Genomic DNA, 70154 nt, shown 5'->3' on the forward strand with positions numbered 1-70154 from the left:
AATAACTACACAACCATTTGGGATGCGCAATCTAAAATTAATTTATTATATTTTAGATTGTGTAATCTAAAATACGTTTCTGGATTCAAAATTGTATCATAAATGGTGTAATATAAAAGTAAAAAAAAAGTGTATTTTATATTGCATAATTCATATTATATTATTTTGAATTGTAAAATTTAAAATATATTTTATTTTATAAAAATATACTATAAATTACACAGTTAATAACATACCTCCAAATTAAAAACATATCTTGTTGGAGGATCATAATGAAATCCTAGATGATTTAATCTAGAAATGTTTTCAGCCATGAAACTAAGAGGAATAAATTGACCTTAACAAAAACAAAAACTTATCTTTTAATACAAACCCAAAAAAGAAAACCATGGAAATGCAGAAAATAATTGCCCACCACCTAATTCACTCTATTGAACACCACAATGTATGTTACACAATATTTAGGTTGCAAACATTATACTCGTACGTTCTAACGTTTTTTTTTATATAATACACATCAAATTATTCATAAATAGATATAATTTTGCAGCATTTGATCAAGGAATATAAGTTATTCTTATTTGTATATTGATTCTTAATTTTTAATACTTTTATTTAATTTCATAATACATTAATGAATTAAGAAAAGAAACCATATAATCAGTAAGGACGTGTTTGATTACATTTTTGTTTTATTTTCTAAACTTTTATTAAAAGTTAACAACTAATTTGTAGAGAATAAGAGCCTGATAAGAAGATATACACGTCAAGAAAAAACCCGTTTAATAAAACCCGAGTCCAAAAACAGTGTAATGATGTTATCATTTTTATTTTTAAAACTATATATAAATAAATAGTTTTTTTTAATTAATTTCCAAATACTAATTTTATCAAACAAGTTTTTTTTTTTTGAAATAGAAAATACCCTTCAAAAATAGAAAACAAATAAGGGCAATATATGTTTGGTGTGAAAAAAAAATCAAGGTGTGATGTAGATTTTATAAACTTAATTTTAGTTAACTTTAAAATTTGACTTTGTTGAGATGTGAGATTATAATTTAAACTTTTATCTAAAAAAAACTTTCAGTAGCAGTAATATTCCTTGGTATGTTACAAAATTTTCTTAAATATATAATCATCTTGTATGAAAATATAATTATTATCAACCCACGTTTATTTTTTCAATTTTTGTTGCAGAATAATCAATTTTGTTTCTGACGTTAGCACTAAGTATAAATTCTATATACCAGCCACAACCTTTCTCGATATTATTTTCATTTAATATAATCACAGTAACATTAATAAACTATGTATAAATAGCAAAGTTAATAACTTGAGAAGGATAATCGTAGTAGCATTATTAAGAATAAAGGTAATCATAATGGTAATAAAAACATTAATATCAATTAATAATAATAATATTCTGAATTGAACAAAATATATTTTCGAATAAATTTATGATATGGATTATTATCTTTTTGTAAGGGACATATATTTTAGGAGTGGCAAGGTGGGACAGGCCGTGCGGGTCGGTCCGCGGTCCATGGTAGAAAATGCAGGATGGGTTGACGTTTTCAACCCGCAGATCCGCATTAGCCCGCCCCGCATAACCTGCAGTCCGCGCGGGTCATGCGGCCAGCCCGCAGTAAAAAATGCGGGATGGGCTGACGTTTTCAACCCGCAGACCTGCATTAGCCCGCCCCACATAACCTGCAGTCCGCGCGGGCCAGCAGCGGGACGAGACGGGCTAGCCCGCTAGCCGGCAATTTTGTTTTTTAAAATAAAAAAAATATATATAATAAAATAAAAAATTAATTGATTTGACAACAATAATCCAGTGAAGGAGTGACAACTTTGAGTGAAAGAAAATTAAGTTTTCACTCAAATCACAACACCACAACACGTTCCAAAAAAACGCACACAACACACGACACACTCTCCTTTGCAGTGCCATCGTTCGCTCCGCTTGCGACTCTGCGTGGCTTCGCCTACAATTGTTATGCGCTACTGCTGCTCCGCTTCGCTGCTGCACACCGCTACTACCTCCACTCCTCATCTATGTTATATAATAATAATAATAATAAAATAAAAAAATAAAAAAAACGGACTGACCCACAAACCCGCAGACCAACCCGCATGGAGGACGGGCCAACCCGATCCACATGGGACGGGCCAACCCGATCCACATGGGACGGGCCGAGCCGCTTTGGCACCCCTAATATATTTACATCTTTTGAGACAATGAATAATTTTCGGATCTGTGTTACATAATTAGTTGTATAACGTAAAAATGGTCTTTTTTTTCTAACTGTGATGGTGTACCTGGATCATATTCAAAACAAGGTTTCATTTCCACGTGTGTTAAACTTGTTTTTTTTCAGACAAATTAACTATGTTAAATTTTTATAATAAAAGAAATTTAGTTTAAGTCTAATCATACTCATAAAATCAATTTTATAAAATATATCTTCATTTATATATTATAAATATGCATTCGTAATCATGAACATCAGAGAGATGTCTTACAATTAAAAATGATAACTAAGTAAAACTTTCCTTGAAAAAGGAAATATCTTAATCTAAACTCTTAATTTTGTATTATAATTGTAATAGTAATAAAAATAAAAACAAGTTTTCAGTCCATCGGAAAAATAAGAAGGAAAAATACTGAAATTAATTGGATCTGAAATTCACAAAAGCTTTTTCATGTATGTACAGACTTCATTAAGAGAAGCTAAGAACAATTGCCCCAATAAATTTTGATGTCAGACACCAAGAACTCTATAAAACCCCAAGTATGGGTGTTCATAACACAAGTATTAATTTGATCTTAAAATTCTGGGTACAATATTAGCATCTGCAATTTCCGCAGAGACTCTTTTTGATTCATAGGAATTGATCATAGTACTAACAATTCCCTTGTAACTCCGATGCTATAAGGATGTGTGATCCATAAAAGTTTCAGCAAATCACATTTCTGATAACCCCTCGAATTTTAAGTGAGTAAAATGTTATTTTTGCTCCTGAAAATTTTGAGACCAGTCACATTAGTCCTAAAAAAAACCAAAATCACATTGAAAAAAAAATGGTAACAACACTTTTTTTACCACACTGGTCTACTGTCAGTTAAAATTCCCAGAAAACTACAAAATTATGAACAAGACTCTGTTGAACAAGAGCGACCAACAAAATTTTGTAGTTTTTTTATGAATTTTAAATAACAATAAAGGGTGTATTCAAAAGTAAGTATTTATTAAAAAGTGTGTTGATAACATGTTGATGTTTGAAAAATGAAAGTCAATCAATGATAATGCAGCTCTTTTAATCAACAATTAGGATTGATCAACATTTTTAAATTTTAGGGATGAAAATAGTTTTTTTTTTTCATAGTTGAGACTAACGTGACCGACCAACTCTAAATCTTGCAGAAACAAAACTGTGTTTCAGTGTATTTTAATCAGCAGAAACAAAATCCTTGGTAAAATCTCCACCATATGAAGATTTTCTGTTAGGTACCATCTGAAACAGCAATTTGAAATGGTCATACTCAGTTCCAACCACGCACATGAAATTCCCAAGAAAAAAATAGGTATAATATAAAATAATTTATTACCTGATCATTATTGTCTTTTGCATCAGTTATCAAAGATCTCTGTCGTTTCACTTTGCTTTTTTTGTTCTGCTTTTTTCCTTTCACTTCATCATCAACAAAGTTCTGGCCTGACATCTCTGCAAGGAACAGATACACAAATTAGAATGCTTTAATAAATGGAATAACTCTTAGAATTCATAAATCATAAGTAGTAATACAAAAAAGCAGTAAGCTAAACTATTGTGTTATGGTTGAGATATGAACACATGGATCAACAATTTTCACACTGCAAACACCATAACTATTGAAATTTTATGTATCTGTTTTGATTCAGGTTGAATCCTCCAAAACCAACTTAAAATACCTACAGTAAATGTATCACAAACATTTTTAAAATTTAATTTGTTTTTTTCTTTAAATTTGCTCATTTTTTATTCTTGTAATTTTGAAGTGATCACATTTAACCTTTCAAATGATTTAAATAAAGTTTTATAAGTAGTTCAGATAATGCTTACCAAAAAGACTAAAATGAACTCCGATAGTTTTGTAGGAACAGAGTAACATATTTTACTCTATAAAGTTTTATGCTCACTTTTATTATTAACATAAAAACATTCAAACACAGTTAACTTCAAAATTAATTTTAACAGTAGTTTCCGCATTAAATTCTTTCAAAATCCATTGTCTAAACATTCACCTAATTACACTCTATAGAGGTGGAATTCTAGTTTCTAGAGGGTCACCAATTAACATTTGTCAGTCATATTTGGTCTTAGATATACATTAGAACTCAACAAAATGAAAAGAAAAGAAAAATGTGGGTTACCTGTATCAGTATCACTAGAAAGCATATCCTTATGGCAGACACGAGATTCACACAAATGAAGATGTCCTGATCCAGAGGGAGTTCCTTTCCTTTGACCTAAATCAACAACTTTGCTTGAAGCATGGACACTTTCTTGAAGGGATGGAACTACTGTGCTTCTCTGTTTGCTTGAAGATCGATAGTGCTGAATCCATGGATTTTCCCCCAAATCATGACGCTGGTTAATCCTACTCGTTTGCGGATTCAATCTCTCAAAATTGATTTTTTGCCAACACCCACCACGAAGTACCTTGAACTATTATTATTTATAAAAACAAACAAACTTAGTCCTGTGTAAGAGGAGAGGGAAGGTATACAAGTTAATAGGTTGTGTAAACAATCCTATATAAGGCAATAGCCCCACATTGCAAATTGATTTTTCAATTACAAACTGATATACATGGTAAGTTAATTGATGCTTAACATAATAACTTCCATTCATGTTTGATTTTATCATAACAACAGTGTCTATGTTGATTATTGATTGATGGTGTACAAATCTTTGCATATACAGAGTTTTAGTGATGACATTCATGATAACAACCAAATCAATCTCCCAATTTTTGTTCATGTTAAAACAAGTCAAATATTTGAAAAGTGTAGAACAGATTAAAAAGAAAACCTGGCCAGAAGTGGTAGCAGGGTCACAGGAAGTTCCTTTGCAGGAAAAGGAAGCTTTCATTTGCTTAGAATCATATAACTGATTAACAAAAGATGCTTCTATAGACTTGATATACATGCTGTGTTTCTCATCTGTCCACTCTGCAGCCATTGTGGAATCTATCTCTCTAATGCCCTGATACATACAAATTAAACCCCAAAATCATGTTAATACAATACATCTATAACACTAATTTGCCAATAAAGATAAATCAACACAAAAAAAAAACATTGCTCAGAAACCAATAAAAGGAAAACAAAACAAAGTTCAATACTTTTAGTGTTTTAATTTATTTTTAATTAGAATGAGATTTTTAAATTTATAATAGTAAAAAACAAAGCCACACCAACTTTGTGTTAGCACATATTTTTTATTTTAATTCAGATCGAAACAATTATATTTGTAATTTCACAAATATTTTTTAAACAGATCAAAACAACCCATTAATTAAATAAATCCATAAAATCATTCATATATATTGATGAATTGATGAATGAGAGTTGAGAAATGCAAGTTGGAACCCAAACTTCTCTTAAATACAATTTTAGGACAAAGACTTTCACCAATATCCAAAATATCTGGAAGGTCTTTGATTTAATATCCGAAAGACTTTAAATCGTGAATTGATTTAAATAAAAACGTCTGCAAAATCTGCATCATTCAAACATTAAATATATTACACTGGTAAAAAGAAAAGAAAAGAAAAAAAACAGTTATTACGGAATAACAGAATATTCTTCACTGCAGATGAAAGAAGCAAAGCACGAAGAGATTTTGTTGCAGTTGAACAGAAAAAAAAAATAAAAAAAATAGCATCCTTGATCGGTAACCCTAGAGAAAATTGGAAGAGCTTGTGAGAAGGAAGAGTTGAATGAATGAAGGTACCTGAATCGGGTTGTTGTTGTGGGAGGTGAGGAAGGTGGAAGAAGTGGTTGGAGCTTGTTGTTGTTGTTCTTCCGTTGTTGTGGTTACTCTGAAATTGTTGTTCATCTTATATGTATGTATCTGATATTTTGTGTGTGCAAAGGGAATTCAAAAGGGTGAAGGAATGAATGAACAAGAGAAGAGAAAGGGGCGGTGATGGGTACAAAAAGGGAATACAGTTGTCTGCGCTTTTACACGTGTCATGGGACCAGCCCATGGCCACGTCACCGTCAGGCTACATTAGCATGGAGATATTTTCATCTGCACATCCAAAATATCTCTTATTTTTTCTTCCTCACATTCTTTATCTTATAGCAATTCATATTAATTTTCCTTTAAATCTTGATCTGTCACTTACATCACCAAACAGTTCCATTCCTGCACTTAAAAATCTACCACCTCCTTTTTCCTCCTGCTAGATATTTTGTTGCTGCACTTCTACTTTTGGAAACTTGTTTTCCAAGATATCTTCTCAAATTGCATCTAAATATCCAATGTTATCTCCTAAGTTTTGTGTGTAATTCTCTATAAAGTCATGTGCTTTTCTTTGACTTGTTCGTCTCAAAATTAATTGTAAAATCTACTTTATTTGAAAAGGTGATATTTTTTAACTGGATAGTTTAGCTTCAATAAAATTGGATCTTATTTTATGTGAAGGTTTTCTTTATGGATTTTTTACATGTGTGAATGACAAGGCCTTAAGTAGTATTATCCATTCGATACATAATTCATTGGTATCTTAGCAGTCTTTGAATTCTTCAAACTTTTATTTATCTCGCGCGCGTTCCGTCGGTCAGAGATTGCACTCCGACACTCAAGTTAGTGCTAGTGATTAGTTAGTTCTCTTAAGATATCAAAAAACGTATATTTTCTTCTTTCAGAAGTCTTGTTTATAAGTTGACTTGGTCCTTGTGGGCTAGATAGTTGGTTAACTAAGATGTGTGTAGTGGTCACTAGATCGTGTGTAGTAGTTTCCTGATATCGTGAGAATGTCTTTCATAATGTGTCATTGACTTATTCAAAGCTAATTATAACTGCTTTCTTACCACATATTTATTTTATTATCATTAATTCGTGTCCTCGATCTATTCGTGTCCGACCGATACAGATTTGGTTAAGTTCAATAAATGAAAAAGTAATAATAATTTGAATTTGATTGGAAATTATAGAATGGTGAGGTGGGTGATTTATAATTTAAGTGAAATTATTTAAAATTTTATTTGAGAGAAATTATTGGGAAGAGAAATTACACCCAACAAGGGCAGGCACAGAGTCATAGGACACAGGGCTCATCCTATTGGTTACTGTCAAGTGAAAATAAAACAAATAAATAAACAAAATTATCAAGAAAGATCACGAGAGATATGAGATGGGTCCGTGGATGAAAAACACATGATGATATGAAGCATCATGCTATAACATCGGATCCATTTTATGTCTGGATCATGATGTTCTCTCCTTCAGTTTAAGCCTTTGGTTGGATTAGTTTCAAGATATACATGATGATGTTTTTCAGAATTGTCTTTTTCAAGAATAATATACCTTCTTTTGCTAAAGGAAAGAAATGTCAGATTTTGATAAATTAAGAACATGTTATAACTTTTTTCTACCATCTCTTAATAAAATAAATAAAAAAAATTATTGAAAGACTTAGACGTACAAAATATCTTATATTAACTTTTAGTTATCTTTTAGGTATCTGCATGTGTATGCACATGTGTAAAACAATTAAAATTATATCTCGTTTTCATATATATGCCCTAAAAAACTAAAACACTTCCTTGTTATAACTACCAACATTTACATATGCAAAAAGTTAATGTATCTATTCATCAACAATATCAAGAAGTTAATGAAACATAGTAAATATGACAATATCTTAGGTTTAACTTTACAATCACTTTAATAAGAATAACTTTTTAAATTACTTGTTAAAAAAAAAACTTCCAATAAGTTAGTCAATTTTTTTTACAAAGTTTTAATATACAAGATATTAGATAATCGCTACTTATTAATATTATTAATAATATGTTCATCTGAAACATTTAATATATGAATTTAATCCCTCAACTTTCTCTCAGAGAATTTAATTTTTAAATTACAGAAATAAGTTTTTAAAATCTTATTTTATCCAGACCTTTAAAATCTTTATTTTCTAAGCAAATATTATGATTTTAGGACAGATTTAGGGCAAGAAATGATTTTAGCAGTTTAAAATTTATAGATTTAGTTTAAAAAAAAAGTATTTAAAAAACTTGTGAGGGTGAAATCAAATGTTTTGGTCAACAATTTTGAATCGAAGTTAAAAACAATATTCACATCAACATAATCACATCACTTAAGATGCTGCTGTTTGATGTAGCCATGGGTTCAAACAGGTCTTTGACACTCTAGAATTTGGTTTTCCTTTCTTATTTCTTGAAGACTACCGAGTTAGTCAAGATCTAAGATCTAGAATTTGGTTTTTCTTTTTCGAGTTAGTCAGGATGGAGTTTTTCAGTCTTTGTTCCAAAATATATCTGTATTAGTACTACTAGTATATTGCAGAGATTCAAGGGTGTGGCAATTTATATGCTAAACACACTATTGGTTGCAAAAAAATTGATCAAAAAATTTGTGTACAGAAAGAGAAAATAAATAATTGACACAAAATTTTCATTACTTAACAACACCATAAATGCTTGGATCTCAGGAAACTGAAAAGAAGTTGCTCTGACTTCATGTTAAGGATAATATCATATTTTTGCTGTCTAACTGAGCCTCAGGGTATTAACCCCACCATGATCCATGATGACCTTACTCCATTATCATATACCTGTAATTGAATTATGAACATGCTTGCTAATATTCAGTCATCTACAACCTTCAAACGCCAAGCATAAAGAATAGAATACAAGATCCAATAAAAGTGAAATAAGTTAGTTTGATTCAAGCTTCTGGCTTCTGGTCGGATTCTGGTATGACAGTATCTTGCAAATCAATCTGACCTGCATAACCACAACACATCATTACATCTGCTATGAGAGATGAGCCTTGTACACCAGATTATAGCTACCAGTCAATTTTGGTCATACTAGAAGAAACAAAGCTACACAAATACTGCAGGTCCTTATTTGTCAAAGAATACTTATTCTCCATCCACTGAACCCAAAGAATACGTGCATATAGCTATTAAGAATAGCTATTCATACCTAACAAGGTAAACAATACATTGCATATGTCAATTAAGAATAGTTATTCTTACCTAACAAAGTAATCAATGAAGGAGCTTTTGATGATCCATTTTCTCTGATATCTACATCTGCAGAATATTACGTAAAATCTAAGGATTAATGTTTGAATACTTAACAAAAGACAGATTTTAGTCAGAAAGTATCTGTCATGTTCTTGGTCATCCCAAGGTGCTTTTTTTTTAGTATCTTCTTCGGGCATGCCTACAAATGGAGGATCATTATTCCATTTCATCTCATGCTTTTGAATGGTGAAGTTTATCTAGATAGAAAAAGCATTTCTTTGCCTTACTGTCATAGTCAATGTACTTCCTCATATTTTATGGTAGTGTCAAATAGATTTAGGGTGTGCAATTACAAAAATTAAACTATTGAAATAATTTATTATTATAATAGACTATACTCAGTTTTTGTTTGGATAAGTTTGATGAAAAATAGCAGGAACATAATTAATTTAGTTTGATTGAATAAAAATAAATCAACTCACAAGAAAAAGGATCATGAAATTCAAAAGATGAAAAAAAATTGTTGAAAAAATAATCATAAGTTACGATTTTTCAGATTCCTAAAAAAGAAATTTTACAAATCTCACTTATGATCCTAAACATACAAAAAAAATAAATTCCCAAAACATTTGAAAACATAAAAAATATCTTCCCCAAACATATCATTGTAAAATCATCATCGAAACATGTTATCCCTAAACCATACAAACAATGTAACAACCTATGTAACACGTACACTAGACTTACACTTTGACACATGACAAATATATGACACGGGATACAAATGTATATTTTACATCATTATGAACTATATGATAGGAGGTAATCGTCATCATTGAAAGTTGAGGAAGGGCTAAGCAGGGAGGACAACGGGTAGGCGAAATGGAGGTTTGGGCCTTGGAAGGATTTGGTGTTGCTCATATTTTACAAGAGATGCTTACTTATAAATCTGATCATATTAAAACATTTAAAGAAAAATTAACAAATTTCACATTATATGAAAATATGATAGAAGATTAAATAAAAAAATTCTCAATAATAAATATATAATTTAGATATTCCTGAGATTATATATAAGATTTGTTCTTTATTTCTATAATCATAATAGAAACTTATATAATAAGTTATGAGTTTGTAGAAGATCACTGTATTTGTCCTTTTCAAAATTATGTTAGAATGGTTAGCCCACAAATTTTTTTTTAATTGAATACTTCACTGTGTAATGAGTGTCTTACATGTATTATTACGTGTTAGATACATGACCACAACATTTAAGAGGCATGTCCGAACAACTGCCAATTCCAAAACAGATGAAATCAGCCAGCTCCCTTCCTCCCCGTTTAAGTTTTGTTAGTAAATATTTTCGAGTTGCACCCAAGGATTTCAGCATGAACTATACCAGCTTTCTTACTTCATAGAAATTTAAATCCAGGTAGTCACTAAGAAGATGAATTGTCATAAGTTGCATACCTGAACTTTCAAGTGATTTAAGTATGTCTGACTTCTTAAAAGTATATCCAATGAAATTGTTGTCTTTGGATGTCAGCATCTGCAGTTTTAAATAAATAGTAAATTACTCTTCAAAGAAGCTGGAAAATTCAGAAGACAACAGATATGGTTCAAATAAAAAGTTCTCTTTATCTTTGCCAATTCACCTAGTACCTGAAAATAGATATGCGCTTAATACAATGAAAAAGTAAAAGACAAAGCAGCTGTGCTACATTTGAAAAACTGCTAAATCAGAGTTTCAAGAGAGAGAAAAAATCTAGATAATAAACTATAAAATTTCGTTAACTCAACATAGAGAGACATTACTTTGTTTGAATGAAATTTTTTAGTTTACTTAACCAGCAGAGTATATATGGTACTCATAATCAAAATAACATTAAAGCAAACATTTGCCTCCACACCCAATAAAAGTAGTGCACTAACCTATGACTATAAGTAAATATAATAGGAGACATACTAAATAATTAAAAAAAGAAATCAATCAAAGTTAACATTCAAGATATGGTGCAACGAAATGAAGTGTTTTTGTCATGTTTGCACTTTGCCTACACACTCACATCCTATGTTTGCCATGAACACGACAAGTATACTCTTACGAACAATCTAGATAAAATACAGGCTTAAGAAAACAAATTACCTTCCGCCATGGTCCAACAGTTGCTGTTACAGATGGTGGGCCATCTACCTGCCAATGATTGAAATCACTCTTTTAGGTGTGTTTTAGAGTCATTAGACTTCACAAAGTATAAAAAACAGAAGACAAAAATAGCCTGCACAGCTCCATTTTGAAAATTATTCTATCATTGACTCATTGTCAGTCAATGATAACAAAATCAGAAGGTGTGGTGGCCAAATAACACTCTTGGAAAACCACAATCAATAAAAGATTGGGGAAACAATTCTGAACAAAATAATAAATACATAACAGTATACAGCCAGGCTTTACTTTTGTTACTTTGAAAACATGCCAATTCTTACAACACCAGTTTAAAGGATCTGTTTACAACTGTCACCACCAACAATTTATATTGATATTAAATTATTTATAGATACAAAGAGACACTTGGGTCGTATGCTTGTTCCATATAAAACCCAGCCTTCTTAAAAATTGTGAATTTCATGTTGGGCATTCTGTATAGTGGACCTCTTTGTCTAGGCAAGAACCCTTGTGTAGAACATATAAACAGTAGTAGGAAGAATAGTTATTCTTTATCATGAAGATGGGCATATAAATTGAGAGAGCACATATAACTAAATCATTAAGGATTTTGTTGAATATTTCACATTGACTAGAGATATTGTCAATTATACTATATAAATCAGTGCAAATCTCATCTACAAATTTTGTAGGATTGAGTTAAACCTAAATTAACAATCTAAAATTGTATCATAGCTTATCCTAACAAAATTTATTGGACCTATTGTGTTACCCGCTATCATCGCTCACAAATATCTACTTCCATGCATGAAATATTCAATTCTCGACATGAGTGTTAACCTCATCTTACAATCTTACAAACCGGCTATGTGGGGTTGAGTTAAGCCTAAATCCACTTTCTCATAGATAATATCTTGCACATGCATAATAATGTTTCATTTACATTCATCAAATCTTTAGTAGTTAAATGATTTTGGTGCCACAAGAAATTATTGTATATGAATAAATTTTACTCATGTTCAATGCATAAACTTTTATGTAATATATACTTACTTCGGGAAACTTCTCAAAATTTTGAGTATCTAAATCCCCAGTTACTGTAGGTTTAAAAGCAGCTTCTAATTCATAAAGCAAGTCCCACTGGACACCCTTGAACCATGGATGAGCCTGAAAATTTAAGTACAGATTTGTTAAGAGAGGACTCATGCAGATTAGCAGGTAACTTTCAGGGCAGAACATTGAAACATTTTCAGAATAAATAGCTCGTTTGAGACTGGAGAATCGAATTAGAAATAAGATTTACTCCAGTATTTGAAGGAATTGTCAAAAAACACAGGCTACCAATAAGAGTTGCACCTTAATTTCTTCTATTCCTCTGGTTCCTAGTCTTGAGTCAACATCACACAGTAAGCGACAGATCAAATCCTTTGCTTCAACTGATATCTTGGGCTCTTCTGGGAATTTCAGGCATGTTTTCCAGTTAACAATCTGGCACAGAAACACTGGGTTATATGAAAAAAAAATAGATATCAAGAAAATAAGAGAATCAATCAATCATAATACCTTACGGCAGGCCATCCTTGGATCGTCAGAACAAAATGGAGGATACCCAATAAGCATCTCATACATGATCGCCCCAAGAGACCACCAATCGCATTCTATTCCATAGCCCTTCTTGAGCAAAACTTCAGGTGCCATATAATCAAGAGTTCCAACAGTTGAGTATGCCTGACAAGGGTATAAGTTGGTAAGAATCAACAGATTTCGTATATCAAACAAAACTACCACTTAATATTACACCTCGGAAGCTAGTAACATAATAAATTTTAAATATCATTTAGAGCATTTTTTTTAATTAGTTGCTGCCTTTTTTAGTCTATCCCAGAAATATTTTGATTATAAACTGATTTGAACACAATAAACTAATCAAACACACATTTAGTCATTTTACTCAATATACTTTTGCTATTTGTCTATTATGCCAATAATAGTTAATACCCGCCAAGAAGCATGAAATGGGGTAGAGGTGTACCAATGCACGCCGGTTACGTTTCCACTGCTGTAATTTCTCCTTTGGCATCAACCAAGGAGAGACGGAATATGCTTCAGTTTCACTAGTTGATTCTTGACCGGTAAGATCTTCATTTTCCAATAAAATTGTTGAATACTTATCATCAAGAGGCTTACATAAGCCAAAGTCTGAAAGCTTCAAATGACCATTTTTGTCCAGTATCAGGTTATCTGGTTTAATATCCCTACACAAGCAGAATATCTTGGATTGAGTATAACTACACTTATTTATTTCACTGGAGAAAATTTATTTACTCAGCACAAAAATCGAAATATTTCTCCAGAATCATTATCAATTTTTATACCTCAAGATTTTCTTAACATTAATGATAAACCAACTCACTGTACCATATTTTTATATTCATCATTCACAATAGCATAAAAGTGGACTAAAAATAAATTTAGTCTTCTACAATCTGAAAAGATAAATATAAATTGCATTACATAATCTGCATTCCTCGCAAAGAGCAGTAAGCTGCATGCAACTAAGAATACTGTTTTTAGATGATTTCAGAGAAGACAGTGTGTTATATCTTTGTTAGACCAAGCCATGAGCCATGTTGAACCATACAAGTGTTCTTTGCCCCACTGCTTGCAGCCTCTTGTGCAAAAAGAAGCTACAAGATCGACTGCCAACAACACCAACAAAAACCTTATGCCACTAGATGAGGATACTATCGGCTGCCAATAGAAAAAAAAAAAAAACTGAAACAGTGTGATAATAGCCACATACCTATGTACATAGTTGTGTTGATGTATTGAGTTAATAGCAAGAATGCTTTCGGCAATGTAGAAGCGAGCAACTTCTTCAGAAAGAATATCTTCTCTCATTAACAATGTCATAATGTCACCACCAGGTAAATATTCCATGATGAGATAAAGGAAATCCGAATCTTGGAATGAATAATGGAGTTTTACTATGCATCTGCTATCAACCTCTGCCAGCAAGTTTCTCTCAGATCGAACATGTTCAACCTAAATTACATTGATATCAAAAGAAATTGAGTCCAAAGGTCAGAATAACTCCTAAAGATTTTTGTCTACTTGTATTTGAAATTTTTAACCTGTAACATAATTGAGCCCTTAGCTCATACCAAAAAATGGATGTTTTTATTCCATTTTCTTTTCAATGATGACAAATGGCATCAGCTGCTAGACAGAAAGTTGAAATAACCTACCGACTAAATAGTTTAACCATTCCAAAAATTACATAAAATAAAAGCATTCATGTTTTAGTAGCTAAATTACAATTACGTGCTGACATGATGCAAGCTAGAGACTTAATGCTGAGTGTCAAATTCTAATTTTACCATATATATGACAAGAGTCAAACCATCATACAAAAAATCAGTTTAAGTGGGAAAGAATTAATGTAATCAATTAAATGGATGAAAATGCCAATGAATTGTGAATATCACAAGGCTTTCTAAATTAATGTTGCGATCCCTAACATTGTCAGAAATTGCAAACAAATGTTGCCATGCGGCCACAGGTGCAGTCATAAAGTAAAAAAAAAAAAAACCTTGACCTTACAGTTGAAATCAAAGTGGCAGACCATTTTCTAAAACCTTGATTGCGAACTTTGCTTGTTTCATGCAATAAATTGTATGATTATCAGATCAATCAATGCATTGATGTATAATGCACTAAGTCTAGCAGCTGGTACCTGTCCGCGACTAAGCATCTCTGACTTCTTCAATTTCTTCATGGCAAAAATCTCGCCCGTACTTTTAGCACGACATAGCCTCACCTACATTTTCTCAAATGTATCAATGAACACACCATCAGAAGGAACCAAATGTTTACGCATATTAAATTTGCATACCTCACCAAAAGCACCTTTCCCAATCACCGTCAATTGTTCGAAGTCGTCAATTCCAATTTTACGTCTCTGAATCCTCATGTACTCAGTTTCTCGGCGCTCCAAGTTCCTCATCATTTCCTCCTTCTCCTCAACCGGTATCTGAGATTCTTGCACTTTCCTCTGCAGTGCCCTGCGTCTGAAACAGAAAGTAACACAAATGCATATGGTATCTAATTAGGTATCCACGTACACCATGACAAATTCCAACCATGTCATTTACCTTTATCAGTAATCATGTATACCAAATACTAGATAGATCATTAGACATACATAGTAATAATATCACATTAATCAACACCAACTTAACTTAGTTTTAACAATAATATAGTATTACTTCAATAAAGTATCATCATCAACATAAACTTACTCTACTACTCAACAAGAAATATTCAACCAAATCTATGAAAATTCAATCCAACCTTAAAAATATTAAATGCTGCGCGAGTGTGTGCGTAAACATGAGAATTCTTGTGCTACAAGCTACGATACTCTATTCCAAAACAGAGTATTAAAACAGAGAAAAACTCCGATACAACGAAGGCTAATACGTTGTCGGTGAAGATCATTAAAAAATACGAGAAATCGATCCTGACAGTGCAGGGTTATTAAATGAAGCAATAGATAAAGAAATATAGTATAGTAGTGAAAAATAGGAATGAATAGGTAGGTGAGCGAGTTAGGTGACGTAGGTAGCGTAGTAATAATAGTAGCGGAACCTGTCTTTGCGATCCTGCAATCCTTGGAGATAGTTCTTGTAATGATTCTCGATGAACTGCTTGGCGGCGGCGGCTTTCTGCCGCGTGACCGGCGAGGAGACGGAAACGTCGGGGCCGGAGTCGAAATCGGCGCGATCGTGCCTGAGGTTAATGGCGCCGAGCCTCACGGTTCCGTCGTAACCGTCCATTCGGATCGGCGATGACGAGATCTGCGACGCCGCGCTGGAACGAATCGGCGAGAACGCGATGTGACGTGCGGTGCAAGGAAGAATATGCACGCACGCGTCAACGGTTATGGTGGATGGTAGTGCCGGTGCTGTAGCTGGTGTTGTTTGTGTGAGTGCGCAATGAAATGAACTAGTACTTGCCAAAATGCATCAAAGCTGTAGCAAGCTGTCTTATAACTCTGAGTTGTCGCTTCTCCACGATTTCTTCCTTTCTTTCTTTTTTTTCTTTTTTATTTTTTATTTATTTTAGTGTAATAAAACGTTACGGAATTTGATTATTTCATCGTATATTAACTAAAAAATAAAAGTAATTATTTATTTTATATTAGTAATTTTATTTATTTTATAATAATTATTTTAAAATTTATAATCATGGAAATGGATGAATGGTATCCTACCATCTGATTTTGACTTTGAGAGAGAAAAAAATTAGAAACTATTGTCGGCGGAGATCCATATGCATATGAAATGGAATAGAATAGAAAGAACTGAAAGAAGAGATTCAGGTTCTTGGAATTTTGCGTGAATTTCACGCATCCATTGCACCACCCTTTGGAGTGGACCCTAACCAACCCCCAAACGCTTTTCTTTTTCTTCAAAATCTTCACAATAACCCTTCCCTGTTTTTGTCCCCTTCCCTGTTTATGTCACACTGCTATCTTACCAATAAATTTAATTTATTCTCATTTTAGCCTCTTTTTTTTGTCAAAATAATATATACTCTTCCTACTCAAAATAATTCGAGAAATGTAACTCGATTAGGATTGCGTATTTGTTGGAAAACGAATTTTTAGCTGATCTCCGATGAGAGAAAGAGATTCACCTGCAAAAGACTCTCAAATGTTTAAGTCAGTCAAAATACAAAAATATGATAAATTCTAACAGTAGGAGCACAAAGACACGAAGCTATCTCTCGGACTTGAGGTCGAAAGAGTAGCGTCATATGTGAGAATGAAAATGCGTCTCAAGCCCCTCAGCTAGGAGGAATCCTTTTCCCTTAGACCTCAACTGAGACTTTGTTCCGGTATGTCCAATATAGTCTTACGTAGCTCAGGAGTCGAGACTAAAGACAATTTATATACTCATTCATCCTTCACTCCAACCACCAAGACGTCTTTTAAAGACAAAAACGTGACAGAAGACCGACCTCCAAAACGGACAATAACAACGATGTTATCTCTAGAAGTTGAGGTCGGAACATATATCATAGTTAATTCTCAAAAGATTTAAAAAAAAAAAATCAAAGTTTAATAAATTGAAATATAAAAAATGTGAGTAATTCAGCCTTGTTTAATATTTTGAAGTTTATTTGTATGTCATCGCTATCTCAAATAGTTATTAGTGATCAATATTCAACCTTTTCGGGAAGAATGTTCAATATTTCAATTCAACAACTTTTGCTTATCATTCAGTCATAAAAATGGTATATGGGCCATGGGAAAACTATAACCCAATTCTAGGTTAGCCCATTTACTGGATTGGTTTTGTTGATAGAAGCTCTAATTTAGTTAAAACTGTGTTTAGTTAAATTATTATTTTTCCATAAAATACTATTTTCCTACTAACTCTAATGCAAAGTACAAGCATTAAGATTGCGTTTCCAACTGCTATGTATCATAATTAGGTATATTTATTTTATTAGCTGATTAATTTATCCAAAAATAAATACAAAAGCAAATATGCATTATTATACATCATTGGGTTGAGGCGATATGTTCCTAAAAGTTGGGCTTTTGGTGTAACATTGTGGGTGCTAATGAAGGGTTATGCATTTTGCACCCCCATAAATTTCTATATGAATTAAAATTTTAATTTTATCTCTTTAAAATTTATATTTTGGTTCTTCTTTGAAATACAATTTAATACAATTTTTGTATTTTGAAACGTACTTTTCAAAATATATTTTTATTTTATGTTTTAAATTACATATTTTGAAATATATTTTTATTTTGTATTTTGGATTGTAATTTTTTAATACAAATTTGTGCATTCTAGTAAGAGTATTTTGAAATATAAAATAAAAATACATTCTAAAAATGTATTACCTCAATAAAAAATATATTCTAGATCTAAGAATACATATCAAAATGTGTAATCTAAAATGAATTAATACATTTTAGACTATACATTCTGAAAGTTATTTTTATTTCTAGAAAAAATATATCGGATTGCATACTCTAAAAAATATTACGCTAATTATTGATTTAAACATCTAACTAAGAGTGATTTAATGTAGTACAAGAATGAGACTACACAATCTAGAATAGCTCAAAGGAATAAATAGATATTGCCAACAAAAACAACATCCAATCACATTTTAGAAATGCATCACTTAAAAACTTTATAACTAATCTTGTTTAACTTGAATAAATTTTGATATGGGAATACACCTTACTAATCACCTAATATAGAATAATTAGTTATATATCCACAAAATACATAGATTAAATAATTACAACATAAAGGTATGTCAATCTACTCCTTCTATTCGTTCTATAATAAATAGATTTCTAAAGTATAGTTGATGAGTCATGTGTGGTAGTAAATTGCAAACTCAATGCTTGGTGTAGCTAGCTCATTGTTATGAGATACATTTTCTCCACTATTTGCATCTTGAGCAGGTGCACTCCTTCTTCTGTACTTGTATACATGCTTTTGAGCTAGAAGTCTGATTATTTGCAATCCTATTTGTAACTGTGACAATAATATGTAATTCATAAATGTTTTTGCATTCCTTCTAACAAAGTGAACAATGGTTGCCAATAAACCTATGAGAGCAATGGTTCCACAAATGAAAAATAAGCCGAAGAAAGGTTGAGGACCAAGTTGTTCATTTTGTATTTTGTTGTTGGTAGATCCACAATTAGTTGTAGACAACATCTTCTCTTCTAATTTCTGCACTTCTCCACTTTCTATGGCTTTTAAGGTTGCTCGGGATATGTCAATTGCTAAACGTGAACCTTTTGGAAATGCCTTCACCAATGAAAGAGAAAGGTTATCAAAAAGTAATTCATTTGACTAGTAGATAATTTAGTGTACCACAACCTTATTAGGATTTTATACAAATTATTATTAATTCGTCTACTTAATCTTATAAAATCGACTTATAAAATTGATTTTATAAGATGAGGTTTACACTCACTTATATTATATATACTATGAAAAGTTTTTTTCTCTAATCAATTGGAATCTCCAAGAATTTCTTCATTATGGTAATTAGAAACTGTGAGGTCGTGGGCCGATCTCACTAATATGGCATAACGAGTTGGATTCCGATTCGGAAAATTAATAAAAAGATACCCTTTGAATCTTCATAAAGGATAGAGGGTGCTAAATTAGTGGAGGAAATGTGACCGAAAATTATAAAGGAATAAAGCCAGAAAAAAGACTAGATACAAACAAGAACATTGGAAAGATCCATTATAAGAAATAAAGGAGACCGATCAAGAAAGACATACAACTAAACTAAGAATCACTGTTTCTGGTTACACTTGATACTCTAGTTAAGGGTCATCTCACTTGGCTATAATAGAAACATTTCCTAAGATGTCTCTCCAAAATTTCAATCTTCTATATGGTAAAGATAAGTGATAATAATGCAGCAAGTTTTCAATCTAACATGTAGGATGGTGCATGCATAGAGGGAGATGATAAGAAGAGAAACTCACAAAGCCTAATCCACCAAGCTTCAAGGTAGGTCCTGCTTTGATGTAGCCCTTGCAATAGGTAGCTAGGAAGACATCAGCATGAGGGGCAATGGTAAAAGAAGCCACAATTTCTTTGTTCTCAAAGGCTCTTGGAAAATCATGGATGGAGTCAAAGACCATGATATTCTGTGGCCGGAACTTGAGTTCATCAACTAAGTAATGGACCAAAAAAGTGTTCTTATTGCACCCTATGATTGCATTTGTCCTCAGCAGTGTTTCTATATCAGGCACAGCTGGTTCAAGATGGGACACTGTCATCATGGATGAAAGGCTCGCTGTAAAACTTTGAGTCACTATCAGAATAGCAAATAACCAAGGTGCTAGCACTACTCTGGCCAAGCTGCTATTCACAGGTTCTCCTACATATCACAAATATTCGTAATTTAATTTAAAACCATTTACAAATAAGACCAAAGTAGGAGAACAAATAGAATAGACTTTAAATTACCCTAATAAGTTCAACAAATTTTTGCTGATATAGACTCTAAATGGCTTTGATGACTTTGATACTGATACTATATTAAGAAGGAGATTTTAGGCTTCAATCTTATAAAACCAATTTATAAGATGAGTTTGCATTCAGTTATATACTATGAAATATTTTTATGTGTGTCATAGCTTTGAGTTTTTGGGGGAAAAGTGCTAAGTATATATAATATATGTAATATAATGTGTTGTTCATTGTACCATTTGTTTCAAAATCAGCACAATATCACGATGCCGATTTGATGAATTGTAAGAGATATATAAAGGAGTTTAGAGTCTCATTAGGGTGACTTACTATGTATAAAGAATAATGTGGTGACAGAAAACCAGAGAATGGCCCCAAAACTCTGGAGCTCCGAATTTTTTTCACCTTCAATGAGCCAGATTACAAGTGCTATGAACAGATGCAGTGCTGCTGTTAACATCCACATTTCTTTTGTGAAAGCGTCCATGAACATCCATGTTTCTTTGGATCTATCTGGCTTCACTTTCACTACCATGGCTATGCCAGATTCAATATATGGATGACTGAATTCAGCAAATGCATATCTATGTTCCACCACTTGGATATCCCCCACAGCAGCATCAAGGTACTACATCAGAAACACACATTGTCCCAAGATTATCAATTCTGTTCCAACACAGTTATTTAGTGAAATGTTTGGATAAAATTATCAATAAGCACAAAAGATATCAAGAAGGTAAAATGAATAAACATCTCTCAAATTAAAATTAACTTCTAAACTCGAATTTTGAAGAAGTTAAAAGAATGGATTTATACAAATTAGCTTATACATATTAAGAAGTGTATTTTAAACCTAACTCAACTTCATAAAACCGTCTTATGAGATGAGGTTTGCATCTACTTATATAATGTAAAAGACTATGATCTCTCTAGTCAAAGATCTCCAATAGCTTAAAATTTTCTTTTTTATAAATGTTATTGAGAAGCTTTTCTGATCATGATCTTAATCAGCATGGATAATGATTTTACCTTATTGTCGACATGTTCAACTATCTGATCGTAAGAGCCATAAAATGGCACAAAAACAAAAGGCAGGTGATAAGGCAGGCGTTGCACAACTGATTCAAAGACATTGATTGAGAAACCAGTGAATTGGGTTTCATTCAGTCCCTTATCATGGCTCACATTCACAAACTGAGGACATGGATCAACAGCAGGAACCCCAATTTTCAAAGGCTTTCCCTCACTACTATTGTACACCCAACCTTTTGGCACTGTTTTCAACCCACCAGGCCAATCCACAGAACCTAATAGCATTCTAGCAGAACCAGCACTAGTTGTTGCTGTGTTCACCACCTCATGCTCAACAAGCCTCTCACTAAAACCATGCTCCATTGACCAATATGCTAACTCCTTGTAACCTTTTCCAATAACATTCACAATCTTAAACATTGGTGGTTCCAATAACATTCTTCCTTTGAACCTTATCTTCCCACTGAGACCCTCTTGATCACTACGCAAGATATTTTCTGATAAGGAAAAGCTTCCAACTTGTGAGCTCTCCAAGGCTTTAGCAATGGTCCAAACAGCATCATAAGCCCCGAGAGCAAAGACACTCGGTTGGGATCTTTCTTCTTCAGGGTATTCCAATGCAAACTTTCTCCTAAACATGAACTTGAAACGTTTGAACGTTTGACTCATTTCCATGAAGTTGGTTTTGCACCCCATGACGCCTTGCATGTTGAAAAAGACAGAAGAATCAAAGGAATCAAGGTGGTTAGCCACATCATCTGCAATGATCCACACTGACCCTTTTTCCATCATTCCCATTTGCTTTGCCTTCTCAAATAGCAGAGTGGCAAACTCCAAGGAAGATTGAATAAGCAAGAACACCCTATTGCTCTTGTTCTTGAGCCTTGTGAGCTCTTGTTCTATGCTCTCAATTGGGTTTGAAAGAATGGCCATTGAAGGAAAAGCAACATGGTGATCGATCTCAACATTGACTAGGCGTAGAGAGTAAGAGAGTGTTGTGAGTATGTCTGAATGAGAGGCAAAGAGGTTGTTGTGTTCATAAATTGCAGTAACCTTTGGCCAATGGAATTGGTGTATGATGGAAGCAATGCAGTGCATGTGAAGGGTGACATCATAGCCCATTTGGATGAAGTGTGGCAATGGGATTGAAGTTACTTCTGGAGTAGCTGTTGAGGTTAGAGATATGATGGGAACATCCTTTGAGTTTTCATCAATCCAGAGGAATAATGTTGCTGCATCGAGATTTGTTCCTACCACAACTTCCACTTGTTTGCTGTTTGCAAGATCTATGTAGTTGCATGAACAAAATGCAAAACATGAATCCTTCTTTTCTCCAGTTACTTGATAAAAAATGGAATATTTCTTACTCCTTCTATAAATTTTTTGGATCATCCTTTTTCATTTTAAATAAACTAAATATCCTGAAATGTAAAACTTATATTTCAGAAAATCAATTATAAAATTTTAAAATTGGTCCAGGAATTTGTTCAACTGAAAGTTAAAAAATAGGATTATAACATATATATATTCTTTTGAAAGAGATTTATATTTGTCGTACTTAATTTGTCTTCCTTTTTTTTTCCTAGAAAATCATGCAATATGTAGGAAATATGAAATCATTTTGTTCCATGCGATTTATCAAGTGGTTCTAATAATAACTCTTCTATTACTATTTTTAATTTAAAGGAAAATGGGTTGCTTTTTAAAGTCATGAAATTAAAAAATATAAAAAATAATAATAAAATTTTGAAATACACAACTTGCTTGATAATTTTTATTTTTTAGATTAAAGTTACAAGTCGCATATTTTTAAAGCAGATCCTAATTTTTAGATTAAAAGATATCGTTATAATAGAGACAGCTTTTTTTTTAATACTGCCTTGTTTATTAATAATATGCTCAATTATAAAATATTTGTAAGGCATACTAAATCGATCATTTGACAAGGAAATTACACTAATTTAGTATAAGAAACCTTGAAAAAAAGAAGATGAATTGTTGTCTTTTAGCTAATGAATTATTAAAAAATTTCAAAAGTATGACTGATTTAATTTTCTTACAAAAATTGTCTCTTCTCCAAGTAAATTGATTTCATGCTTACTTTGTCATAATAATTTTAATTATATGTATTTTTTTTCTAGTTTTTACACTCTGGTTGCTTTAAAAATTGAAATGAATATATTTTTTTGTGTGATTTAAATTATATAATTTTATTTTCAATAACTTAGGGTGTGTTGGAAATCTCACATCAATTATAGAACATTTCATAGTATATAAGTGGTTCAAACTTCACTTCATATTATGGATGGTTCCATAACGGTTTGATAGCGGGTGACCAACAAACACTTACTATGATAGGTTTGGAATGACTCTACTACCATAATAAAAAGTGAATTTTAAGACTAATTTAACCTCTTAAAATTGGACTTATGAAGTGAGGTTTGTACCCATTTATATACTATGAAATACTCTAATCTCTAGTCGATGTGGAATTTTCAACCCACAGTTAAAATCATTAAAATATTTTAAAATTAATTTTGAATAATTGTGAGTATTTGTTTTGAGTTGAAAGTAGATGATAGAAGTTGAGTTTGAGAAGAGTGAGAAGTGAAGTAATTGAAAATTACCCGCAGCCAACATAGTGGGAGATGATGGGTTCCGATGAATGTTATAACTGTAGTTCAAGGCAAGCTCATAGCAACTCTCTCGATTCACATCTTCAATTGCAACTTCCATTGCTATCTTCTGTTCCTTTCCCACACGAGAATTCAAATCTATGGCTGCTCCAATGTTCACAACAATCTTGGACTTCAATATTGAGCTCTCTCCTATGATGTTTCCTTTTATCTCGTGATCATTTGCATTAGCAATTGCTTCTGACCACACCATCCACAGAAACAGAAAAGGTAGTGCCCACAATAACCGAAACAGAGACATAGAATTGTTGAGACTTGAGGGGAAAAGTTTAACTGTTATTGCTTTAGCTAGCTATCTACGAACTATATATGGAGGACCAAATTAATTAATGCTATAATATGAGTAGAAAATAACAACATTTTAGAATTGGTATGGTTATAATGCAGTTGGTCCAGGTCTTGTGCTTTTGGATAATATCTGCTTAATAAAGAAACCATCTATTGCGTATGAGTGTAGTCACCCTCGTAGACTTTTACTGGAAAAAGCATATAAATATATGGATTCCAAAACTTCAGCATTTTGTTATGAAGATTTGGCTTCTGAATGACAGAAGAATTGGTCCTTAACCTTCGTTGTCCACTCTGCTTCCTCATTGTTTCTTTCTTTGGCTGGATTATGCATAAACTAGAAGAGCATCGTCATCATCCATTTTGATTCCATTACAAGTAACTAGGAGGGGTTTAATTGTTAACAAATGTCTTGAAAGAAGTAGTAAAAATACATTTTGGAATTTTCAAATGATTTTAATCATTTTAAAATAAAAATTAAAGATTATTAGTTTTATTTTTTTATTAATTAATGTTTTTTTATTATCAAGGTGACATTGTGTGTAGAAGTGGCTTAAATCTCTTGAGCACTATATATTGGATTTGATATTGACATTAATGTTTATAGTAAAAATCATCTTTAATCTAAACTTTTGTTTTTAATTTTAAGCTGTGGAAAAACAAAATTTTCATAATTTTTCTTCATGATATGTAACCATCAAAAGCCACACTGAAAAGCATGATACTTTGGATCCTCCAAAATACAATGTAATTTCAAGAAAGGGATAAATAACAAAATCCTACAAAAGATAGGTTACAGGATTTACAACAGGTAGACCAAAAAACTAAGACGGCAGTTACAGTAATACAAGCAGAAGATAGACCAAAAGCAAGCTTTTCGGTTGACTGCATTATTTTTTCAGTTCAATGAACACCCAGGAGGGTACTTACTTCCTATTCTAAAACTGTAAACATACAAGAACAATGACTCGTTATTGAAGAACCAAACGTGCTTTTATCCTTGAACGAATTTTCTGCAGAACTGTCTGTAATCGGTTATGCTGGCGATATTGTGAAAGACTCGGTAAGAAATCTTCACCTTTGGCTCCTTCACCATTGTCTGGAGTTTCACGTCTAGCAAACAGCAAGGGAGCCATCTCAGGCAAGAAATCAATACCTGCCAGGTGCTGAGCCCATTTGTAAGGACGTGAAGTTCTATCGCGATTGAACATTACAGCATCCCCAACATAGAGCTTAGCTGACTGCATCACCATCCAAACAAAAACAAATGGCGTATAAATGAAAGTTGAAGATAGACAGATTAAGGACGCATCGACATGTAAACAAGATGCCCAAACCTGGTGAGGAAGCTCGAGACCTGTGTCATCAGGGAATAAATTGCTTAAGATGTCATTCCCAGGACCATCATTAGATGCTTTGATCCCAACACATATAATATTCAACTGCATCAAGTACTCAAAATTTAGAGTAATGAGTTTTGCAGACTCTAAATAAGAGACCTCTTCATCATAGATATGGAGATTGACTGTAAGTGGGTGAACTTGAAATATTCCTGCCTGGTCAAGGCTCTCCTTGCCCTGAAACCTCCTTGGCCTTTTACTCAGTGTCTGACCATCTTCATCAGGTTCATTATTTTCTAATTTGGGACTCTCTACAGTAGTTGAAATGCCTGAGAGATAAAACCAACCAAACAAATTAAGAAATTTGGCTAATATTAAAACCTACATGAGTGAAGACCGCTAACAATCACAATGGTACTTTAAATCTAGCAATAAACTTCTTTCCCTTTACTCATTATCCATTGATTAGTGTTGAAACTAGTTAATAACCTATTTTAAATAGCAGTTAATATTCCAGATAATATATAGGAGTGATATTCGGGTTTGGAGTTGAATCATCTACAAGATACTGAAACATTTAAGCTTTAGTCCGGCAGCAGCAGATACACTGAAGCTGCAATAGTACTGGATAATGGATAACATAGATTCCAATAAAAAAAATATGGTAGAATTGACACAACAATTCTCAATTACCAGTGTCCTTGTGAGCTTGAGTGTGGGCAAAAGATTGAGCATCTTTGACACTTCCTACAATCTCCACATCAATAGATTCTCCAAACGCCTCCTTTTGGGCCAACAGCTGTGAATAAACCACATAAAGAGGTGGAGGAAGCAACTCTGCTGAATGATGCCGCTTTAGTTTCTTAGTATGCTGAACTCCTAGTTGATTTTGTACTGGCAAGGATGCTTTCTTAAGAGACTTGAGATGTGAAGGGAGGCTAGACAAGAACTTCTTTCGATTTGCAATTGCCTCCAGAAGGGTTTTCTTTTTCTGCTCCAGTTTGTCATGAAGCTTGCAAAGCTCTTTGCGCTGATTCAACATTGCAAATATAGGTATAAGCACATTTATATCACCGTTAACAAGAAAACACAAAACATGCAAATTACTACTACAAGCTTTAAATATAAATTAATGGGACAATGAACTTCCCAGCTTGAAGTTTAACATTGTAGGTATAGATGCTCATTAAATGACAAATCTAAATGTCAACACTCATTTAGTACGAAAATTCATACAGAACTTGCTCTCAAACCGATTATCCACAAAGTATCAAGTCAAGTATCTTCAGTCTATTACATATTTATATTTATACAAAACCGTATACTTCTCTTAAATACAGAGCCAGGTTGAGACAGGGCGCCACCATCTCTTTAGCCTCCGATCCAGCTTTTAAAGGAAATGCTAGCTTATCAATACAAAACTTGTTCCGGAAGCAAAACCATCCATGACCACAATAGTAAAAATCAAGATTTACTAACATCTGAAAATTGAATAGTTCCATTCTTTTGGTTCCTTCATTGGACAAAAACTAGCTTCCATGATAATATCAAGACATGGTTAAATCCGGGAACTTGCTAAACTACAACATACCAGAGTTTCTTAAGCTTATAAAACATCTAATATCAGGAATCGAAAACCCTAAAAGCACAATATATAAAGCGTAGGCTCAACATAACATGCATTACATTTTTCCAGAGTGCATACAAGGTTTTAAACCGCAGCTACAATTTCGAAATTAAGTCAAGGTTTTTATGATTCTGCGAAAGCCACACAACTACAATTATGGTCACATTCACCGCATTTAAACTGCAGTCACGAATTCAATATTATAGTCATGATTTTACGATGTTCATGACCGCAACAGGACTACAATTATGGTCACCGTATTCATGCACAATATCAAGGAACACAACGATACCGTAATTGTGGCCACATTAACTGCTCTCATCCACAACATCCCACACGCAACAAAACAGCTTTCAAACCTTTCGAAATCCTACGGCTTTAACAACTAGTAACTAAGTCTGATTATTTCAAACCTTACAAACTCCTAAGGCTTTAACAACTCGTAACGAAGTCTGATTCAATAAAAGAAAAATAGGCAAATGCAACTCACCTGAAATAACTCAAAATTGAGTCTCTTCAGCACGAGATTATGTTCACTGTGACTGCACAAGACGGAGTCCTTCATATCCTGCGGCGCGTCACGGAAAAACTCGCCCTCCGACACCACTTCAATATCAGGATACTTGGACTTTAAGTCGTTACACGCCTTTATCGCCTTCACGTAGTGACTCTTCTCGTACATCAGGTTCTGAAGCTGCTGCGTGGTGAGTTCCAGAGGCGCCTTCGCACGCTCAGTTTCCGTTCTCGCACGGTCCTCCTCCAGCAAGATCGAGCGATTGGCCTGAAAAAGCGAAACGCACGTTAGTTCCGCTACGACGTCGCATTGCGAAAATAAAACCCTAGCGCGTTAGGGACCTGGCGAAGAGTGACGAAATGGAGGAACGTTTGAGTGAGGAGCTCTCTGAGTCGGAGAGTGAGAAGTGGTTTGGGTTTGGCCTGGTTCTTCAGAGCGAGAATCTCAGCCACGATGTTCTCTATTGAAGCTTTCGTGTTACGCAACGATTCGTGCGGAGATTCCTCGTCCGAATCGCGTGAGGAATGCGGAAACATTAGCTCGTCGCCACCGCCGTCGCTATTTGAAACCGGAACGACAACCACCTCCTCCGTCGTTTCGCCGTCTTCCATTGTTACTCTCTGCACCAGTAACTGTTTCACCGTAGTGAGTGTTTTCGCGTGTCTCCGCAGAGTGATTTAACGAACTCTTTCAGACAGGTAAATTAAAAAATTAACGCTAAATTATAATTTGTTTTTTTAATACATTTACTCTACTTTTTTAAAGTTAAATTAGTATTTTCTATGCTTTAAATCAAATTAGTATTTTATGGTGTGAGGTTGTCTCTAATCCACTCTTGTGCGAATGGATTAAGGTCTCTATTCCATTTGAAGAGAAAAATATTTAAGTTAAACTAAGAGTTTAAAGGTATATAAAAGTTAATTCACATCCACTTTGAAACCATTATTATTTGTAAAAAAATTGATTTATTTTTATATTTTAAATTTTCCTGTCAGCATAAATATTGATATTAGTATGAAATGAGACATAAATTTATATATTATATAATTATAAACAATATAAATTAATAATAAAAATTTATATGTACAAGTATATTTTAATTTTTTTTATCTTTTAACAGAAAAATAATTTAAAAAAATTGTTTTTTATTTTTATAATCATAATATAAATTTATACAATAAATTTAATTTTTAGAAAATTAATATATTTATAACCGTTTTAAAATTGACAAAAAAAATCAACAAATATTTTTTTAATTAAACAATTTATCAATACATGTTTTACTATGTCATGTCTAATATATATTTATTTTAGCTAATACACTAATCAATATACTATTTTTACTTAATTTTAAACTTATTCAAAATATGATGATTGTTGAATATATATTAATAGTTGAAAAAACTATAAAGAAAGTTGTAAAGATAAAAAGAAAAATATGAGAACAAGAGTTTTTTTTTTCTCAATTTGGTGTAATTTGCAACATCGTATTTGAGTTGTAGTAGATCATATAACATGAATTGTGTTTGAATGGAACGATTAATTCGAAAAAAAACTTACCAATTAAAAATACTATTTTAAATAAGAATCATAGTAATGAAAAAACCTTTATGCGTACGTTTAATATTCTTTTTGAGATTTCATAAGACTCTTCTTACTTTATTTTATATAATACTTTGGCATGATTTAATTATCATTCTAAAACTCAATTTCAATATATTTACTCTTAATCTTTTACTTATGTTTATGTCTAAACTAAAGTTAAAAATGGCCCTTCCTCATTTTTTTTCTTCTCAGACACCTTTATATTTTATATTCAATTTTCTTCTCTTCAGTTCATATAAAAAATTTTGTCTTTAAAAATTGGGCAAGGCAACATACTTAGTCCTTTTACTTTTTTTTTTATGGTTGATCATAACCTTAACATTACCAATAATTGAGCACTTAAAATAATTAACTTGGATAGTTAGAACTACATTTAAAAGTTCAAAATATTTTTATTTATGTCACTTGCATGTGTCGGACACGTACGGATGTCGACACTCATAGAACACTTATCGATAAAATGTTTAATTCAAAAAATATTTATTTAATTTTTACAAAATTCTTGTACGATTCTATAACAATAAATACAATAATTTTCTAAAAACTCAAATTTATTGTATAAATTTTTATTATGATTATAAAATAAGGAACAAATTCTTTTGAACCAATCATGAAAAATATCTTCGTGCTTACAAAAGAATCTGAAACATACTTTTGCACATAAATATTTATTTTCAATTTATATAATTCAAAATTATATAATACATAGATCTGTATCTCGTGTCCTACATTTTAGAAATTATACGTATCTCTGTGTTGGTATTCGTATAGTATCAGTGTCCATATCCGTATCTGTACTACTGTTGATTTAGTATAGAAAATTTGGTCTATTTATTCATCGGTTAGTTTAGACAATATGCCTTTTAAACTATACTCACTAACTTTTTGTTGTAAAAACAGGAGTAGATATTGCAAAAACTGAAAAACAGTTTGTGAACCCACGTGCCTGAAGTTGCCGAAGATTTTGGAGAAAGTTGATTAAAAATGTCAAATGGAGTTATGAACGTGCAACAAGAAAAAATCTTTGATTCCTATCCCTATATAAATAAGGGTTACATCCTCTCCAAAATCACATATCTCTGGTTCACTCTCTTCATCTTCTTTTCTCCTCTCATTTTTTTCGCTTTCTCTCTCCTCACTTATTTTATTTTATTTCTTGCTAGTTCTGATCCTCGAAAATTTATGAGAAGTTCCTATTGTATTTACGCAATACACTCCAGATAAGTTCTTATGAACCGTGATTACTCACGATTTAGAAAATCAATTTTGTTCGTTTTAAAGCCAATTTTTACTGAACTTTTAACCTATTGACTATTGTTGTTCTAACTATTTCAATACTGTATATTTTCCTCATAAATTCAATAAGATTATTAGTAAAATAATTAATATATATGTATGTATAAGAAATACAAGTATATATAACTATTATTTAAATTGTTAATTATATATTTTATACTATTAAATAAAAGAGTTGATTTCAACATTTTAAAAATTAATTTTAATAAGTGAATTTAAATGTTCAAATAATAAATAGTAAGCAAATTATAATTATTTTTATTAACACAGTTATGTATTTTATTAATTATTAATTATAAAATGTTTTATATGATATTAGTAATTACAGATTAAACTATTATTATAGTATTTATTTATAAAATTAAATAAATTTTGTATCATATTATGTAAAATAAAAAACAAACATATGGCTTAATTATTTAATTCAACTGATTATAATACAAAACATGAAATATGATTAATTACTATAACTGAACAAATTAGTTTTATCAATTAAAAACATTAAAATGTGATGTAATATTATCAGAATTATCAAAACATTATTAACAAAATACAAAAAAAAGATTATCCTTATTTTAAAGATCTATAAATGAATGATTTTATGTAATATTATCGGAGCTCCAAAAACATTATTATATTTACAAAACAAACCGATTATAATTTCAAAAATATTCTGCAAAATTAAATAAATTTCTAATCATATTATATAAAATCACAACTATTCTCATGCTTTTTAATTAATTAGAATAATATATAAACACATAATCATCTGAAGTGTTATAACTATAGGGAGTAATTTAATAAAACTAAAATTTCATGTAATATAATAGGCATGGTGATATAATGTGAAATATTCTCAATTGTTATCCACGTATATTTCAAATTATTAATTATATGTGGATAAATTAAATATTCTAATAAACCTCACAATATTTATTTATTTAAATATTCTATAAATTAAGTTTAGTCAATTACAAATATTCTCGGACAGGATTGAAACAAAGAGAACAATTGTCTTTTTTCTCAGTCGGTCGATCTACCTTTTTTATTTTTTTTATCGAAATGGTCTTCGCGTTCTCCTTTCACTCATTTGTTTTTCGTCCTCGCGAACTCCAATCTTAGACGATACCTGTAAAAAAACACTCTGATGTTCAAGTGAGATTTTGATATTCTATTAGTACTGAATGAGGACGTACCTTATACTCGAGATCCATATTTATTTATATGATTATTATAGATTATTTGTTACTAAGTCAGATTAAAATTTTAAATTATAATTAAAAGTATATTACATAATTTTTTTTATTATTGATTAGTTTAGTTAATCTTCTGAATTTAGTCTAATATTTTATTTAAACCTATCGCGTCGCTCAACCATAACCATGTGATGACCGTAGATTGGCAAAATAAATACCATATTATATTATATAAATATTTTTTTTTTCATACGTTAAAAGAACCCTATCTTTAATATATAATTGAGTATATTATCGCAAAAGATAATTACAAAATGAAATAAAAATTGAATATTATATAAAATAAAAGTTTTCAAAAATTAATTTGACAATAATATATATATATATATTATAGATTAGTATATAAAAATGACATGACTCTTTTTTGGAGAAATGAAAGTGCCAAAAAATTATTTAAAATTTGTGAAGTATATATAGTGGGGGTTACACAGTTTGCAAAATAAGGCAGTGAAGAAGAAGAAGACACTGTAACCGTTGTGACTGTTCGGTACCTTCGAGGACAAAAACATGATCATCACAGATTCCGATTACGAAGGTTCCGCTATCGAAGCCCTTGGTTCTCTCTTCAAGGTCACCCAAGTCTTTCTCTGGTTAGTTCTCACTCAGTCACATTCTTTAATCTTCTTTCTTGCACTCTCAAAACTAGGTTTTACTTTCTTACTCTTTTTTGTTTTTGTAGGGACTATGGTATTCAGGTTTCTTCCTCGGTTGAACAATTGGTAAGGTTATTTTTCCTCTCTTTTATCTGTTCCTTTTTTTTTGTTACTGAAACATTTATCTGTTTTGGAATTCTGATGCGTGTTAGAATTTGGCTGAGAATCACGGTTCTGACCCCGTCCATGGCAAGTTCTTCTCACCCTTGGTGTGGTATTTTTGTGCGTGGTGGGTTTTATTTATTATTTTTTTTGAAGGAAAATTTGTGTTTTCTGCAGAAGAATTTACTGGCCTTATTACACCCGAGGATTTGGAGCTTAACAAACAGCTGAATGAATTGGGGCTTCCTCTTTCCTTTCAGACAAACAAGGAGGTATGCATACAGATAAATTATTTTGGCTGAAAGCTTTAGTAGCTTTTGGATTCTCTCTCAAGTGAGGAAAATAATTGGGGTATAGTTGGAACTGTTGTTTGGACAATCAATAGGTTATGTCATGTTTGGGAAAGATTATTTTTTGGGATATTTAGCTGTTTTTGATCAACTGTATATTTGGACAATGGCTGAAATCTGTTAAAAGTTTTTTCTTCCCTAGAAATCAGTAGCTTTTATGTATATGAAAATTTGTAGCTTGTGATTGTTACACAATAGTTTTCTTTCCCTTTTCCATTTTGGAGCTGGTGACATTATGTTAGGATAGACCCAATACCGTACAGGCCCAAACTCAATCATCTATTTAAGTTACAGAGTTTCTCTGAATAAAAGGAGAAAAGAAAAGAATTTGGTAAACCCTAGTTTTATTAGTCTTAGTATTCTGTAGGCTTAATCATAGTTAGTCGTAGTATAGGTAGCTGTTGTTTTTGCTGTTCTATCAATTTAGGGATCAAGGAAACCCCCCAGACTGGACAAAAAATACGTTTTTTTTTTCCTTTCAGCTTCATACATATTCTTCATATGTAAAAAAACTGATATTTTTTCTTATCCAAACATAATTATTGATCTTAAAACCACTTTTGTGAGTATCTGGAAGTTTTCCTTGGCCTTGGGCTGACACGTCATCCTCTTCCTCTATTTTTTTGTAACAAAAAAAATCTACTGTATTAAATTTCCAATCAATGATTGTAGTATATATATATATATATTTATTTTTTTCTTTTTTTTTTCTTTTTAAGTGTACCTCTCACTTTAGAGCTCTGACTCCCCCAATAAAAATTTATTACAGCTTAGGCTCAATGTTCGATTAGAAAGTAAGCCTGTTTGTCTTTGTTCAAGCTTGACTCATTCTGAAATCTAAGCTCACCAGTTTTCAAGTTTGATAACGAGCTTAATTAACCAAGCCCAAATTCTATGGTAACTGAACCCTTTAGGCTCAACAAATCAGGCTACGAGGTAGGCTTGAACTGTTGCACAATAAATTTCACCTTTTCTCTTACATATTTAATTTTAATGCGGTTTAGTGATGCCACAATAAAACCAAATGCTTACTTAGTTGTTACTAGCCGTGAACCTAACTTATTAACACGGTAGCGAAAGAGATTTGGCTGGTTCACACATTGTCAGTCCTAGTTCTGATTAAGAAATAGTGAAGTCCAGATTGAAATACAAAAGATAATAGCAGTTTAAAGCTATATAGTTGATACTTGTCTTTGTCATCATTTCAATTATAGTTGTTGTTGATAGAGTGGTGATCTGAAAAGGTTCTATAAAGGACATGATTTTAGTTTTCTTATATCAAATTTTGTTTATATTATGTTTTGAATGAGAACATCATTACTCGTACTCCTCTATCATTCATGTTCTGTGCTGTATAATTACATTATTACTTTGTAGATTGCTATTGATAATATTTTTGGTCTATCTTGTTTTAGAAAAAAGGACCATTAAAAGGAAAAAAAAAGGGTAAACTTTCAAAGCATCCAGATACTTGTCGCAACCCTGCAGATGAAACTCTATATGAAGTGAGTGTGGAGGAGATTGTGTCTCCTGAAAAATTTCATGACAAAACTAGTAGTCCTTTATCTTGTATATCAATGCTGGGCCAAAGTGAATCTTCTTACTGTCATGGTGCAATGGATATTGATATGACGCAGTATGCCTCTTGTGAAGTAGATAATTCAGCCTGCTCTGCTGGGTTTGCTAGTGGTGTTTCCAGGGAGATAAATGATGATAATATAAATCAGGTAGCAGCTAATGATGCTCAGGATCGTGACTTTTTAGTCAGTAATGATTATGTTGATTTGAAAACTGCACCTTTTTCAGATTCTGCTGTCTCTGCTGGAAGCCATTTGACAGGTGCTGATGTCAATTATTGTGGGGCAGAATATGATGAGTGTTTGATGGACAGTGAATGTTTAAAAGTTTCACCGACTATTGCAAAAAGTACAGATTGTGAGACTGTTTACAATGATGATAATGATGCCACTTGTCATCCACATGTTATTGAATCAGAGTTGCTTCCTGTGAGTTCAGAAGGGATTGGATGTGACAGAAATGATGTTTCAAATAATTATGCTGTACTTGGAGACTGGATGGCCTGCTGGGATACTTATTATAAGAGAACGTACTTCTACAATATTAGCACGCACACTTCTACGTGGGACACACCCCCAGGGATGGAACATCTGGTAATTGGTGGGTGTTCTGAATCAGATGACAGTGAAACTCTCAAGTCTTCAGAGGGGTGTGGAATACAAAATATCACTAAACCACCTGAGGAAACCTTGATTGAAGAGAACATGGAAGGAAAGCAACGTGAAGAATGTCTGGTTGAGATTGGAGTTGCTGTTGACAATTTGGTCTCTGATATCACTACAAATAGTGAAAACCAATCTCTTGATCATTCAGACGAGGGTCTTGAGAGGTGCAGTTGCAATTGTGGAATTTCATGCTGCTCAGTATCAAATACACTAGATCAAATTATGTGGTAATGTTTGTTCTAGTTCTAATTCAAACAAACTAAATAAAGCCTATAAACTATCATATAATCTTTTTTGAAAAATATTATCTGTTTAAATTTCTTGACATTGCAATTTTAGGTAATTGTTTGCACCTTGTGAATAATAATATAAATGCTATTTATCATTTTTGTGTGTCATCTAAATATGTCTAATAACTTTTTCCCAGAAAGATATTGTAATTGCAAAGTTGACGGCCTTTCAATTCTAAAAAAACTAGGATGTTAGCTGGCCAAAAGTTCAAGTTAGGTAAAAACCGGTTAGACTTAAATGAAGCAGCGCAGGTTCACTCACAGCTTATATCTTTTTGATCAGATGATCAGGGATGGCAAGAATAAAAATACCAATCTCAAGCTTCTAAGTGGAGGCTTGTGACTGATTTATATCTCACAAGAATTTTATGAGTTTGAATGTCTTAACTTGCCTTTCTGATTTTTTCTAGCAACCAATGTGCTTTGCAGCTCTAATGATAGATGCATTCAAGTAGCACCAGAGGTTAATCGTACACCCTTGGAAAACATGGTAATTGATATGTCTGGACTGGAATCTAAATCTGACTCTTCAACATTCAAACATGGGAAGAAAGTCAAAAGAAGACAAAGGCAGAGGAAATTATGTAATGAAGCTGAAGGTTTGTGTCAACACTTCATGTGGTAAATGCTTCCTTATTTGGCCTTTCCAAATGTGGTTGCCATTCTACTAAATCTCATAGCTAATTGGATCCAATGTTATGACAATACTTTATACTAGGAGTAAAATGTCTTAACATTTGATATATTCTTATGTGATACTTTGCTGTTCTGAGTCAAAGACCTAAAATTCAGGGTAGGTGCTTGTATGGTAAAAACTGGTTTCCCGTCATCAAGGAACATATTAATGCCTAAGTATAGATTCGGCTGAGTAAAGGCAGTGTGTTGTTGAAAATTGATAGATCTTGCTGTTGTAGTAAACTATTTTTTTTTTGCATTTTGCAGATCTGCACTTTCAAGAAATGCCTGAAGCATATTCTGCTACAATAGCCAAATATTGGTGTCAGAGGTATACTTTGTTCTCTAGATTTGACGATGGTGTAAAGATGGACGAGGAAGGTTGGTTTTCTGTCACTCCAGAGGCTATTGCTCAGCATCAAGCAATACGTTGTGCTAGTGACATGATAATTGACTGCTTCGCTGGTGTTGGTGGGAATTCTATCCAATTTGCACGACAGTGAGTACTGAGTTGTAATTAATCACTTGTTTAGGGTTTAGGAACTTGTAATTAATCACTTGTGATTAATTGAGTTGTAACATGTACTGGATGGTTTGTTTCAACAACTCATAAAAAAGACCTGTATTTTTCGAAGGAAAGAAAATAAATTTACATTTATTATGATTAATCCATTCTTTTAACAACTTGAATTTCATTAATATAACTTAGAACAAGAGAAACATTAAATATGCCCTTGTGTTTGTTGTTATTATCTCATTTATGCACACTGCCTACTTGTGTTCTAAGCTACTTTGGATTTTGTGTGATGTATCTGGTAGTCTACCTTTGAGTGCCTTCATGTTCAAAAGGGTTAATTTATGGATGCAATATCACACTTTCATTTCTGTCACAAATTAATACATTTGTTTTTCACTAAATGGTTTGTTCTGATTGGACTGCCCACCTAGTGAATCCCATATTTAACACTTAGAACATTATGTTGACCTCATGCAAAATTTGTTAATGTATATATTGCGTGATTATAGGTGTTTTTTGAGTCACCAAAGGCATTCCTTAACAAATATTAGCTGATTAACATATGTTCTTATTCTTCTCTCTTTAGTTTATTTTATGCTCAGTATTCCAATTTATATAGTGTAGTAACTACCAACGAGAAACTGCTAATATTCATTTCATTTTGACTGTTAATTACAACTGGATAAATACATAATGATGCTGACCATTTTGTCCAATCAAGTTATTCTGGCCAGATTGCTAGTGTTATTCCTCTATGAAACAATGTTTTTGTTTATACTTCCATTATTTAGTCGTAATGTTGTAATTTTGGTCAAATGGTTATACCTTTGAGAAAACTATTCTTTAAAAATATGTTTTGATCTCTGTAACTGACAGTGATTTGATAATACAGTTGTGGACATGTAATTGGAATCGATATTGATCCATTGAAGATTGACTATGCTAGGCATAATGCTGCTATTTATGGGGTGGTTGATCAAATTGACTTTATAGTTGGTGATTTCTTCCTCTTGGCACCAAAGTTAAAGGTACTGAAATTTTCATATTACATGATTTGGGGGATGTCCATGTCATTGTTCATATGTAATAGTTAGGAGGCTTCTTTTTTGGATTCTTAAAATGAATAATAAATACATTGAAGGCAAGCTGGAATAATCTTACCTGTTTAATTGTGATCTATAACCTACATTTCCAATGTGCTTTACCAATACACGGTGATATTCGTGCTTTTCCCTCTTGCTTATTGAACATATTTTATCATAATCTGTACCCCGATGGCTGCTTTGATGTCCTGTTTTTTCTCTCATGATCTGAACTTGAGGTCCATAATAGGTGTGTAAGAGTAGATTGTCTAGCCAAAGCCATACAAGTCTCTGTAATCTGTAATTTTTATAAATATTCCAGAAAGCCTCAAAACATAATTATCATGTTAAGTATCTTGTATCTGGTGTTTTAAGGTTTGTCGGGTATGTTATACTTCCTAATATGCTGCTCAAAGATGTTAAAATTCCTTGAAAAATCACATTATCACTGTAAGCTTTATGCAAGGTATAATATATCAAATCATTAACACTTGGGTGTGAATCTTTGTAAGAAGCGAGAGGGGGAACACACATGAGCGGTTGGGCACAGTTCTTTCTTGGTCTACCGAAAAGAGTGTGGATAAGAAAGTTTTGCTTCTAAATTTTTAATTTTGTTATTTTTTTGTGCTTTGTTCCTTTTTTTTACTTGTATATTTCCCTCGTTTATCCTCTTGGATTTGGTTTGGTGTTGCCTTTACAATTTCATATGAAATTGGATGACAAAAGAAGTAAATTTGATCCTAGATTATCAATAATGTAATGTGACTGGAAGAGGCCAACATTTGTTAATTGTGTAGTAGTTATTGTCAACTTTCAGAAGTAATATTGTAATAAAGATAACACTTCTTATGCTGGGAGTTGATGATATTAAATAATTGAATAATTACATTAAAACAGAAAAGAGTGATGGATTTGCATTTTATCTACGTTTATAATCTTGAGCTGGCATGTGATTGCTGTTATATATATGTACCCGCCTCTTTGATATGGTGGCCAAGATCTCCAAGATTAAATCTTCTACATCTTCCACTCTTTTAATTAAATTAAAAATTTATGCCCAAGGTTTGAGTAGGCCTGTGTGTTAACTTTATTTGCAAGCAGCATGTTCTAGATATTAATGAAAATCATTTTTGGGCTTGACACTAATAACTTATACTTTGGGGTAGTTTGACAAATTGGCAGAATATTGTCTTGCAGGCTGATACCGTTTTCTTATCTCCGCCATGGGGGGGACCTGATTATCTTAGGGCTACGACTTATGACATGAAGACAATGCTTAGACCACATGATGGGTGGGTACATGCTTCCTTTCTGTTGTAGTTTTTAAATTTTATCTTCAAGTTAGATTTCTGTTTTTTGGGTGCAAATTTACACTCCCATTTTAACTCAAATCTGCTCCTGCGTAGGCACACACTGTTTAGTGCTGCAAAGGAGATTGCTTCCAGAATTGTCATGTTCCTTCCAAGGAATATCAATTTCAACCAATTGGCAGAATTATCTCTGTCGTCCTGTCCACCATGGTCACTAGAGGTAATTTAAACTTATCTATTTGATGGGTTTTATTTTGAAGTGTAATAATATATGAAGAACCCCTACCTCTTTAGGAAAAAGAAAAAAGAGTGAGGGGCAGAGTGTGAGACAAGGTCTTAATAGGGTTGTGTTGAGAGGATTTTGTTTTTGATAGTTTGATGGGTGTGTATCTGTTGGTAAACTATTGAAACGAAGTTATGTTTTATATGACTAAGTTGCTGTATTGTATTCCTTACAGGCTTAAGTGGTGTAACATAATACACAAGAATAGTAGATGTGTTGTTGAATCATTATATAGGTGTACAATGTGATTACTACTGTCTTCCGTTAATTAGTGTTTTAGGATGTCCAATTTCCCTAGTGTACTTGTTAGAGACTGGTTTGAGGACCACCTTTGTATGTTAACAGTGACACATGAAAATATGTTGACGAGAAAAAGAAAGAAGCCACATTATAATTAATTATCAATGCTGCATTATCTTCTGTTGTTCTTATGTGAATTATAATATAACCAATAGTTCGATGGCTTATTAGATTTTTATCCCTTTGAAAATTAACCCATTCCTATATGGTGGTTCTAGGTGGAGAAAGTTTATTTAAACAATAAATTGAAGGCGATCACAGCTTATTTCAGTGATACAGCAGTTGGAGTGTAAGCTAAACGCACTAACTTCTGCTGCAAATTAATTAAGGGTAATCATCCCCTGCGAGGAGAAAAAAATTGACAAAGGGAAAAGGCAATGAAGTGGTTTTGAAGTTAAACTCCTGGTACCAATACATTTCCGAGGCATTTGTAGCATAATCTTCAATGTATCACAATAACTCTTGTTTCTCTTGCTTCAGTTACATTGTAAAAGCTGTACATACTGTATTTACCCTCTCCTCCCAAATGAACGTGTACATGTGTACATGTGTACATGTGTACATGTGTACATGTGTACATGTGTACATGTGTACATGTGTACATGTGTACATGTGTACATGTGTACATGTGTACATGTGTACATGTGTACATGTGTACATATGAACTAGGTGACACTAGATAGACAGATAAAATTATCTGGGAAAGGTTTGTGGATTGTATGATGATTCCCCTACAGGTTTTAGAGAAGGATTGTTTTGGAGATGTTTATTAATCTCATTGTAGTGATTAGGAGGTCTTTGGTAAATTTTTTTATAATGAGAAAAAATAAAATAAATTCGTTATTTTAAAATTAAATTACTTAAGTTAAGATTTATGATTTAGAAAAGAACTAATGTGAAATAACTTTCACAGATCAGTGTCTATGCATATACAGGAATTTACTTTTTATTCTATTTTGTTTAAAAAAGTATTTATGATAAAGTTTATTCATGCTAGTTGTAATTAAGTCTGTTTTGGAGACATTTAAATAATGAGTCATTTTAACCTGGTCAGAATTCTATTTTGAACGTGTACATGTGTACATATGAACTAGGTGACACTAGATAGACAGATAAAATTATCTGGGAAAGGTTTGTGGATTGTATGATGATTCCCCTACAGGTTTTAGAGAAGGATTGTTTTGGAGATGTTTATTAATCTCATTGTAGTGATTAGGAGGTCTTTGGTAAATTTTTTTATAATGAGAAAAAATAAAATAAATTCGTTATTTTAAAATTAAATTACTTAAGTTAAGATTTATGATTTAGAAAAGAACTAATGTGAAATAACTTTCACAGATCAGTGTCTATGCATATACAGGAATTTACTTTTTATTCTATTTTGTTTAAAAAAGTATTTATGATAAAGTTTATTCATGCTAGTTGTAATTAAGTCTGTTTTGGAGACATTTAAATAATGAGTCATTTTAACCTGGTCAGAATGTTGCTTTTGAAAACATATTTAGTACTTGTATTAATGATAAGATTTCTTGAATTAATGGGTATTAATTTGTATGTCGTATTATATTTATATTTATATTAATGTTATGTGTAGTGGAAGGAAACCCATGCAATTCCCTTACTCCACCTATAACTATTTGTTAAAATATCATGTTTGTAAATTGGATTGATCTGGCTTGTTGTATATATTAATGTTTTGCTAGGGTTGATTTTAGGTTAAACTATTTTAGGTTTGCAAAATGGAATCTTTCCTAAAGCCATTTGTTCCATGACTGTTTTTTGACTGGAAGATCAACCTAGAGCACAGGGTTCTCAATATAAATGAGGATAATTTTCCATCTTGTGAATCTTTACTATTTATGTAGAACTATTTTAATCCATTTCTATACCTTTACCCATAATTAGCTATCTATTTAGCCTTATTTTTGTCACAGTAGTTTTCAGATAGCTTCTCTCATTTTGCCTAGTAGATCCAATCATTTAGTGATCAGTAGGTAAAATAAATGACCATCCTATGGTAGGTAACTAATACCTCTCAACTCTTAATGAGTAACACCACCTTCAAAACTTTTTAGTACTCCTCTGTTTACAAACTTAATAGATAACATTTTTTGTTGTTAATTCTTGAACTATAAACCTAAAACATTAATTAGCATTGTACTCAACAGTGTAAAACTAGTTTGCCAGAATAGCATTTGCAGGTTTTTTAGCCTTAGATCCCTTTTAGATGGAATCAAAATGGTTAATAAGTCACGTTACTTAGTTGTGCCAAGTAGTGCAAGTTGGATTTAACTTATTATGAACTGGATTTCTCTATTCAGCAAATAATTAATTCAACCATGTCCTTCACAGTATTTATGTGTACTAACATTTCCTAATTATCACCAAATGGATGCTTAAGTTGCACCCATAACAATTGATAAAATTGAGCATTTATTGTGATTAGATTTTAATCACATTAATAATAAACATAATCAGTAGGGTAAATCTATAATTTTAAGATCTTAACTGCATCAAGTTTTGTTAAAAGAAATGTCAGGATCACATGGGCGATTTTTTCTGCATAAAATTAGGAAGCAAATTCTTTTATTTTAAGAAAAAAGTAAGAAGTAAAACTAAGTGTGAGGTTTGAAATTTTGTCGGGGGACCTAAAGATATGGTCGGCACTTGGTTACTACACTGTTGTTTTCAATGGAGACACCAATTCAACACTAAACAATTTTCCTTTTCACTTCCTTTGTCTTTTTCTTACTAATATGCCAAATTTACATTTTAGGGAGCACGAAATGATGCTCCCCACCCACCCTATTTTCCCACTCCTTCCATCATTATTTGTTCAGATCACACTTTGTCATTTTCATGCTCTCTTCTCTGTAGTTTTTAGTAAAATATTGAGTGACTTTATATAGTTTTTGTGAATTATTTTGCATTTATGGGACAACTTCTTTTCAGTACTATGAATAGTAGTTAGATATTTTGTGTTCTCATGTTATAGACATGATTCATCTAATAAAAATATTTATTCAGAAACTTGTCAAATCTTCGTAAAGTTGTGAGTGAAATTAATTTATGGTTAATTGAATTGAAAAAAAATATATATATAATTTTTTATTCTAATTTTGACTCAATAATTTATTTATTTTTATTTTAAAATAACAATTACAAAACTCAGTTGTTTGAAACCATTCTAAATGAAAGAAGTAATTTCTGCCTGCTATTAATTTGTTCCTCATTCAAAAAACATGTACAAGCAAAGACTTGGAATATAAAGATGAAATTAATTAACAACTTAATAGTAAAATAAACCTCTACCTGTTTCCTATTATAAATAAATTGAATAAAAAGTATGGAAGACCATGATTTTTTTTAAAATAATAAGACCAGGATGAGAGAATCTGCAGATAAATAACTCATAAAGAATATTAAAATTTAAATCCTTATAGTACATTTATTAGGTGAGTTCTGTACAACTATTAATAACAAGAAAGACAATAATTTAACTTAAAAAACAAATAAAGTAATTTAGTTAAAAATTCTTAAAACTAATTATAATGAGGCACCGAAAAAAACATTTTAAATAATAATTTGGTCCCCTTCTAGCTAAACTTTAATTTGAAAAATTGTTGAATAAAGTGATTACCCAAAAAGTAATGTCACTTTAACTCAAACAATGACAATCATGTAGGACCTCCAAAGCCTTAATAAGGACAAACCACACTTAGGTCTAATAATGGTTATAATATGTTTGTCTCTAATTAAGGAAGGAAAAGTCAATAATACCCTGCACATCACCCAATTATCCACTTCTTAAAGGATTTTACAGTAATTTCATAACCAGTCAAACTCCATGGTCAAGTAATTTAGCATTTAAAGATAAATCACTTCTAAAACCCCACTAGTAATAAATAGAAGAGAAATGATCCTTTTTACAATTATGAAAATTATATATAATATAAATATATATAATAAAAGATAAATTTGTAAATAAATAATATTAAAAAATATTAAAAATTATAATGTAGTTATATAAAAGATATGTACGTTAAATAGAATTAGAAAGCATGCAACAAGAAATTCTTGAGAAAAAGATGTGTGTGTCCTTTGTATGTCCAAGTGATTTGACAAAGACACAGGAGGCTATGGTGCATGAGGAAGTCACTGTCATTAAGAAATGGTTGTGAATTAAATTACTCGCTTTCTCCAGAGTCAAACGACAATGACGTCTTAAACCGCAATGGCACCATTGGATCCTTCGTTCACTACCAAACAAAACCAACACTGAGTAATACCCGCCATATTTACTGCCATGTGTGTGTGAGTGAGTGTTCAAGTGTGAGAACTGTGCTTCTCTTATTCTCTCTTTCTCTCTGCCAAATGCCATCGCCATTCCAATAATCAGAATGAGAGAGTTAGGGTTTCAGGAACGACGCTCCTGGAGGCGCGCCGGTTCGCGAAGAGGCGGCGACACCAGTCCCGACTCCGTCATCTTCACTCTCGAATCCAACCTCAGCCTCTTCTCCTCCGCCTCCGCCAGTGTCGATCGGTGTTCCTTCGCCTCCGACGCGCACGACCATGACTCCTTAGCCTCCGAAATCTCCCTGGTATAATGCTTTGCTCTGTAATACTAATTGTAGATTGAAATTCGGAAATCTAAAATCGAGTTGGTTGCATTGCAGCATTTGGCCGCGCAGGAGCACGACGGCGATTTCGCTCATAGTGAAAGCTGGAGCGGTCCAGATCCGGATCTGGATCTGAATAACCGACAGCAACAGCGACGTGCCGATGCAGATTTGGATGCATTACACAGAAAGCATCACCGCAATCGTTTCTCAGGAAAAGGAGAGAAAGCGAAAGGTGTTAACCGTATTATTTTTGTTATTATTATTATTATATTATCGTTATTATTGTTGTGTTGTGGTTGTTATTATTATTATTATAGCATTGACATGCATTTGCGCTTTGTTTGTTTAAAAATGAAAAGAGAGGAAAAAAAAGTGGACTCACCAAATCTGTTGTTTGTTGACTTACTTTTCGTATTGAAGTCCAAAAGGAAGAAGATAGTGACGGTGGTGACACTGAGGACGGAAATCAGCTCTTGGAATTTGATTCGGCGAGGAACTCTTTTTCTCTGGCTCTCAAAGGTACCGAAGCTACTAGAATTTCAACTTCCAATTCAGGCAGTTTGGTTTGTTTTATTCTATTCTTTTTTATTTTTACTTTTATTTATTTAATATTTTTTGTGCTGCTTAAAGAGTGTCAGGATCGGAGATCAAGATCTGAGGCGTTATTGAAGAAGCACGATCGGCGAAGGCCTGCTTCGTTAGATCTGAACAATGCCGTTGGCAATGGCAATGTTTCTTCGCCTCGTTTGGGATTAGGGGCCATGAAGAAGAGCACTGTTTGTTCTCGAAGGTCTGGCTCTGGCTCTGCCAATTTTCCGAGTCCTGGAACGCCTAATTATCTTCACGCTGGTGCTGCTATGCAAAAGGGTTGGTGCTCGGAGCGAGTTCCTTTGCATACGAGTGCTGCCCGTAAGCAGGTTGGTGCTGCTCTGTTGCCTTTCAACAACGGGCGGACTTTGCCGTCCAAATGGGATGACGCCGAAAGGTGGATTCTGAGTCCCGTTTCCGGCGACGGCACTGGGAGGGCCTCGCTTCCAGCGCCGCAGAGAAGGCCCAAGTCCAAGAGTGGGCCACTTGGCCCCCCTGGCGCTGCTGCAGTTGCTTACTATTCCCTGTATTCCCCTGCGGTGCCTTTGTTTGACGGTGGGAATTCAGGGAGTTTCATGTCAGCTTCTCCATTTTCTGCTGCTGTTAGTGTCTCAGCTGCTGCTGATGGGTTGATGGCCAGTTCCGGTGGCAGTTGTGGGGCGGTCCCCACCAGGACCGATCCTTGCATGGCACGCTCAGTTAGTGTCCATGGTTGCTCTCAGATGCAGAGTCAGTCATCATTGCCTGCCCAAGGTTGTTATAAATATTATATCATACTATACTCTTTAGAAGGTTTTAAATTGAACGATCCTTGACAATGCAGGCAATTGTGGCTGAGGCAGCCATAATTGTGGTTGCAATTGAGTCAGAGAAATTTGACATTGTGGCCGAAACTGTGATCAAGAAATTCTGCCATAATTATTCCTTCTTATTGTTTGAACCTTATCTCGCTTTGGGTTTGGTGAATTATGATTTTGTTGACTTAATTGGTCAATAAAGTTGTGCTTGAGAAATATCATGGTCTGCGTGTGTTCAATACTACTAGATCCTCGTGTTTCAAACCTCTATATTCTGAGAACACCTCGTACTTACTGTGATATTTTGTAAAGATTGATGTTGTTAGTTGGTTTGAATGGAACAGACTGTTTCTGTTTGATAACACTAATGTTGTGCGTCAATAGTTGACAGTTTTTTGCTTGATGATGACATGGTGGTCTTATGTAATCGTAAATGTACTTCTATGCTTATGATGTGTCATTTTTTTTATGTTGGTTCTAACTTACAGGGGAGAAGTTTGATGGTTTCAAAGACGCAGGCACCAATGTATCGCCTGCTATTTCTAGGAGGGACATGGCAACCCAGATGAGCCCCGAGGGCAGCTCATGCTCCTCTCCAAATTTGAGGCCTTCTTTCTCTGCCTCCACTCCGCCTTCCCTTCCTCTCTCAGAATTCAAGAGTTTGCCTTTCTCTAAAATGGATGTCAGAGATGTACCGGTAGATGAACGTGTAACCATGACAAGGTGGTCCAAGAAACACAGGGCCCTATTCTCTGGCAGAGGCTCAGAAAATGTTGACAGCTGGAAAATTAGAGAGACAAGCAGTCGATCTTCGTCTTGGGACATTACTGAAGGGTCAAAGGCTGTTACAAAGTATGTATAACTTAGTATTGTATCAATATCATTAAATTTATCTGCTAACTAAAAGAAAATTAGTCTGCACAACTTTATACTCGACTATTTTTCACTGTGCTTTCATCCAAATGGTACGTCTTATTACCTATAAATTATAGTTCATGATGGTATCACAACAATTGGAGTTTGTGGAATTGGTGGTTATTGATTTGCTAAATTAGCTATGTTATTGGTATTGAAATTATTTTATTAAAATGATTAGTGTTCAGTAGTTGTCAATAACCTCTTTTTCTTACCTTCTAAAGATTGACAATCGTCATCCAATTCAAACCAAAATATATATAATGTGAAGTATTTGATATAACAATTTTATCCCTGGGAATGTTCCGATCTAAGAAATATTTGTGTGAACTTTACATTGTGTCTGAAATTCCATCATTTTTTACATGTCCAGGGCCAAAAGGGAGGAAGCCAAAATCAATGCATGGGAGAACTTGCAAAAGGCAAAAGCTGAGGCTGCAATACGAAAACTAGAGGTTAATTCCTCATGTTTTACTTTATTGGCAGAATTTTAACAGGAAACTCCTTTTAAAAATATTCATCAATTATTATAAAAGTAAATAGCCACTTGATGTGATTTTATGTATTAATCACCAACCTGATAGGGCTCCTTCATTGTAAATATTTTTTCAAAGGGAACTTCCTAATTTCCTTTAATTTGTGGTATTTAATTGTTTTCTTCTTACTGGTTATCCTCTCTCAGCCGCATTTCTGCCTAATGCCTTACACTTGCTTACCATTAGGATAGTATAGTAGTTCTGATGTGATCTCAGACATCCCTTGTCTTAAATTGATGGACAAGTTTTTTATTATGTTGGCTGTGTGGTAGGATCATGACGTTTTAAAGAAAACTTCTTCGTACACATTGCGTCCTAAAGAAAGTCTTTTTAAAAGAAAAGGGAAAAGAGTTAGAGAGGAAGAACATAATCAACTGGATCATGATCTCATTATTTTTGCTATTTCAGATGAAGTTGGAGAAGAAGCGAGCATCATCAATGGATAAGATTATGAACAAGCTGAGATTGGCTCAGAAAAAAGCCCAGGAAATGAGAAGTTCAGTTTCCACCAACCAGGATCATCAAGTTGCTAGAACTCCTCACAAGGCTATATTATTTAGTAGAGCCACTCAGATGGGTTCTTTAAGTGGTTGTTTCACATGTCATGCCTTTTAAGCTTTTCTCCTGCATTCTTTTTCTGTTCGAATGAAGCTGGGTAATTTTTCTGTAACCTTGTAGTAGTTCAAAAGTCAATTAAGTCTTTGATTAATTTGGTAGTATTTTGGTTTAAAAAATCTTTGAAGCAACAAACTTTTCAATACCAATTATCTGCATAAGTTTTAATGTTAAAACTTTACTTTTTTATAAATGTACCCGAGTTTTCTGACAAGTGAGAAGGTTTAATATGTAAGTTATGCCGGAGTCATTTTCCAGTATTTGACAGATTTTAAAACAGATGTCTTCCTTTTGTTTCATTCTTTTATGAGTAATGTTATATCCTTCCACTACCTTGTAAAAAGTATTAAATAAAAAGTAAGAAGATTAGCTGCAGGATGTATACAACTAATCTTTTTTTGTATTTAAGTCCCGGCTTCCCTAGAGTTTTGATAGGCAGATTTATTGTCCCTATCTACATATACCGTGGAAATTTGCTCTAATTATATCCTTGTTCATTCCTATGTATTTTGATAAAAGGTTGTTACTTGTCTTACCAGGTTTCAGAGTTCTGAGATTTAAATGTAACTCTTGTTATCGAGTGAAAGGTGGATAAAGAGAGCAGCTTACTATGTTGACAGTTAGTGTCGTTGCGGTTTTGCAATGCATGAAATAGCAGCACCTTCTAAAGATATCCGATTAAATCAAAATCCCCATGTACCCTCCTCACCCCTGGGAATTTGAATTCAATTATAATAATCTATGTATGTACCTAGGCTAAACTTTAGAATAATATTTTTTTCTTTTTTTTTTCTTTCTTTTTTCTTTCCTTGACAGTTTCTGTTCAAATGTAATCTCTTATCTATCTGCAGATAGGTGAACGATAAGTTAACCTCAAATCTGTAATCTATTCCCTCACAAAGTCGCGCATGGTTCAGTTCGTTCATCTCTCCTCGTCCGATTTATGTTTGTTTCTTCTTTCCTATTTCGTGCTAATTTTGCTATGTTGCTAGTCTATTGTATTTCGACAAGCTGGGTAGTTTCTCGGAATATTTTGAATTACTAATCTGATTACACCACAATTAGTAAAACACATCTTTAAAGGAATTGTTCAATGACATTCCAATATTGTGTATTTATTATTTAGTTGCTAACCACACAAGCTGTGATCTCAGTCAGCCTTGGAATCTTGCGAGTTTTGAAGTCCCGAAAATTCGGGTAAGGATCCCAATCTGGTTATATTGACATAATCTGGAGGAAGATGAGCAGGTATTCCTGGAATTATCATTCCAACGATCCTGATTATCGTCATGAACCAATTCTGGATATAGCCTCCACCTTCTACGAAGGGGATAAGAAATCCTCTAATAAGCTCCCAAACTGCGTTTATGATCTTGGGTATGACCCAGAACAAAGAAAAATAATTCTTGTTTGGCTCCTCCTCTAGAACCTGGATGACAATACATTAAAAAACGTAGTAAGAGGAAATCGAAACTCAAAAATGACAAATCATAGACTTGACATTCCACAATCCATACCTGGCCTTTGTAGAAGCTGTTGAAGTAGAGGCAAGGACCAAAGTGTTTAAAGAAGAGGGTTTTGTCATCGTAAGGGATCCTAGGCACCACATCATTGCAGTAAACATACCTCATATATCTCACATCATACTTCCTCAACTTCTCCTTCATGAACTCCCCAAACTTAATGTCCCCAACTCGTGGCTGCCCAAATGTATAAACCCCTTCTAACTTGTCCAACAGCCATGCCTCCTCATGTATTGAGAGAACAGCAGCAAACAGAATGGCCAAGGCTCCTCCCAAACTGTGCCCTGCCAATATGAATTTTGCATCCCTATTTGCCTCCAACATTGTTCGCAGCTTCTCTCTGATTGTATAGTAGGCGTAACGATGCTGGGACCTTTGATCAATCTCTTTGGGCCATCCACTGTTCTTCTGAAGACCCAAAGCTTTCATGAACCCACCATGTACCCTACCCATATTGGGCAACTCGTACCAGGAGATATCCACATCTGTTCTCCATTGATCCGCATCAAATGGCTCTGTACCCCTGAATGCAACAATAATCAAGTTGGGTTCGGACTTTGTATCTTGCAATATGATTGCTCGTGTGGACCACAGCTCTTGGTAATCTACATGCCATCATTTGGATTTTTTACTGTCAAAAATGGATTAATATCTTTGAAAAAGAAAACACAAACACGCTTCTAGTTAACCAACCTCCTGTTTGTCTCACCCTAATAAATTGCTTCCAAATTATAAAATTCAAAAGGATATTTTTAGAATTAAAATAATTATGGGGTGCAAGAAAAAATTATGGAGGTGCAGAAAAAAATTCCCCTCTTTTTTATCATCACTTCTAGAGAGTTTACAATAATTTATTGTTGAAGCCGGAAGGACCTTTTTTTTTTCAAAATGTTGTGATATGTTGAAAATGTAGGACCAGAAGAAGACGCTATCAGAGGGACTACGATGAAAAGGAGACAAGAAAGGACCAGTGGCAACAATATAAAAGGAGATGACAAAGAGTAAGAACATTTTCATTTTTTACACACTCCATGGAAGCACAAAATAAAAACTCTATATCCTACATAATATAATGAGTTATATTTTTACTAAATCTAAATTGACTCCAATACAATTTTACAAGTAACTCAATCTTACAAAATTATATTGTACATTAAAAATTGTTTCCACTTTAAGTGATTATTTGATTTTTCTCAATACATTCTTTCACACATGTAGTATTATTTGGCTTCATAAGTATAACATGATAAATAACTATTCTAATGAATAAACAATCAATTTTAATATTATTCCATAAAATAATTTAAATTTAATTCAACTTACAAAATCAACTTTACAATTGTTTTCACTTATATATTATATTCTAATATATCTAATTGATACAAACTTAAGATTCTTTTTTAAAAAACGTCATATTTATTTCTTCTACAATATATGTGGAAAAACCTTTCTAATTAGACTAAAAAAAGCAAAGGTTAGTTAGGTGGGAAGCAAAAACGTGACTCGTAAATGGAAGGAAGATTCCATGAAATTTGGTGTGGTTTAGAGTAAACTTTCTCCCATTGCATTTTCTTCTAATAAAATTAAATTTACGTTCAAGTTTGATTAGCTGTTTAAGAATAAAACAAACTTTCAGAACTTCAAATTGAATACATCAAATTCAAATTCCATATTAAGAGTCAAACTTTTAACTTTTATAGAAGAAGTAAAATGTTGTTCAAGTTTGATTTAAAATTTTGAGCCAGTCAAATTTGAATTAAGCTTAATCTTGAGTTATTTTTCTTATGAGTTGTTTGTTTTCTTAATTAAAATTCTTTTAAAAAATATCATGTTTATAACTTGTATATATTTACAATGTACACTTTGAGGTTAAATTTTTGTTTTTTTTTTAAAAGGACGAAAATGACGCATTTAATCTTGTGATTAGTTAATTTACACTCATTATTTTATTTTATTTTTGAAAGACTACGTTAATATAGACTGAGTCGAATTTAAGATTCGTCATAATTATAGTTTGGTAACCTACTCATTCTAAAAAGTTAAGGGTCTTTATGTTAATATATGCTATAAATAGTTACTTGTTTTTTTTAGAAGAGATATGTTACTAAACTAGACTTCTTTTTTATCAAGAATGAATAAAAGTAAAATGAATATTTAGGAGATACTTATATAAAAAAAAAATATCGAAGAATGAATAAAACTAAAATAGTATTTAAGAGATACTCGTATAAAAAGATTGTGGTTAGTGAGTCACTAATCACAAAAAATATAATTTAATCAGTCTCCTAATAAATGTTATTTACTTAATTTATATGATTTATCGGAGTTATAATTTGTTAATATTCTAGGTGCTCTACATTATCTAATATCTCTTCTATGTCAAGATAATCTATTTAAAATATATGAATCTAAAAAATTAAAATTAAATGGCATATATAAAACTATAATAAACAAAATTATGATTTTCAAATAAATATAATGAGTAAGTTTTAATTATGTTTGTATACGTAACACAAACCCGAATTATTTGTGAACTATTCATGGTTTGTAAAATTTGTGTTTTATTAACTTTAAGTTAGCTCATTTATATAACTAAATAAGTGAATTTAAACAACTATGAACTAAGCTGTAACAATTAATGGATAATTCAACTAAAACGTCATTATTGTAACCTTAAATAGAGGAATCATGCCAATGCATTAAATGTCCTTTAATGTTCTTATTTACCATTAATGTAAAACAATTTTCTACTAAAAAATTATTAAATATAAAATATAATTAGATACTATTTTAGAGATTAAAAAAATTATTAATATCTAAATTAATTTTTATTAATAAGAAATAAATAATAAATTGAAATCTAATTAGTTACATAAATTTTAGCTATCCATCATTTAAATTTTAAAATAGGTATAATTTTTTTAAATTTTAAAATAATATTTAATTTAATCAATATAATAACTAATTATCTATTATTAATTAAATTAATTTTTATTTAATAATTTTAAGTGTATATTAGTACTTTAATTTTCTATGGAAGAAACTTAGCAAAACATATAGTAAAGTAAAAGTAGTGAAAAGATGTTTTATCTATCTCTGCAAATTTTCGTATCTTCTAAGCAAAATTTTAAAAAAAGGATGCTTCATGATTACGTACCATTCCAGAAGCTGTGTAACCCCATGAACTCCATCTGCAATCATATCACAACACAAAAATAAAACAAAAAGGTAAACCCTAAATCAATATCACCAACCCTAAAATCTAGTTCAAATATTTTTATTACCATTGATGAAGTTAGTAAAAATATAATAAATGAATGAAGAACTTACATTCCAAAGATTTCGCACTGTGTTACCAACAAATTGTTCATTCTCGTAGGATAATTTTGAAGCCATCATTGAGATGAATCCTTTGTATTTGGCATCATTTTGTTTAATGTTTTTGTCTAAGTCAACTCGTGTGTCAGTGTTCCCCACCACAGATAAGAATGATGCTGATGATCTCTCTGCTGTTTTCACCTTTCCTGCTTCACAAATCCTTCATTATAATCCTCACATGAAAAACAGATATCTTCAAGTTAATGCAGATATCTTCAAGTTTATGCAGATATCTTGAAGTTTTATTGAAAAGCTTAATACCCTAATGAAAATGATGCCATGGATTATTGTTATTACCTCTTAGAAAGTTGAGGAAGAGTCCTATGAAACCTCCATTGAATGATAAAAGATTGAGCCACAACTCCAAGATGTTCTCAACCTTCTTGAAGGAGTTTCTTGTGGCAAGAAGGAGAATCTGTGCCACAACAGATGTGAAGAGGAGCCATCTTTGTCGAAAATCTCTTGCTTCAACCTCTTCTGTGCATTCTATGAATTTTCTATTGCTCAACTTAGAAGAGAACAAGAGGATCCCAAGATCCACCACACTTGCCTCTTCTGGCTTCAGCTGCAGGTAATTGCCACCAAATAGTTCTTTGGAATCCATTGCTTTAAGAAATGGCTTTCCCAACTCAAAACAAAAAGTTAAATTGTTTAGATGGATTGTTGCTTATGTCAATCATGCAAGGCACAAATTTATATAGCAAATGGATATCACATTTATTTTATTGTTATTATATATATTTTTTCATCTGTAATAAACTAATTATATTAAATAAAATTAGACAATTAAATAATAATTCAATCCATATAAAAAAAAAAAACTAAATGTCTCTTAACCATAACTCGTTACAATCCAGCAAAATAACATCTCAGAAAGCTATATACGTGTTACACAACCTTAACTAAAAGACTTAATTAAAAGTCAAAAACATCACATAAAACATCACATAAAAATATAACAACTACAAAAAAAAACCAAAATCACAACTATCCATAGTAATTAGATTCCTTCGTTTTGTTATATACATTCACAATGTTGATAAACAATGTCTTGTTTTACATCTAATATATTATTAATTGTTAGATGTTATAGGACTTGTTTTTCTGATAATGTATTTTAAACATAAATAAATAAAAAGCCACAAACAATCATTAATTAGATTTCTTGTTTTATTATATAATGTTGATAAACAATTTGTTTATCATTTAATATATTATTAATTACTAGATGTTATAGACAAAGAAAACTACCCATATTTTAAGCGAACCCTACATCATGATGTGTTTGAAAAACAAATATTTAAAATAGAACCTTGTTGAAGTTGTGAGTCACGTTATCTACCAAAAACTAATTATTAGTAAAGTAGATGCTGAGAAAAAAAAAGTTAGTAAAGTAGATATATAACTTTTCTTAACAATAACATCATAAAAAAGTAAAAACAGACAGAAAAAAATTATTTAATAGAGTAGCATGTGAAGAAAAAAAAAACTTTATATGTTTTGTTTTTCATTCAGAAAAAAACTTTATATGGTAATTGGTTAATGAATAATAAGGAGTTAGTTTTCGGTATTTAGTTTTTAATTTATATTTTTTGAATTTTTCTATTCTTTCTTTGAGTGCGAGTTTTGTAAATGGAGAAAATGTATAGAAAAAATAGATTTTAATAAAGGTGGTCAGTCAAAATATTTAACAAAAGTTAATAATTTACATTACGATAAAAAATTAAAAGATAAACATAAAAGAAATAAAAGTATCAGTAAAATAAAATTACTAAATAGAAATTAATTTTAAAAGTTAATAATAATTAATTTCTATAATAACTAAATTAAAAATATTTTAAAAATTAAAAAAATTATTGATTTTTAGATTAGTTTATATTATTGATAAATAGTTTCTAAATTGGTATCTAATTAGCTACCAAGATTTTAACTATCAATTATTTAGATTTTAAATCTGGTAGAAAAACCTTAGTATCTAATTAAATACAAATTTAGAAACTATTTATTAATAATAGAAACTAATTTAAAAATTAATTTTTTTTCTCTAAAATTTTTTAAACTTAATCAATATAATAATTAATTATTTTTAATTTTTGAAATTATTTTTTATTCAATATGTTTCTTTTATTGTATTGAATTAAATATAGAGGTGAGTAAAAGAAACGTGTAATAAGTAATTAATGAGTTCAGTTTTTGTAGCAGTTTCTTTGGGTTGGTTTTTGCTGGTCACTTTCCTTAATCAATGCTAATGAGAATATCCAGTTGGAATAGAATACACGTCATGTGCTTATATACTTTTTACTAATTACAAAAACGTGGATTTTCATCAGACTAAACTATATATATAATATTATAATTTAAATAAACTATATATATACTTTTTAGTTTAAATAATATTTTATTTTAAATTTTATGCAATTATAATTTTATTATTTTTATTTAACATTAAAAATGGTATTTTTTTATCAAATTCTTAATAATATAATTTTAAAATTTTATTTTGTGAAAAAAAATATTTAATAAATATTTAGACGAATAATGAGTACACCAATTACTTAAAAAAATAGTATATAACACAATTTTCACATCCATAAAAAAACAACAATAAATATAAAATTTTATTTGGAAAACATTCTATCCTTGGTGGTGCCTCTACCCATATGTTGTCTTTTATTATATAAAAAGTGTTGCGTGTTTCTAAGGTTCCTTGTATTGTTGGGTGAGATTTTAATTTTGTCCTTTTATTCTTTTCCTAAAGCTTGCACACAATAAAAAAGAAAAATTAATTACAACTTCTTAAAATAGATTTTTATTAAACTATTATTTAATATATAATATGCCAGTAAGTTTAATTATTTTTTAACAATTATTTTAAAGTTATATTATTTGAATATGATTTTGCTTTGATTTGTGATACTAGTTAACGTCTTTTTTATGTTTCATTAATAGGTTAAATACTTGTTTTAATTATCGTGAAAAAACTAGGTTTATGATTTCTCATAATTTTCGCAATCTTTCTGCTGATAAACTTGCTAAAAATATATTGTTTATATTTAATTATTCTGAGCTAAAATACTATTATTTTTTAAGACCTGATTTTTTTAACCAAATATTTTTTTTTATAAAATTTTATGGTTGATTTATTTCCTAAAACGAATATGATGTAGAAAAATTCTTTTTAAAGACCATTAAGAGAGAAAATTAAATTAAATTAAATTAATTTTTTCTGTAAAATTAACTCATGAATAAATTTAAAACAAAAATTTATAACACTTATATAAAAATTCTATAAAGTCAACTTATGAATAAACTAATTTTAATTTGTAGACAAATTAATTTAACATTTCTTCATATTTCTTTCCTATCAGTCTTATAAAAAAAAACTCTTTCGTCGATTTTAAAAAAAAAAACTCATTCAAAAGTCAAAGCTCATATTGTATAACCTAACTTACTTTTACTCCTCTAAATAACTATGATACTTTTTAAGAATCCATAATTTATTTCTTAATCTCTATCTATAATTCTGAATTAAAATAAAAAAATTAAGAACAATTTTTAATTTAACTAAATATTTATTAATCTGTTACTTTTTTATATTTTTTTTATATAAATATGTCAATAGCTATACTAAAAAAATAAAGCACATTCATTTTATGGTTAATTATTGACATAATTTATACCTAATTATGTCTCCGTTAAATATCAAATTATTTTTTTAGTAATAAAAAAAATTATAGAGAATTTTTTCACCTTTTAATTGTGTAATCCAAAATGTATTTTTAGATCCAAACATAAATTTTGGATTACATAATGAAAAAATATTGTTCAATTTGGATATAAATTGAAATTGAGATTGTATATAAATTGACTTGGGCTATTTTAGCCATTTCATAACCCTCATATGGTGCGTATTCAAATCATGGGGTTGCAGAATGAAATGCCCCTCTGTTCAATGCTGGTAGAATTTGAACTCATGTTAATCCAGCCCATGGGCCCATGGTGGCCAGAATGTGGGTATGTTTCATGATGGACCTATTTTCAGTATCTTAATTCTTTAGCCCAATGATGTTTGTTGTGATTTTTTAATGATATTTTTTACTCTTTTAAGAGTATAAATAATTTATTGTCAATAATCACAATCTGATAATAAGTTTGGAAAACCAAATATCAATATAACAAAATTATTAAATTAAAATTAATTTTAAAAATAAAAAATAATTAATTACAATTAATTTAAATATTATTTTATAAATTACAATATTATTAGTATCTAAAATAATTTTTATTATTAATAGAAAATTATAAACTAGTTTTTAAATTGATATTTAATTAATCAAGATTTTAATTATCAACTTTTAGTATCTAATTTAGTAAGGGTAGCTAAAACTTTATCATAGTTATTGATTATTTTACTATTAAGGATAAATCTCTTATCATAATCACTACTAAATAAAGAATACTACAAAAAAAAATAAGAGAGTTAAATATATATTTTTTTCGTTGTATTATAACATGATTTTTTTTAAAAAAAATTTAGACCGTCCAAATAAGTATGAAAATAATTGAAATAGGATTTTATTTATATAAAATTAGATTTCATTTTATCAATCCATTTAAATTAATTGTAGTAAAAACAGTTGCAATCAAAACAATAATAAATTTTGAAAAAAATTAATAATATTTAAAAAAAATTAACAATAATTTCATACATATTTCAGTCATTTTTAAATATTTGGATGGTTTAAAATTTGAAAAAATTAATTTTTTATTATAATAATGAGATGAAGAATATATTTAACCGCTTAAATAATAAATATGATGTTTTTTTTCTTAAAATATTTTAATCAAACACACTTAATTTATTTTAAGAGGAATTGTTAACTGTATTACATATTGTGACACCAAACTATATTAAAAAGGCATAAATAATTAGATATTAAAAAAATCTTCATTGGCCACTTGTTGGCCACTATGATTTTCAAGCAACTTTTCAGTTTTTCTCTCTTTTTGACCTTCATCTTTTCTTGCAAATTTTTATGTGCCCTCTTAATTAGCAAAACAAATAATGCAGCTGTATTTGAGGGAATAAAATCCATAAAAAAATGTATGGGACATTGAATTAGTATAACCATTTCAATACAATAAAAGAAATATTGATGATAAGAGAATTAGTATAACCATTTTAGTTTTTAAAATTATTTAATAGTTTTAATACCTACTTTATATTACTCATACACTTTTATAACAATTTTATTATATTAATAATTTTATCACTTTTTTCTCTCATTTGTAGATACATACAACAATTCATACAATATATTATTTTTTGTGTCTGCTTTATTATAAAATATAATAAATTATGTCTAGAAAAGAAAGATAAACACACACACACACACACAAAATGTTTTACAATTTTTTTGGTTTTATTCTTTATAATAATCTTTCTCAAACATTCGTTTCTTCATGTGTACTGATATAAAATAGAATCACCTGCATGAATAAGAAATAAACTACTACCAATCATCTCATACCATCTAATTTTTCCTTATTGTACAAAATAAAATATAATTAAAATATTTCTACCTTGGATAGTGTTTACCCAAAGTGTTTATGTACAATCAGCAGAAAAATGAAATAGAAAAATAATAAGTTTATAAAAAATACAATTTGATAAAAAAATCAAAGACAAAAGAAAAATCTATTTAATAACTTTCTATTATAAAATATTTAATATTCTTTTGTTAAAATATTGTATAATGATAAAAAAAGATAAAAAATAATCTAAATTAAGTAATAAAATGTTAGTTTGATTTGATTCACATTTTTATATTAATTTAAACACAACTAAGCTCATCAACATTTAATTTAAGTAAGTTAAGAGAATACATTTTAGGTTTTCTCTATACAAGTTTTTTCTAATTGCTAAAATAAAAATAATTTTGTATATGTTAAAAATAAAAATCTTAATATATTTCTTAGTTTAGATATAAAACTAAAATTTATGCAAAAAAATAATTTTAAATAATTTTATATTTATTTGGTAAAATTCTTTATATATATTGGTGTGTGAATATAATAATATTGGTTTTGGGGGATGCAAAAAGGAGGTGGAAAAGATGTATGTAAAAACTTTGGTGGGAACTTTTGAGGGTCAATAATTGAAATGAATCACCTGACACGTAAGCAGAATTAGGGTTAGTGTTATAGAGAAAGCCAAACGTGGAATCTGAACGTAAAAGTAAGTGAAAGCAAAACAGTTTAAAGTCATAACCACACTGCCACATCATCTTCAAGTTTCAATATTCTCTCTTTCACTTTACCAATAATTTATTTTAAATCATATTTTTATTTAATTATACATTAAATCATTTTAGCTTATGAACAAAGTTTTTTTTATCAATAAAGAATAAATCAAATAAAATAAAAAATATTTAATTTTTTTTCATCCTTATTATCTTCTTCTATAATTGTTTGTGTAATCCTAAATATAAGACACAAACAATTACTTTCTCAACTAATAAAAATGTTGATTAATTTAGTCTTCTTAAGTAATAAAAATGTTAATTAATTTAGTTTTCTTAACTGATAAAAATGTTGATTAATTTAGTTTTCTTAACTAATAAAATGTTGATTAATTTAGTTTTCTTAACTAATAAAATGTTGATTAATTTAGTTAATAATTTTAAATAGAAAGAATTACGTGATTATCAATTATAATAGTTAGTTTAGTAATAAGTATTCAATTCAATAATTACATTATTAGATAATGTTTTTATTTTTATTTTTTTAAGTGTCGAAACATGATAATATGATAATTATAAAATTCCTTAAGTCTAAATTCAACACATTTTTTCTTTCTTTCGCAAGTCGTCAGTATCTATTATATTGATATTGGTGTGATGTGAGTATGATGTATATGAGATAATGTGCTATATTTGTAAGTTTTGATATGAAATGGAAGTTGATTTATGTGAATTAATGTATGTTTTTCATGTTATTATTTATAATTTAAAGTATATATGCATATATAAAAACTAATTTTATAATAAAAAATAATTAGTTGATTAAGTGATTAATTCATACCATTTTAAAAATTTTAAAAAAATTCTAAATTAGTTTTTATTATTGTTAATTGGTTTCTAAATTAGTCTTTAGACTAATGTCTAATTTAATCACTATAACAACTAATTATTTTTTTCTCTAAAATTAGTTTCTACACTATAAAAAAATTATAAAATAGAAACTATTTTTTAGAGATCAAAATAATTAGTTGCAATAGTAATTAAATTAGAGACCATTTTAGAAATTAAAAAAAAATAGTTTATAAATTAGTTTTTATTATTGTTAAATAGTTTCTAAATTGGTATCTAATTAGCTACCAAAGTTTTAACTACCAATTATTTATATTCTAAATTTGGTAGCAAAAACTTTGGGTGTTAATTAGATATCAATCTAGAAACCATTTAACAATAACAAAAACTAATTTAGAAACCAAAAAAATTTATTTAGTTCCTAAAATGGTTTTTAATTTAGTCACCATAACAACTAATTACTTTTTGTTTTTTTTTTTAATAATATTTTTTTTTCATGTGATAAGATGATTGTTGTTACTTAAGGTGTCAGCTTAGCTGAGATGTCAAGTTGCATAGTGATGTCTAACATGAAAACTTTTTATAAAAAAAAAACTAATTATTTTTTGTCTCTAAAATTAATTTATATTTCATGATTTCTTGCTATTTCATATTTTTTTTAGTGATAATAAAGTTAAGCACATGCTTAGAGGAAGTTTCTTTGGACATTCATTGAAAAATTAAGTTTCTTTGGACATTCATTGAAAAATTACACCCCTTAACAACCAACTTAAGTTGTTAAGTAAATGTTTATTCTTTTTTAGTAATATTAAAGTATTATCACTCTTATGATAATGTGCATTGTATTGAAAAGAAAAATGATAGGGTTTTGAAAGTAGAGATTTGTGAAAGTGTAGAGTGGTGTAATGTGAAAGTGAAACCCACCTTCTCTTACCTTTATGACTTATGTTCTCTTCTTTCACAAGATTCCATATATATTTAAACTTTTTATTGAGAGACCAAAAATGCAACAGTGCCATTAGATTTTAGGACTTTAACCTCTTTCACTCAATTGTCCCTCTTACCGAGGGACATGGTCCTTTGCTTTGAAATTGGAGATTTCTTTCTTCATTGCATAATTATTCAATGCCCTCCACTTTATAATCCAAAGGTTAATTCTACTTATTCCACCTAAAATCATGCAAATATTAAACTATGTTTCTCTCTATAATAACTTTTCAAACACATGTGCATGACTAGAGCTTTTATATTTTTTTTTCTTATAAAGTTAATTTCTCAGAGGAATCTTATTATTATTAATTTGGATATACTTAACTCCTAACTAGGTCATACTTCAAATCCAGAAATAGTTTCTAATAAGACAATTCACAAGTTCAGACAACTCCATTTGTGTTGTCAATTTCTGAATTGATTAAAACATGACAACATATGAATAATAAGATCAGATTAATCTAAATTATTTTTATATATAATTGAATAGTAGAAATAAAGAAATATATGCAAGTATAATCAAATATATTTTTCAATGTAGATTTGAAAAAAAATTATATTAATACAATATTAGAAATATTATCTATTAAATCAAAACTATATTATTAATTATACATTTTTGAAAGATATCAAAATATAGCCTAAATTTTTGTAAAATGGACAAATTTTCCTCACAAATACTTTGGACAGATTTACAATTCATTCAAATTATAATATACATAACCAATTAAGTTTAACTAATTTATCTAACAACATCTAATCATGTTTAAGTTAATTTAATTCATTTTTAGTCCTGGCAGCAATAAGTATTGTCTATTTGCTTGTAACATACAGTTTCTTTTTAGTTTTTTTTTCACTGTAATTTTGTTTAATATTTTTTAAAATAATAATAAAATATTATTTTAAAATTAGTCAAAATATATTTGTATGTACAATTTTATTTTTTATATTAAAAATGACTTCCATTTATATTAAATTTCACAAATCATAATTTATATGTACGATTTGTCTAATTTAAAAACAATTATTTTTTTACTCATTTTAATAAGAAATACCAAATGAAAGATACCATTTTTGAAAGAAAAAAAAAACTCCTTTTTTATTATCTTTGTCACCTTCTTTCTTTTTACCTTTTTTCCATCTTCTTTGCACTAAAGTCATAGATTTTATTCTTAAAAAACATCTTTAACTATATTAATTGTATTTAAACTTTTTTAATAACTCTAAACAATGCGAAAGTATATTAATTATATAAGAAAAAATAAGAGAAGGTGGAATAATAAATTTGCAAAAGATTGCAACAAGATGGCCTTTGGTCTCTGCAGTGCACCTTGTTTCTCTTGTGCTCCCTTTTAATTGGGTGTCAGAAAAACCTCAACTCTTTCTCTCTTTCTCTCTTTCTCTGCATCACTAACACATTCAAATCACAACACTCCTACAACACATAGAGTCACGGGTTTGTCTTGAAAAAACCCCTTTTTTTGAAACAACTATACTCACAGACACTTATTCTCTCACACCTTTTTATTTATATACTACTTTTTCTGTCGCATAACTTTTAACTATACTAACTAAATTATATGCAAAATATTTTCTTATTACAATCTCTCTAATTATTATATTACCTTCTCTCTCCCCTCCTTTATAGCATCATTCATTCATTCATTCCCATTCTCACTCACACACACTGTCTCTTTCTCTCTGATCTTCCTTCTGTCTCTTCTCTTTTCTTCTCTCTTCTCCTAACAATGGCTCTTCTACTTGACAACTGTGACAGCATTTTGCTCTCTTTGGACACACACAAATCAGTTCCTGCACCTTTCCTTACCAAAACATACCAACTTGTGGACGACCCCTCCACCGACCACATAGTCTCTTGGGGTGAAGACCACGCCACCTTCGTTGTTTGGCGCCCCCCAGAGTTTGCTAGGGACCTTCTCCCCAACTACTTCAAACACAACAACTTCTCAAGCTTCGTTCGCCAACTCAACACCTATGTATGTCTTCTCACTCCCTTCTCTCTCTTCTGTCTCTATAAGAGTTCTAGCATTCTGAACTGTCTCATAAGAATGTTCATACCCAACTTCAAACTAATACCTTCTTTATATCTCTCAAAACATCACCTCAAACTCCATATAAGACACAAAACTTACCAAGAACCGGTTTTGGTGTGATGATTAATCTTTATGGAAAACCTGATTCATGACTTTTTATGGAATGTTCTTTTCAGCCTGAGTTTTTCTTTTTCTCTCCATAAAACAATATCTTTTATGTTGTTCTATCATTAGAGAATTGAAATTCTTTTTGCCTGACAAAAATTTACATTGAAGATCAATATGAGCTATTTTGGAATGTGATTTACAAGAGCTGGTATTTGAATAGCCATGTCTAAGTTTTTTTACGAGTCTAAACGCATTTTTCAGCAGATATTCAAACTGTGATTTTTTGGTTCTGGTTTTACACACCCTTTTTAATCCCAGCTTAAAGATGTTACATTTTTTGATGCTCGTGATTAACTAACTTGGTCTTACATTGTTTTGAAATAGGGTTTCAGAAAGATTGTGCCTGATAGGTGGGAGTTCGCAAACGAGTTCTTCAAGAAAGGAGAGAAGCAGTTGTTGTGCGAGATCCACAGAAGGAAAACCCATCAGCAGCATCACCAACAACAAGTGCACCATCATCAGTTTGGGCTCAATGTTCCCCCTTTCTTTCCCTTCCACAACACACTCACTGTGTCCCCTCCCCATGACTCGGACGAGTTACCCAATTGGTGCGACTCACCCCCAAGAGCAGTTACAACTGGAAACAACATCATCAACAACAACAGCCACAACACTGTCACTGCACTTTCTGAAGACAACGAAAGACTTAGGAGAAGCAACAACATGCTCATGTCAGAGCTCGCACACATGAAGAAGCTTTACAACGACATCATCTACTTTGTTCAGAACCATGTCAAACCCGTTGCTCCAAGCAACACTTACCCTTCTCTTCTACTATGCAGTAACAACAACAACAGTCACATAAATAACGTGTCGGTGAAACAGTTTGTGGGATGTTATTCAAACAACACTAAGCAAGCGCGTGCTGTGAACTCTCCAACCAACAGCTCCATCACCATTGTTGAAGAAGAACCTAGCAGTAACAGCTGCAAGACGAAGCTTTTCGGGGTGTCTCTTCAATCCAAGAAAAGGGTGCACCCCGAGTACGGATCTAACAATCTTCAAACTTCAGAAACCAATAAGTCGCGTTTGGTGGTGGAAAATGATGAATTCTTTGGCTTGAATCTCATGCCCCCTTCAACTTCTTTCTTATAGTCCTCCCCAAATTCTTAACTTTAGAACAATCTTGCTATTTTCTTTTAAATGCTCCATATATATATGTATAAATACATATATATATTATAATTTTTTTCTTTAATCCCTTGATTTTGAAGTTTTGAAGAAGGCAAATGATGGAAAAGTGTGTGTGGAGGTTATATTGTATAGTTGTGGAATATTGTGTATCTATCATTTTGGTCAATATTTCCATGATGAACAAAAATGATTGTTGGAGTTAAAAACAATATTAATGGGGAATAGATATGATAGGTTACGAGGTAATTAATATAATATGATAAGAAGAGAGAGGTGATGAAGCAATAATATAGTAGTTCAATTTTATTTTACATTTTAAATTGAAAAAATGATATGCATCAATTGATGGAAATGGTTGGATGGAAAATATGAAGGAAAGTGTTCAACAAGTGTGGGTGACAATCTATGAAGACACAAATATTCTTATTTTTAAACTGTAAAAAAGAGATACTCGATTGATTTGTATATGTTATAACATATAAGATATGGATTATAAATATATAATTATATAATATAATAATATTAATATTTTAAATAATAATAATACAATATAAATAAACGTATACCATAATACATCTTTAAATGTATTGATAGTGTTAAATAATTCATAATTTTTTCAGTCAAGTTTACAAATGGTACTAGAAGACTTTTATCCAAATGTGAGGAGTAGATATAAATGTCTTTATCATTATTCATTTTATGTTTAATATTTATTAACTGTTGAATTTTTATACTAATTTTTATTTTATTTAGTTTTACAAAATTTACAATTTCAGTTAAATTATTTATCATTATTGTTATTCAAATTTTATTTAATTTTATCAAAATTCATTTCTAACAATATTAAATAATTTATATTTTATTGAGTTAACGGACCATCTTGATAATAATATTTTAATCACACAAATTCTATATAAAAAAAAATAATCATATTTTATTTTAAATTAATTTTTTTACCATAATAATAAAATTATAAACTAAAATTTATATTTTAAGCATCATTATTATGGTATGATTCACAAAGTTATATAAAGTTTTGTTTCATCTCTTTTGATTTGATTATTTTTATTATTATTTTAATCTTGACTTTGTAGTCTCTTTCTGAAATATATCCATTTTGGTCTCTCAAGTGAAATCCTTGTCACTGTAATAATAAAGGACATGGTTACAATTTACTTGGGGGAAAAGCTGAGTACTGAGAATGTTACAGGCTGGCAGGAAGTAAAAGACATGATTTTTCTCTCTAGGGTTTTCTTGACCAAGCTCCATTAATAGCTTCCATGTACCAAACACTTTCAAAAACTAATGAAATGACCACTGATGTAACAAAGATTCATTATTATTATTATTATAATATAAAGCATCTGACAGCAAATGACAAACTAATATTCATAGAAAATCCCACTAGTAGTAGGATTTCTGGTTCCTATCATTGTTTTTTCATTCTTAATTTATGCATTACACAATGATTTATTAACAATTGCAGATACTACTATCATTTCAACAAAACAAAAATAGATATCTTTTTTTTCCCTCTCTTATCCTTCACAAAAATATTACATACAAATCACCCTATTATAAGAAATACTTTGTTTCTTGGTTTGTAGACAGGGAAAAACAGGTTTTAATAGATAAGAAATAAAGTGGTGGAAGAGAAATAAACGTTAGAAATAAGTGGATTTTACATTTTTCAAGTTTTTTTTAATCTTTATTTCACTTTTATCAAATATTTTTATTAATTTTATTTACTATAAAATTATAAAATTTGATGTAATAATCTATCTCAATACAAGAAAATCATTAAATAGAAACAAATTTAAGAGAAAAAAAAATTAGTTGTTATAATGACTAAATTAAAAATCATTTTAGAAAAAAAATTATAAGTTTCTAAATTAATTTTCATTATTAATAAATAATTTATAAATTGGTATACAATTAACTACCAAGTTTTCTCACACCAAATTTAGAATCTAAATAATTGGTAGTTTACTTAGTCTATAAACACTTGTTCAAATAAAAACACCATATATGATATTAATTTTAAAATTAACATAAACATATAGACGAGTATTCAACAATTATTTTTTTTAATAATCGTCATTCTCAATCCTTTATATTTTTATTTTACTTATAATATTTTATTTCACTAACAATATATGCAACATTTTTATTAATAATCACCGTTTTAGTGGTGTAATAGGTTATTATTGTTATTTTAAAAATTTAGATAACTTAGAAATTTCATGTTAAATAATGATGAATAAGATAAACACTATTTTTTTAAAAATATTAATTAATTTAAGATTTGAAGTTAAAGATAACATCTTAATATTTGATATGAATTTATTTAAGATTTGATGATATTAAATTTTGCTGGTGAAGAAAATGGCATGTGTGAAAGTTGATTCATTAAGGTGGGATAGTGTTGGTTTGGTAATTCCTTTGCTAAGTTGGTAGGTAGGTGATCTAATAAGAGTTTATTGTCAAGTATTTATGTATAAGGTTGGATCACCCTTGAAGTGGTTCATATTTATTTATTTTTATTGCCGATAAAAGAAATTGAATATGTGTGAAGAAGTGTCCAGAAAATAATGGCAATGACATAATAGATAATAGATAATGGTGTTGTTTGTTTGTTTTGACAGCTTGTTGTGCGGTCGTATTATGTATGTTACTGTCTGGTTTCAGCGCCTGACATGGACACTGCTCCTACCTTTCTACTTCCATTCCATGCCTCTCGTGATTCTTATTTTCTTTTTTTTGCATTTCCCTCCTTTTTCAAAATTACTAAGAAATTCTCAATTACTTTCACTCATTCTTTTTCCATCTAGGTTTAATTTTCATTTATATAAATTCATTAGAAATAAAAATAATTTATAATATTTTTTTTTATCTTTAAAAACAATAAATAAATATAAATCACTTAACGTACGACTCAATCTTTATACATAAAATAAGAAACGGAATATAAAATTCACTTATCTCTTTAAATCTTAATTTATGAATAGAGTTGGTAAAGTTGAGTTAAATTTAAAATACATTTTCAATAAGATATCAGAATTATTTATAGTTTATAAACTAGAGTTTGTTAAACTAATAAGTAATCCATTATATAATTATATTAAAAATATATATTGAAAATACAAAGTTTTATATTTCTTAAACTATTGATAAGAATGTGTTATAAAACACATTACCAACATTTCTCACAAAAAAAAATGTATAACGAAAATGGTTATCTCGAAATCTCTAGAAATGTGATTATTTAAATGTGGAAGAACAAAATTAGAAGGGGTGGAAAAAGTAGTTAGAGAAAAACACAGAGAGAACCTTTGTTTGTTTCTTTAACCCTGTGCAACGATGACATTGAAAATTCCTGTTCCATGCCACGACAAGGGTCCTTCTTCTATCTCTTTTTGCACTCTTTTTTGTCTGTTTCACTCAACCTTTTTTCTTTTTATAAAACAAACCCTTTATACATATAAAATAATTAAATCTACATAAAAATATATACATCCATGTTTAGATCAGAAAGATACAGCCAAACTTTGTCGTTGACGCAAACTAGGTTATAGGGTTTATAGGTATATGCATACATACACATCACATGAGAGATTGGTTCAAAAACAATCTATTCAAAGTTCCTTAAAAGCTTCTCTTTCTATACACATTACTGAGTAATAGAGTAATAGAACACTACAAGAAAATCATTGATTAGAAATTAATTTTAGATGAAAAAAAATAATTAGTTATTATAGTGAATAAATTAGAGATTATTTTGGAGACTAAAAAACTTTTTTTTTTCTAAATTAGTTTCTATTGTTGTTAAATGATTTATAAATTGATATCTAATCAATTATCAAAGTTTTTGCTACCAAATTTTTAGAATTTAAATAATTGGTAGTTAAAACCTTGATAGCTAATTAGATACCAATTTAAAAACCATTTAACAATAATATAAACTAATTTAGAAACCAAAAATTATTTTAGTTTTCAAAATGGTTTCTAATTTGTTCACTATAACAATTAATTATTTTTTTATCTCTAAAATTAATTTCTAATAAATGATTTTCTTGTAGTGGGAGAGTCACCATAAATTCTAAAAAATGAATTCCACCACCATCTTACACTCTCATATATAAGTTTTTTTTTAACACTTGTATAAGAGTGAGACATTTTGAAGTATTCTCTTTTAATTAATTTTTTCTTTGTTAATAAAAAATACTTATTATTCTTATAATCACATTTTGTTAGTCAAAGATTCACACATAATTAATATTAATAACTTATTTTATTGAAGATCTCACCTTAAGAGTATTTTTTTTATTAGAATGTTCTTCATTACACTTTGATATTAAGTGGAAAAAAAAGGATTATGGGATATATATAGAAAGGTAAAACAGTTAAAATTTGGTGACGAGGGAGCAGAATTTTATTAATTTTCATTAGCCTTATTTAATCATACTTTATTATATAACAAATGTTTTTTTGAATAAATTTAAATGGTACCACATTCACATACAGGATTTAATTGAAACACATGAACATTTTAAAAGGCTTAGTTAAGCCATATGAGATCTCCAATTCAAACATTGACTTTTACAATATTAGCGATGCCAAATAGTAAAAACAAGGGTACTTATCTTTAGTTTTAGAAGCATCTACATTTAATATTAATATTCAATGCTATGTCAGACATAACTATCTTCAAAGACAGATACTTTTGAGGACAAAAAAAGTTTCTTTTAATGCATGCGTATACCATTTAGTATAAATATTTTAAGCCAAAAAAAACAATACTTTTCATTCTAATTTTTGCTTTTGATTTGCAGCTTGAAGTATCTCTTTGAACTCCTGACTTTATAAGTAATTGTATTTTTCCTAATAATAATAAACGACACAATAAAAAATAATTATTTTTTAATATAATTTTTTTTATCAATAAAGAATGAATAAAATTAAAACATTCATTTAAAGAAGGATTCAATCAGTATTTAAAATATCAATTGAAGCAAAATGTAGTTAGATAGAATAAAAGGTAGGATATTCGGTGATTGTATGAGTAAAATTGTTTTTTTTTTGTATTATGAAATTTAAATTACTTTTTTTTAGAGAGTTTAGTTCCTAGCTCTATCAAAATATTAAGATTAATGTAAGTAGTGTCTTTTAGGCGATCTATTATAGGATTTTTTTGTAGTATTTAGAGTGTTAGGAAGATTGAAATGGTGTTTTATAATAATTGAAATATCTTTGAAATACTCTTATTTAATTAATTTTTCTTTACTTATAAAAAAAATATATAACCTTTATATAAGAAGAGTACAACATATGATGCAATGTTGTTAAGATTTGTTTGTACACATTATGTCATTTAAATTCTAAGTTGAATTGTATTGTTGTTGAAAATCTCACATCGATTAGAGATTCGAACATTTCACTGTATATGAGTGAGTGCAAACATTATTCTATAAGCCGATTTTTTGGGATTGAGTTAGATTTAAAGTTTGCTTTGTAATAGTTGTAAACATTAAAAAAAAACTTGGTGGAAGAATGATCATATTTAATAGTTTATCAAAACATTTTATTTTGAACACATATTCCTTGTATCCTATGATGAAGAAATTATTGGAAGATGTGTTAGAGTTAACATTAAAAGGAGAGAAGAAGAGAGATTTCCTCATCCATATCTTGAGTCACTTTTTTTCTTCTTCTTTTCCCTTTTCCTTTCCTTTTATTTGTTGTTTTTTTCTTTCTTTATCTCTTTTCTTAAAGTCATCCACACACGACTTCAATGGGGACAAAAGA

At 30.5% G+C, this 70154-nt stretch overlaps 8 protein-coding genes across 12 annotated transcripts; 3 read left to right on the forward strand and 5 right to left on the reverse strand.

The window, feature by feature from the left end:
- Nucleotides 1–2648: 2648 nt before the first annotated feature.
- Nucleotides 2649–6199, reverse strand: COR27 (cold regulated protein 27). 2 transcript variants are annotated; one of them, XM_068619656.1, is made up of 5 exons: nt 6004–6199; nt 5080–5253; nt 4419–4713; nt 3614–3729; nt 2649–3023 (listed from the first exon to the last, which is right to left on the reverse strand). In XM_068619656.1, exons 1-5 carry the CDS (start codon nt 6106–6108, stop codon nt 3012–3014), a joined length of 702 nt encoding a protein of 233 aa, XP_068475757.1. In that variant the 5' UTR covers nt 6109–6199; the 3' UTR covers nt 2649–3011. The 2 variants fall into 2 exon arrangements, with proteins under 2 accessions (XP_068475757.1, XP_068475756.1); XM_068619655.1 differs by having other exon boundaries at nt 2649–3519.
- Nucleotides 6200–8736: 2537 nt separating this feature from the next.
- On the reverse strand, nt 8737–16579 carry LOC137816498 (Protein kinase family protein). 2 transcript variants are annotated; one of them, XM_068619657.2, is made up of 12 exons: nt 16095–16579; nt 15340–15514; nt 15181–15264; nt 14248–14489; nt 13477–13699; nt 13008–13172; nt 12801–12932; nt 12498–12611; nt 11424–11471; nt 10748–10826; nt 9287–9343; nt 8737–9029 (listed from the first exon to the last, which is right to left on the reverse strand). In XM_068619657.2, exons 1-12 carry the CDS (start codon nt 16280–16282, stop codon nt 8971–8973), a joined length of 1566 nt encoding a protein of 521 aa, XP_068475758.1. In that variant the 5' UTR covers nt 16283–16579; the 3' UTR covers nt 8737–8970. The 2 variants fall into 2 exon arrangements, with proteins under 2 accessions (XP_068475758.1, XP_090154109.1); XM_090297983.1 differs by lacking the exons at nt 14248–14489; nt 15181–15264; nt 15340–15514; nt 16095–16579 and adding an exon at nt 13959–14080.
- Nucleotides 16580–18636: 2057 nt separating this feature from the next.
- LOC137816499 (glutamate receptor 3.2) lies at nt 18637–24559 on the reverse strand. The gene is made up of 5 exons (XM_068619659.2): nt 24139–24559; nt 21509–22797; nt 20810–21107; nt 19990–20387; nt 18637–19294 (listed from the first exon to the last, which is right to left on the reverse strand). Exons 1-5 carry the CDS (start codon nt 24446–24448, stop codon nt 18851–18853), a joined length of 2739 nt encoding a protein of 912 aa, XP_068475760.1. The 5' UTR covers nt 24449–24559; the 3' UTR covers nt 18637–18850.
- A 627-nt stretch (nt 24560–25186) lies between these two features.
- Nucleotides 25187–28695, reverse strand: LOC137816500 (THO complex, subunit 5). Its single transcript, XM_068619660.2, has 5 exons — nt 28318–28695; nt 27953–28243; nt 26529–26865; nt 25833–26164; nt 25187–25736 (listed from the first exon to the last, which is right to left on the reverse strand). The coding sequence occupies exons 1-5, from the start codon at nt 28585–28587 to the stop codon at nt 25467–25469; spliced, it is 1500 nt and encodes a 499-aa protein (XP_068475761.1). The 5' UTR covers nt 28588–28695; the 3' UTR covers nt 25187–25466.
- Nucleotides 28696–32559: 3864 nt separating this feature from the next.
- On the forward strand, nt 32560–40476 carry LOC137816501 (uncharacterized). 3 transcript variants are annotated; one of them, XM_068619661.2, is made up of 11 exons: nt 32561–32723; nt 32813–32852; nt 32939–32975; nt 33066–33160; nt 34654–35708; nt 36201–36370; nt 36714–36945; nt 37856–37991; nt 39243–39337; nt 39452–39575; nt 40157–40476. In XM_068619661.2, the coding sequence occupies exons 1-11, from the start codon at nt 32641–32643 to the stop codon at nt 40229–40231; spliced, it is 2142 nt and encodes a 713-aa protein (XP_068475762.1). In that variant the 5' UTR covers nt 32561–32640; the 3' UTR covers nt 40232–40476. The 3 variants fall into 3 exon arrangements, with proteins under 3 accessions (XP_090154134.1, XP_068475762.1, XP_068475763.1); XM_068619662.2 differs by lacking the exons at nt 32561–32723; nt 32813–32852; nt 32939–32975; nt 33066–33160 and having other exon boundaries at nt 34829–34965; nt 35045–35708; XM_090298008.1 differs by lacking the exons at nt 37856–37991; nt 39243–39337; nt 39452–39575; nt 40157–40476 and having other exon boundaries at nt 32560–32723; nt 36201–36392; nt 36714–36850.
- A 3516-nt stretch (nt 40477–43992) lies between these two features.
- LOC137816502 (Remorin family protein) lies at nt 43993–48936 on the forward strand. The gene is made up of 8 exons (XM_068619664.1): nt 43993–44539; nt 44615–44792; nt 44981–45079; nt 45191–45901; nt 46434–46797; nt 47234–47315; nt 47805–48051; nt 48551–48936. The coding sequence occupies exons 1-7, from the start codon at nt 44339–44341 to the stop codon at nt 48009–48011; spliced, it is 1842 nt and encodes a 613-aa protein (XP_068475765.1). The 5' UTR covers nt 43993–44338; the 3' UTR covers nt 48012–48051; nt 48551–48936.
- Nucleotides 48937–49027: 91 nt separating this feature from the next.
- Nucleotides 49028–53575, reverse strand: LOC137816503 (alpha/beta-Hydrolases superfamily protein). Its single transcript, XM_068619665.1, has 5 exons — nt 53210–53575; nt 52865–53058; nt 52692–52725; nt 49529–50139; nt 49028–49440 (listed from the first exon to the last, which is right to left on the reverse strand). Exons 1-5 carry the CDS (start codon nt 53514–53516, stop codon nt 49162–49164), a joined length of 1425 nt encoding a protein of 474 aa, XP_068475766.1. The 5' UTR covers nt 53517–53575; the 3' UTR covers nt 49028–49161.
- A 9064-nt stretch (nt 53576–62639) lies between these two features.
- Nucleotides 62640–64558, forward strand: LOC137816504 (heat stress transcription factor B-4). Its single transcript, XM_068619666.2, has 2 exons — nt 62640–62990; nt 63540–64558. The coding sequence occupies exons 1-2, from the start codon at nt 62742–62744 to the stop codon at nt 64308–64310; spliced, it is 1020 nt and encodes a 339-aa protein (XP_068475767.1). The 5' UTR covers nt 62640–62741; the 3' UTR covers nt 64311–64558.
- The last annotated feature ends 5596 nt before the right edge of the window (nt 64559–70154 follow it).

Source organism: Phaseolus vulgaris, chromosome 1 (assembly GCF_051622355.1).
Source record: "Phaseolus vulgaris cultivar YP4 chromosome 1, ASM5162235v1, whole genome shotgun sequence".
Classification (NCBI taxonomy): Eukaryota; Viridiplantae; Streptophyta; class Magnoliopsida; order Fabales; family Fabaceae; genus Phaseolus; species Phaseolus vulgaris.

What these genes read in the sequence shown, in the direction of transcription:
- COR27 (XM_068619655.1), bottom strand. Translation starts at nt 6,108, where the DNA reads ATGAACAACAATTTCAGAGTAACCACAACAACGGAAGAACAACAACAA. An exon ending in ACAACAACAACCCGATTCAG is followed by an intron (nt 5,254 to 6,003) that starts GTACCTTCATTC and finishes TGTATGTATCAG; the next exon opens with GGCATTAGAGAGATAGATTC. An exon ending in CTGCTACCACTTCTGGCCAG is followed by an intron (nt 4,714 to 5,079) that starts GTTTTCTTTTTA and finishes AAATAATAATAG; the next exon opens with TTCAAGGTACTTCGTGGTGG.
- LOC137816498 (XM_068619657.2), bottom strand. Translation starts at nt 16,282, where the DNA reads ATGGACGGTTACGACGGAACCGTGAGGCTCGGCGCCATTAACCTCAGG. An exon ending in CAAGGATGGCCTGCCGTAAG is followed by an intron (nt 12,933 to 13,007) that starts GTATTATGATTG and finishes TTTCTGTGCCAG; the next exon opens with ATTGTTAACTGGAAAACATG. An exon ending in TTCATTGATTACTTTGTTAG is followed by an intron (nt 9,030 to 9,286) that starts GTAAGAATAACT and finishes GTGGTTATGCAG; the next exon opens with GTCAGATTGATTTGCAAGAT.
- LOC137816499 (XM_068619659.2), bottom strand. Translation starts at nt 24,448, where the DNA reads ATGTCTCTGTTTCGGTTATTGTGGGCACTACCTTTTCTGTTTCTGTGG. An exon ending in TCCCACTATGTTGGCTGCGG is followed by an intron (nt 22,798 to 24,138) that starts GTAATTTTCAAT and finishes GCAACTACATAG; the next exon opens with ATCTTGCAAACAGCAAACAA. An exon ending in CACATTATTCTTTATACATA is followed by an intron (nt 20,388 to 20,809) that starts GTAAGTCACCCT and finishes TGTGATATGTAG; the next exon opens with GAGAACCTGTGAATAGCAGC.
- LOC137816500 (XM_068619660.2), bottom strand. Translation starts at nt 28,587, where the DNA reads ATGGAAGACGGCGAAACGACGGAGGAGGTGGTTGTCGTTCCGGTTTCA. An exon ending in TCAATTTTGAGTTATTTCAG is followed by an intron (nt 26,866 to 27,952) that starts GTGAGTTGCATT and finishes ATGTTGAATCAG; the next exon opens with CGCAAAGAGCTTTGCAAGCT. An exon ending in GTCTCGAGCTTCCTCACCAG is followed by an intron (nt 25,737 to 25,832) that starts GTTTGGGCATCT and finishes ATGGTGATGCAG; the next exon opens with TCAGCTAAGCTCTATGTTGG.
- LOC137816501 (XM_068619661.2), top strand. Translation starts at nt 32,641, where the DNA reads ATGATCATCACAGATTCCGATTACGAAGGTTCCGCTATCGAAGCCCTT. An exon ending in CCTTTCAGACAAACAAGGAG is followed by an intron (nt 33,161 to 34,653) that starts GTATGCATACAG and finishes ATCTTGTTTTAG; the next exon opens with AAAAAAGGACCATTAAAAGG. An exon ending in ACACTAGATCAAATTATGTG is followed by an intron (nt 35,709 to 36,200) that starts GTAATGTTTGTT and finishes TGTGCTTTGCAG; the next exon opens with CTCTAATGATAGATGCATTC.
- LOC137816502 (XM_068619664.1), top strand. Translation starts at nt 44,339, where the DNA reads ATGAGAGAGTTAGGGTTTCAGGAACGACGCTCCTGGAGGCGCGCCGGT. An exon ending in TAGCCTCCGAAATCTCCCTG is followed by an intron (nt 44,540 to 44,614) that starts GTATAATGCTTT and finishes GTTGCATTGCAG; the next exon opens with CATTTGGCCGCGCAGGAGCA. An exon ending in GGGTCAAAGGCTGTTACAAA is followed by an intron (nt 46,798 to 47,233) that starts GTATGTATAACT and finishes TTACATGTCCAG; the next exon opens with GGCCAAAAGGGAGGAAGCCA.
- LOC137816503 (XM_068619665.1), bottom strand. Translation starts at nt 53,516, where the DNA reads ATGGATTCCAAAGAACTATTTGGTGGCAATTACCTGCAGCTGAAGCCA. An exon ending in CTTCCTCAACTTTCTAAGAG is followed by an intron (nt 53,059 to 53,209) that starts GTAATAACAATA and finishes TTTGTGAAGCAG; the next exon opens with GAAAGGTGAAAACAGCAGAG. An exon ending in CAGTGCGAAATCTTTGGAAT is followed by an intron (nt 52,726 to 52,864) that starts GTAAGTTCTTCA and finishes ATATGATTGCAG; the next exon opens with ATGGAGTTCATGGGGTTACA.
- LOC137816504 (XM_068619666.2), top strand. Translation starts at nt 62,742, where the DNA reads ATGGCTCTTCTACTTGACAACTGTGACAGCATTTTGCTCTCTTTGGAC. An exon ending in TTCGCCAACTCAACACCTAT is followed by an intron (nt 62,991 to 63,539) that starts GTATGTCTTCTC and finishes GTTTTGAAATAG; the next exon opens with GGTTTCAGAAAGATTGTGCC.